This window comes from Panicum virgatum, chromosome 4N (genome assembly GCF_016808335.1).
Source record: "Panicum virgatum strain AP13 chromosome 4N, P.virgatum_v5, whole genome shotgun sequence".
Taxonomy (NCBI): Eukaryota; Viridiplantae; Streptophyta; class Magnoliopsida; order Poales; family Poaceae; genus Panicum; species Panicum virgatum.
In genome coordinates this window covers 16,906,261-16,977,036 of record NC_053148.1, presented here as the reverse complement: position 1 = coordinate 16,977,036, position 70,776 = coordinate 16,906,261, and the positions used below count along the sequence as shown (strand labels likewise).

At 47.7% G+C, this 70,776-nt stretch overlaps 3 protein-coding genes across 5 annotated transcripts; 1 reads left to right on the top strand and 2 right to left on the bottom strand.

Annotated features, from left to right (window-relative positions):
• The first annotated feature begins 33,384 nt into the window (after positions 1–33,384).
• LOC120671438 (trigger factor-like protein TIG, Chloroplastic) lies at positions 33,385–38,437 on the top strand. Its single transcript, XM_039951763.1, has 13 exons — positions 33,385–33,752; positions 33,930–34,013; positions 34,457–34,585; positions 34,914–35,002; positions 35,155–35,338; positions 36,004–36,094; positions 36,405–36,559; positions 36,746–36,838; positions 37,022–37,114; positions 37,261–37,341; positions 37,417–37,566; positions 37,688–37,783; positions 38,085–38,437. The coding sequence occupies exons 1-13, from the start codon at positions 33,477–33,479 to the stop codon at positions 38,160–38,162; spliced, it is 1,599 nt and encodes a 532-aa protein (XP_039807697.1). The 5' UTR covers positions 33,385–33,476; the 3' UTR covers positions 38,163–38,437.
• A 335-nt stretch (positions 38,438–38,772) lies between these two features.
• On the bottom strand, positions 38,773–58,352 carry LOC120671439 (protein-tyrosine-phosphatase IBR5-like). 3 transcript variants are annotated; one of them, XM_039951764.1, is made up of 5 exons: positions 57,867–58,329; positions 56,026–56,125; positions 55,852–55,909; positions 55,654–55,760; positions 38,773–39,567 (listed from the first exon to the last, which is right to left on the bottom strand). In XM_039951764.1, exons 1-5 carry the CDS (start codon positions 58,104–58,106, stop codon positions 39,254–39,256), a joined length of 819 nt encoding a protein of 272 aa, XP_039807698.1. In that variant the 5' UTR covers positions 58,107–58,329; the 3' UTR covers positions 38,773–39,253. The 3 variants fall into 3 exon arrangements, with proteins under 3 accessions (XP_039807698.1, XP_039807701.1, XP_039807700.1); XM_039951767.1 differs by having other exon boundaries at positions 38,797–39,805; positions 57,867–58,350; XM_039951766.1 differs by lacking the exon at positions 38,773–39,567 and adding an exon at positions 55,432–55,507 and having other exon boundaries at positions 57,867–58,352.
• Positions 58,353–59,904: 1,552 nt separating this feature from the next.
• LOC120669903 (65-kDa microtubule-associated protein 1-like) lies at positions 59,905–64,427 on the bottom strand. The gene is made up of 10 exons (XM_039949799.1): positions 64,214–64,427; positions 63,366–63,426; positions 63,053–63,256; positions 62,488–62,745; positions 62,150–62,365; positions 61,905–62,060; positions 61,500–61,811; positions 61,288–61,375; positions 60,969–61,117; positions 59,905–60,550 (listed from the first exon to the last, which is right to left on the bottom strand). Exons 2-10 carry the CDS (start codon positions 63,408–63,410, stop codon positions 60,203–60,205), a joined length of 1,776 nt encoding a protein of 591 aa, XP_039805733.1. The 5' UTR covers positions 63,411–63,426; positions 64,214–64,427; the 3' UTR covers positions 59,905–60,202.
• Positions 64,428–70,776: the final 6,349 nt, after the last annotated feature.

Genomic DNA, 70,776 nt, shown 5'->3' with positions numbered 1-70,776 from the left:
CTGAGGGACGCCAGAGCAAGGATCGATGTCGGGAGGGGAGAAATCCGCTTCCGTGTCGGAAAGGAGGACATATTTTTCAGGTTCAAGCATAGGGATGAGCAATGCTTCCTGATACACCAGGACAGCGAAGGGCAAGCACTATGGGGTGCACCAGAACCCCAGCCAGAACCCCGACCCTCCGCACCTAAAAGAAAGAAGAAAACAAAGAAAATGTGACGGAAGGTCGAGATTTCGGCTTCGTCCAATTCTCCAGGGCTGGCCGACCAATGGTAAGAACATCGGAGAAAAGTCTTGCACGTTGGACTCTAAATGACACGCCCTTGCCAAAGGTAAATTGGTATTTATCTCATATTTTCTTTCTTCGTTTTTTCAAAATTTTCCTTTTACCTCATTTTTTTCTCAACTGCATGTTCAAAATTTTTAAATTTGTTTCCTGCATGCTGGAATTTTTCTAGCAACTTTTCCTTTTTACAAAAAATTACCAAAAATATTTTTTGAGTTTTTAATCCTTTAGAAAAAAAATAATTTGGACATTTTTTCGAACAAACTTTTGGCCGTGCACCATATTTTCAAAGAACTTAACCGTTGAGGAAGCACCAGGCCGAAGGGGGGCACCAGGGGGCCCACCCTAGGGCCGGCCGACCCAGGGCCAACGGCTCCTGGGCCCCACCTTCTCCAACAGCTCCATAGCTGTTGTGGCTTGCCTCTCCCCTGGTGCACGTGCCATATTCTCTTTAAATAGGGGCCAAGAGGGGTGTTGAGCTCTCTCATGCTCAAACACTCACTCACACTCCCTCTCACAAATTCTTGCTTGGGTTTCCTTTGGATTTTGGCTCAAGTTTGGTTTCAAGAAATCACTCTCTCTCATTTCTTTGCTGCAAGATCATCTGCTCATTTGAAGGAACAACTCTCGGGTAAGAATTTCATTTTGATTTCGCTAACATAACCCAAACCGAGTTGTTCTCATTCGTTCTAGTTCGCTCTTGTTGCAAGCATGAAGGGTGTAGGTTGGAAACTTTCCAGAGCCATCAAGAAGATGACAGGGTCAAGCTCATCTCATTCACGGGGTGGGTCGAGCTCCCATCATTCCCCCGAACCTACACCAACGCCGACCACGATGGACTATGAGCAAGACGAACAAGAGGAACAAATAGAGGAGCAAGCTGCAGAACCGCAAGCCGAGGACATGGAGATAGATGAAAATGATGCACCGTACCTCAACTTGCAAGACGACCGCGAGCATCAAGCCTTTGCCATGATCAAGCATTGAAGCTTTGGTCACACCAGAGCCTTCGATCCGGACCTCCTCGAGAAAATAGGTATGGACATTGACTTCGCTCGTGTTTGGCATGCGGTTGGATGGGACAGTTTTGTGCCCGTTGAGGAGAATGGTTCTCGTCTCCTCACGACCACGAGCATCAAGCCTACGCCCTGATCAAGCATCGAAGCTTTGGTCACACCAGAGCCTTCGATCCGGACCTCCTCGAGAAAATAGGTATGGACGTTGACTTCGCTCGTGTTTGGCATGCGGTTGGATGGGATGGTTTTGTGCCCGTTGAGGAGAATGGTTCTCGTCTCCTCACCATCCAGTTTCTTTGCACTCTTCGGGAGATGGACGGCGGTGTTTCTTTCCGACTTTTTGGAGTTGAATGCTATTTTAATTGGAGAAATTTCAGTCACCTCCTTGGTTTTAGTGCCCGCTTGCCAATTTCTGTTGAAAAAGCTTGCCGCGGTTTTGATCGACATGAGTTTTGGGGTTTGATTTTGGGTCAAGTTGTTTATGGAAAATTTGCACCTCGGTGCAATGACATTCAAAATCCAACTCTTCGTTTGATGCACAAGTGGGTGGCTATCACTCTCTTTCCAAGAGATGATCCACGACCAGTGCGGAACGATGAGTTGATGATATTATACGCCATGGTCAACAAGATCCGAGTCTCCCCTGCGAAAGCAATGGTTAAGCAATGGCTTACAAATTTCAGGATGATGGGTCCTATTGAGTGCACTTCGTTGGTTACCCGCATCGCATCAAACATGGGAATCTTAGACGGGAACCCTGTTCCCTTCATTGAGGATCCCCGTGCTTTGATCGATGAGACTTATTTGGTGCAAGGCCACACACTCAAGAAAGGCCCGAATGATTCCTTGATTTTCTTCTCCCTGGGTTATGCAAATGAGATTCTGTTGCCAAATGTGGGGTATCATTTGTATAACTGCCGTTCGCTAACCATGCCTCTTGTCCCACAAGAGGAAAGCCGCAGGCATAGTGCTTCTGTTTTACCTGGCAGGGTTACAAGAAGCAGGGCCAGAAGGGAGGAATTCATGCAGCAACAACCTCAGTCTCAACCATAGCAGTATGAGGCTGGAGGTTCATCATGGCAGAGTGCCAGCTCCACCGAGTGGGCACGGCAGGCCTCAGGGCGCCAGTCCACTAGTTCCAGCTCTAATGGACCTCCGATCACCGCCAGATGTTCAGCTTCATCCAGAGGTTTTGCTACTTTGACTCAGCAGATAGGCGAACTGAACGTACGTGCCTCCAACATCGAAGAATCGCTAGGCCAGCACATCCAGTCGACCCAAGACTGGCAGCGATTCACCGGCGAGAGGATCCACACCATGGAGCAGCAGATACAGGAGGAGTAGAGGGCATACTACCATTGGGCTGGGTTCAACCCCAACCAACAGCACTGAGCCTAAAATTTGCATAACTAAAACCAAATAAAAACTTACAAAACTTAGAAAAAAAACCCAAAAATATTTACTTGCTTTCCAATATGTGTAGTTCTTCCTTGTTGAGATGATGAATAGTTGCTCTGTTAGTTCCTTTCTTATGCCTAGTTACAACCTTATGCTCTGCCTAAGTTTTGAGTTTGGTGGCTAAACTATTCAAACCTTAAGCTTGAAACTTGTGGGTAGCGAAAAGCAGAATTCGAATCTAGGTTGTTGTGGGCTATGATATAGCTGAAAAGAGTTGCTATGATCTTCTCCTATGTGATGCTTGATACCCGAAGTATTTCTTTTCAAAAATACAAAAATAAAATAAAGTTCCTCGGTGATATGCAATTCCCATCCAAAGCCATATGTGTTACAAGTTTGAAAAAAAAACTTTTCACATATGCAACTTGTCCTCTCATTGAGCTTTGTCAAATTGTTGTGACCCTTTGAGAGAATCACTTCATGCGCCCATGATCAAGATCACGTACACGTCCACTCACATGCTATACTTCTACACCTGGAAGATAGCAAGTACAGCCCCCATCCATCCACAAATAAAACTCCAAGTGCCATGTTTATCGCTCTCCAAAGTTATCATCATAATGTATGGGCTATACAAAAAGAAATAAAAGATGCATACCCAATGAAGGCATGCCACATGCCCACAAGGCATGTCAAAAAAAAGAAAAAAGATGCATACCCAAAGATGGTGTGCCACACACCCACAAGGTGTGTCAAAAAAAAGAGAGAGAGAAAAAGAAAATATAGCCCATACCAAAAACATTACAAGGGAGAGAGAATTCATATAAAGGAGTTCTCATCCATCATCCACCAAAAATATCCACACACTTGCACATCTTGATCAAGGCTTCTGACTTGTTTCTCCTTTGGACCCGGTCTTTGACTTAGCAAAATATGAGAAGCAAGGTTGCCGTCATATCCTCCATACCTACAGATCCACCAAAAAGAAGCCATTAGAAGTAGGGTGGAAAAAGAAAGGCGCATAAAAAAAAGGTCTTGGTGAGGAATGAATCACATTTGAGCGATCCGAGAGATCACCCGAGGAACTTACAAAATTCTTTTCAAAAACTTTATAAAACCTCCGGATTGACGGTTGAACAAAGGAGTGGTACTCTACAAGCTGTTCTGACCTTCAACCGCCAAAGATGAGGATGATGCTATAAGCCCAACAGGAGTAAGGTAAAAAGGTGCGAACAAGGCCAACTTATTCATAATAAAGGTAAAAACACTCGGTTGTGCCTTAGGCATAAGTCAGGAATGTGACATTGTAGCAACTCCTGATCAACAACCTAAGTCTAAACCTTTGCTCCGGACGAGAAAAGGGCTAGCTTGGGGGAGTTGTTGACGGTGCTTAAGTGCCATTTTCAACCGTCAACTATACTCAATAATCAAGGAAAACTACATGCCTTACTCGCATATTTGTATCACTAACCTTGGTCCATAGTTGTTTTTGAGTTTTGTACATTTCAGATGAGCAGGAGCGGAATAAGATGAAAACACGCAGCAGACGCCATACAACTATGCAGAATATCGCATCCGGCGTCATACCCTTAAAAAGAGGGCCCACATGTAAGAGGAAACGGGGCCTTCACGCAAGATGCACTAGAGGATAAGGATAAGATCCAACGAATCAACCACTCAGCAAAGGATCAGGCCGAGGGGCTGCCAGGTGGGGTCGGCCGACCCCCTGGTCGGCCGAAGCTGGCCTGGTTCCCGTCCAGATGCACTCCGAGGAGGAGTAGCTGCCAAGGCATCTAATCACCTTCCATATGTGCGTTGGCGGGAAACCAACCTCTAGAGCTATAAATAGGACCTCTCTCCACCCCCCCCCCCCCCCCTCAACACACACACACACACTTCATTTCCACCATTCCAAGATGGCTCTCCTCTCTCTTACTCTCTTAGCTAGGTAGTGGAGCTAGGCTAGTTCTTCTTTAACGAGCAAGTTGTCCTCGGGGTCGTTGAGCAATCCTCGGCTCCCGGTATGGCTTTGTATCCAATTTGTCAGACTTCTATTCATAATATAGAGTTATGCCATGGTTGCTTTACTATCTAGATAGTTTATCAATCCATGCTTAGTTCGTTCATGAGTTATGCTAAGGTCTTGGTTAGGCCAGATGATCTGAGTACGGATAGAGGTTCGATGTGCTTTCGGGCTTCCTCTAGTGTTTTACTTGTCCATCCGAATGGTGGGAGACCTGGGGGCACTAGAGTAGTGACTTCATACACGAGCGTGGTGCTCGGGTATGCGGGATCCTTCGGATATGTTCGTGCTCCACGGTGTGACTGGGGTAGACGGCAGGTGGTGAAAGCCCTGTCCGTCCGGCGTAATAGCGGTGTTGCGTTTAGCGTACTCCCCGACGTTCAGGTTCGGTGTAGGAGTTCATGCAAAGAGGTAACGGGACTGGATGTACTCCGGTGCGGGACCTTCTCCCCGCTATCCCATTTTCCTGGCACCTGTAGTCCTAACCATGTCCTAACATAACCCCGGCTTTGGATAGAAGCACTAGGACACCTAACCTAGCCTAAGCTCCAGCTAACTTAACGTAGAGTAGAGTAGTTCCTTTCTTTTATTGTTTCTCTCTTTTATTCCTTCCTCTTGGAGTGTGGATGTGTGATGTGTCGCATTACTCTTGCTTATTCTTTACTTGGACTTACCCTGTTAGAGCATTGCCTATTACTTGAGGCACAATGTCATGGTTAATGTTAAGTACAATACATTTGCCACTACCGTCCTTTGGGACACAAATAAATGACGATACCCTTACTCTCCGGGTGAAATGCTACAACGGTATATCCGTGCGCTTGCCGATCCTTCTGTAATCGTATTGATTATACGACGACAGTGGCACCCCTTGGGTGCAGTTGCTAGGATGGGTTCGGCGCCCTCATTTCTAGTGATTGCACCAAGGACTGCCAACAAGCATTTATGGCGCTGTTGCCAAGGACTAACCATTCCTAGTGATTTCGCTAAGAAAGGCCAACAAACATTTCTAGCACCGTTGCAGGGGACTAACCATTCCTAGTGATTGCGCTAAGAAATGCCAACAGCGACTTGGTTTGCTAGTAAGTCTTCATTTACCGAGTAAATCTGAGCTTTAGCTTCCGAGCATATCGATGTGGCTTCATTTAGATCTATTCAAAATTTATCAAATTTATCTAAGCTTTGTTCTCGGGCGCATCGCTGTTTTCTCATTTAGATCTATTCACAATTTACCCGGCTTAGTAACTTGTTTGATCGGCTGTAAACTCCTCGTTTATCACGATAAATCCTGTAAAGCTGATTAGACCGGTTATAAGTTTAGCTTTGTTTTAGATCCATACATTCGTGGCTCTGCGCATTGTTATCTGGCACGTGTCGGCTTTAGATCTAGCTGTCTAGTTGCATATCGGTATCGGCAGCTCATTGCCGATTCCCTGTAGATCGCTTTTAATACACGCTCTTTACACTTGATCTGCTGTCATTTTCTGTATCGGCAGATCCTTGCCGATATGCTGCATAAGGGTGATTCGGAAATCCAGCCGATACACTCTTGAATTTGATGGTTTCCTGTTTCCTTGTCAATTTACTGCTCAAATTGACTGGCATGCCTTGGTTTGAATCAAGTGCAGTCTGAGCTTGGCGTACAGGGCTCTCGGGCTTGGTGTGTGATCGTTTTGTGTCAACACATCTTTTGGCACGCCCGGTGGGACCAGAAGCATAAAGATGACGTCTGAAGGGAAGGATAAGGTTTCTACACAGAACCAGATCCCGATTGATAACGACAAGCTGAAGGACGAATTTAAAGCAGAACTCAAGGCGGCCACTGACGCTTATGAGCAGCGGTGCCTTCTATCCTTCAGTACCAATAGGAGTGGAGAGGTAATCAAGAAATACGATTTTCCTACCCTTCCACCCTATGATGAGTCATAGAAGGAAGACAGGATGGTGCATATGATCCGATCATGGTTAATTTTGTTCACAATGCTGTGCTAAAGACGCTGCAAGATAGGGGATTGCTTGGCTTTGTGGGACTGGCCTATCAGCAGGCTGGTCAGATGGTTTTCACCCTTACTGGATCGGCAACTAAAACATCACCGATTGACCCTCATGCTCAAGCAGATGGGGATGTTGGAAATACACAGCCGATTAGTACTACAGCGTCGTCCCAGTTTTCTCCTGTGTACACCAGTTCTACGCCAATGGCTACACATGCACAGGGAAGCTACATGACATGGTTCCTAGTTGGATGGAATCTTGCTACTGGTTATGGTATGCCTCCAAAATACATGGTGTCATGTTCAGTAGGGCAACCAAGCTCATCGGCTTCATAGCCGATGAATCAACAAGTTAATGCGTCGGCTCCACAGCCGACCCAGCCTCAAGATACCGCACCAGCTCCACAGCCGTCAGTTACAACTGCGTCAGCACCATCACCAGCAAGTCCAAGCAACATGTCGGCTTTTGGGCCGACACTTCAATAGCAGAATCTGGCAATGATGATACAGCCCAAGTCTCCTACAGAAGTCCTTGTGACCAGACTTCCTCACGCTGATGGAGTTACCTGGAAGTTCCATGATCCTGTGACCGGTTTTGTGCATCATATGAATGTGCCCAACATATATCTTGTGGCACAGCAACAACCTAATCAGAGGCCAGTGCAGGGTAGTCATGGTAATGAGATGGTTCTCTACCAGCCTCCATCCAATCAAGTCACACATCAAGTCGCGCGAACTGCATCGGCTGCTCAGCAGATGGCTGTATCCAGCCCACAACCAGCATCGGCAGCCTTGCCGATGGCCTCATCAACGTCTCAGCCGGCATCAACCGCTAGTCAACAGATTGACTGGGCATCCAAGATTGCTGAAGTGATGAGAGATCAGTTTGGCTTAAGACCAAAGCAGCAGAATTTGATGTACAGAACTCCATATCCAGCTGCTTATGATCAACTACCGTTGCCCCACAAGTACAAGCTTCCAGATTTCACCAAGTTTTCTGGACAAGGAGAGGTCTCCACAGTAGAGCACATCAACAAATTCATCATGCAGTGTGGAGAAGCAGCACATAATGACACATTGAAGGTGCGTTTATTCTCTATGTCCCTCTCAGGATCGGCCTTTACGTGGTTCACAATGTTGCCAGCCAACTCCATAATATTCTGGGCCAATCTAGAGAAACAGTTCCACTAGTTCTTCTACTCTGGCATACATGAAATGAAGTTGACCGATTTGACCAGCTTGAGGCAAAGGAATGAGGAATCGGTCGTAGCTTTCATTTGGAGGTTCAGAGATGTCAAGAATCGGTGCTTCAATTTGGTTCTGTCTGATCAGTAGCTTGCAGAGGTCACTTTCCAAGGACTCTTGACACACATCAAGGAGAAGTATGCTTCCCAAGAGTTCTACAGCATTAGTCAGATGGCCCATAGAATGACAGGGGAGATCATGCCTTATGAGCAGAAGAGGAGTAACTTTCAGAAGATAGTTAGTTTTGTTGATTACTCAGATTCCTCTGATTTAGATGATGACCAGATGGTGGGATCGGTTGAGTGGGTTCAGAATAACAAGAAGCCAATTTCATGCCTGTTTGGCAATAAGGAACCCGAGAAGTACGGGTTCGACATTACCAAGGCTGACAAGATCTTCGATTTGTTGCTGTCAAAGGGTTAGATTAAGCTGAAGCCGTATCACAAGATTCCAACAGATCAGGAGTTGAAGAACATCAAGTACTGCAAGTGGCACAATGCAACATCTCATGATACAAATGAGTGCAAGGTGTTTCGTCAGCATATACAATCGGCTATAGAGCAGGGTAGGCTCAAGTTTGAGGCACCCAAAAAGTCGATGAAGATAGATGGGCATCTGTTTCCTACTAACATGGTGGTCGTTGGAGGAAATAGGAATGCATTGCAGACAAAGGTGCTCACATCAAAATCGGCCAAGGAGTCTGGAGCTGTTGACCATAAAGCTCAGATAACGGCCGATGAAGCTAAAGGCAAGGAGCCACAAGAAAAGGAAGAATCTGAGGCACCAAAGAAGAAGGTCACGTCTCAGATGTTGCTGAACAAGTTCCAGCGTGATCAGGAGAGGCGACAGTACAGGGAGGAAGTTGCACGATGTCATGAAGGGCATTGGAGGTGTCCTTTCTTTGTGTACTATTGGGAAGAAGGCTTGACTCTGCCGACAGTGGATAACTGTCCAGAGTGCAACAGTTTCTACCGTGAAGACCGATCATACAAGAAGCCATGATTTGACCGGAGGCCTCGTAGGCCGATCATCAGATAGAAGGGCGATGACGGACGCATCTCCGTACATGATCGGCTGGGGGGCAGGGTTTCAGTGCACGATTGGCTGGGGGGCAGGACCATGCTACGTGATCCTGCGGGTGGAAGGATTTCTGCTAATGAGAGGGTTGAACAGACTGCTGATGATTGGGTTTCAGATGAGTACCCACATCGTAGAGATCCAGAAAGGGAGCCTATTCATGATAATATTGGTCGGCCTCGGTGGTGTCCAGCAGGTTTGACCAGATCACAGAAAAGGCGAGTTCAGAGGCTGCGTCAGACAGAGGCATTGGAAGAAGAGAAGAAGGAGGCTCCCAGAAGAGGAGTCAGGTCAGAAGTTTGGTGTATCAAGCCAAGGGCCGATGATAAGCAAGATTCAGGGTCATCGGCTGTCGGTGTTTACCGCCAAGCCTTCTCAGGGATACCCTTAGCAGTAAGGTTTGTAGGTAGGGATCGACAGTTTTGGAACTCGATGGTGCAAGGAACACAAAGATTTAGATAGGTTCGGGCCGCGAGTTGCGTAATACCCTACGTCTTGTGTGGTGGTTTGTATTGCCTTAGGTGTTGATGTGTTTCGAGGGGGTCCCTACCCGCCCTTATATATCTGGGGGGATAGGGTTACATGGAAAGTCCTAACTGAGTACAGTTGGAGTCCTACTACAACACAATCAGGTAGTTCCCTTATACTGCAGCTAGTTTCTACGCCTATTCGGGTAGTTACAAAAGAGGTAAGGTACATCCATGTGCTATCCCTTACTCTAGAACATTCTACGCCTGTGAGCAGCCCCGCTACCCCAGGTCTGGCAAGCCCCCGAGCTCTTCGTAGCCGAGTCCTGCAGGCGTCGAGTACTTCTGAAGATGTCTTCGAGTGCTCCGAGTGCTCTAAACATCTCATCGAGTGCTTCTGAATCTTCAAGCGAGTACCTCAAGTAATCTTCCAAGTACTTCGGATTGCTTCGAGGCTGTGCGGTGCTCTAGCCCCGAAATCTTGATCATATATGGTGCGCGAAGTACTCGCGCTCCATATGGAGTGGCCCCCGAGCTTTAGGTTGAATCATAGAATCAGGCTGAGGGTCACTTCAGTCTTTTTCTTCTTCTTTATTTTTCAAAAAAATTGAAGAATAAATCTCTGATACCTATATTTCGCAGCCCCCGAGTCTTGAATTTAAATCCCTTTATTTAGAATTAAGAATCGATGTAAACTCGTGGCAAAAATAAAAACTTCCCTGAAAAGGAAAGAATCTGTTGGCATCCAGAATATTCACGAAACTGCCATCAGATGCCATATAAAATTGGTTGAAAACTTCTAAGGGTTTTACCCCTTTACACTCCTGGCCGCCGTCATACTCAGATTCACATTTGCCTCTTCTCAGTTAGATTCCAAAAGCCCCTCTCGTAGCCCCCGAGCCAAGACTCGTGACTTTGAGATGGCTCCCAAAAAGAACAAATCCAAGGTTGAAGAGGAAACTGTCACCAATATGTCCACAGGTTGGCGTAAAAGCAAGATGTCCGAGTTGTTGGTGCAAGAATTGGAGAATATGGGTCTTCTCTAATCCCAGGGCGTGATCCAATGTCGCCAATATGTCCACAGGTTGGCGTAAAAGCAAGATTACCCTATGGAAGGTACCCTTGAGACTGTTATGTTCCGTGATTTTGTGGAACATGGTCTCGCTCTTCCTTTGTCGGAATTTTTCTATAAACTGCTCCAATTTTGGGGAATCCAATTACACCATCTTACTCACCAATACATCTTGTATCTTTCAATTTTCACTCATTTCTATGAGGCATTCCGTGGAATTCTTCCCCATTTTCATTTTTTTCAATATTTCTTCTTCCTTGTTCCTGTCCTGAACTCCATCAATCCTGCCGTTGTCGGGGGATGTGAATTGGTACTCCAGCCGGAAACCCGAGGCGAGTACTTGGCTTATGATCCAGTGGGTAAAGGGGATGAATGGAAAAAGTTCTGGTTCCATGTTGGGAACTTTGAATCCCCGCTTCCAGAAAGGATTGCTGGCGCCCCCCAAGTCCAAGAAAGTTGGTCGAGTAACGGACCTGGTGGCAAGCAAGTTGAAGCCATTCTTCGTGTTATTGCCACTGTTAAAAAGAAAGGAGTCACTGGAGATCATGTGGTCTTCTCATTTGTTAGTCGCCGGGTGCAACATCTCCAGCTGCGAAAGCATCCTGCCTTTAGATATGAAGGTAAACAAGATCCCACCCGGATGTCTCCAGAGTCATTGTCTCAATCTGAAGTAATCAAGAGGTGCTGCAAAGTACTCGACAACTTCGACAAGTCTATGACGCTTCCAATTCTCTTCTGGGCACAAAATCCTCCCGAGAATGCCTGGGTACGTGTTTTGAAAACCATGTTGGGTACTTGTAGTTAATCATTTCTGATCTTCTGACGATTTCTTTTGCTTTATTCTACAGAAAAACTATAAGTCCTAGTATTGTATGCCTCCGACTTCTGTAGATGATGACTCTGATGACAGCAAGAAACAAAAGGCAACTCCCGGATCCATATTGCAGAGAAAAGTTCCTCGTCTTGATGCCGGCCAGTAAGTATATAATATTCTGTTGATTTTGTCCTGTTTGCCTCAGCTTTCTTATTCAGAATCTTGCTTGGCTAGAATCCAATATCTTTCGGCTCATGAAAAGGATCAAGTTCAAGACTTCCGCAACTAGATGTCGAGTGGTTCAGAGGGAACTAGTCGATCATCCCCCGAGTCACCTGTAATTCGGTTAATCGAGACCCCAACTGCCAGTTTGCCAAGTGTAGACACAGCTGAAAAACCAAGCGAACCGAGCCCTAAAGCACCTAATCATACTCCTGTGACTGCTGAAGGTGCATCCAATGCTGGTGGATCCGGAAATAATGGGGCTGAAGGGTCGAAAGGTCCTTCTGTTCGACTGGTTCCCTTCCAGTCTATGCCTCAGTCAACCCAGGAAGAGTTGGGGAAAAAACTGTTCGATGATCCTTTGTTGACTGTAGACAACATGAAGAAGCTCGCAGATTGTATGCAATGGAGCTTTAAATTCACCAAGGTGACTCTTATGCCACTACTTGTCATCGTCAAGTAGTAATCGATGTCTAATCAGTCTTGCCTTATATGTTACAGGATATAGCCAATCGATCTTTCCTAAAGTCTCATGCTCTGTATGAGACTGTAGACAACTGAAAGATCTTGGAGGAGCAGAAAGCCATGATTGCCAAATGACTGGATGAGTCCCTTTCTGCTCGTAATAAATTCTATGAAGCAAATCGACAGCATCATCTGGAGATTTGTGATATGAAGCGCCAGATCAAGAATCTTGAAGAAGAAAGATCAAAGCTTCAAGAAGGAAACTCCAAGCTTCAAAAGCAACTGCAGACTTCCCAAGCCTGTTAGTACTCGATCTTTTGTCTTGATTTTGCTTTGTCAAATCAATTACTAAGATATCTTCCCATCAGGTTCTCCAGAAGACCATACGCGACTAGTAGTAGCAGCTCAATCTCTTGTGGATGTGATTGATTCTGAGGAGGGGTCATCAAATAGCAAGTCCCTGGTGGAGCGTTTAGAAGAAGCTCCCCAGAAGATTTTTGATGTCATGACGGCAACTTCCAAGAATTATCTGACTCACATGATAGGAGTTGTTAAGTCTTACTTGCCTCACTTCAACTTATCTCCCATAGCTAAAGGAATAGCTCCAAATTGCTCTGATGAGAAATTCCGGGACTATTGTATGGAGTCGGAAGTGATTGCTGAGGAGATTCTGAAGAACATGGCAGAGTAGACTGCTTGTAATAACTTTTATAATCTTCATTGAGTTCTTGTCATTGTTCATAATTTGTATCATGTTGGTGTGTCTTCAGAAGCATGATCTGATACCGCAGGATAGGTATGAACTAATTGATCAAGCAAGTAGAATACTCGAATGGAGTAATCCTTGAAGTTAACCATTTATGGTGAGTCCCGTCGAACTACCCAGGTAGAGAAACTTGTAAAGATATCCATAAACTACTCGAGGAAGCGAGTAGTGTGTCCCAACCAAGGACTAGAGTAATCCATAAGACAAAACTATTAGGTACGAACCCCGTCAGGTTGCCCAAGATGTAAATGTCAAAGGGATATCCAAAAATTACTCGAGCAAGGCGAGTAAGGAGTCCTTTAATCAAGGACTGGAATAATCCTTAAGGCAAAACTGTTATGTATGAACCCCGTCGGGCTATCCAAGACGTAAATGCCAGAAAGATATCCAAAACTTACTCGAGTGAGGTGAGTAAGGTGTCTAACTTGTAGACTGGAGTAACTACTAAGATTGACCTGTTAGGGCGAACCCCGTCGGGTTGCCCAAGATGGACAAAATGTAGTAGTATCCATAGCATACTCGAGCGAGCGAGTAGTTTTGCCTTTACAGCAAGGCTAGAGTTCTTTATAGTTGACCTGTTAGGGTGAACTCCGTCGAGTTACCAAAGATGGACAACTAGTAAAGGTATCCATACACCTTCTCGAGCTAGGCGAGTAGGTTGCACCCTTATATTAAGGACAAGGATGCGGCTTGTGTAGTTATCCTGATGGAGAACTGTGTAAGCTATCCTAGACTGGTGATGCTGTCAGCTACAGAATTTGCCTTTAATGTAGTCAATATGCCAGTAAAGACCCTTGCTTTATTAAGGACAAGGATGCGGCTTGTGTAGTTATCCTGATGGAGCACCATATTGCTTGGATCAAGGGTAGAACTTGCGCAAGTGCTTAATATTCCAAGAATTCAGTACCTCATTGCCATCTGCATCAGTGATTCTGTATGATCCTGGTCTTGTAACCTTGGTTACGATAAATGGTCCTTCCCATCTAGAATTTAGCTTGTGCAGTCCTGTCTCATCCTGGATCCTTCGTAAAACTAGATCTCCAATGCTGAAGGATCTTTGCTGGACGTTGCGGTCATGGTAGCGTCTGACTCCTTGAAGATATCTAGCTGATTGAGTTAGAGCGTTGACTCTGGCCTCTTCGACTGAATCTAACTCGTGTTGTCGAGCTTCATCTGCTTCTCCTTCTTGATAAGCTTCCACTCTTGGAGATCTCTACACGATGTCTGCCGGTAGTATGGCCTATGACCCGTAGGTGAGAAAGAAAGGAGTTTGTCCAGTTGCTTTGCTAGGCTGGGTTCGTAGCCCCCAGACTACATGAGGAAGTTCTTGAATCCACTTGCCACCTTTCTTAGTGTTGGCATCGTAGAGTCTTTTCTTCAAGCCGTCGAGTACTAAACCATTGAATCGCTCAACTTGTCCGTTTGCCCGAGGATGAGCTACTGAGGCATATTTGACCTCAATGCAGGAGTTGTCACAAAAATCCCAAAAAGATTGTGACGTGAAGTTAGAACCAAGATCTGTAATGATGGTGTGAGGAAAGCCGAATCGGTGGATAATGTCAGAGATGAAATCCACTGCTCTGTCGGATGAGATCTTGACAATGGGCTTGTACTCGATCCACTTAGTAAACTTGTCGACTGCTACCAGCACATGATTGAATCTTCCTGGAGCTACAGTTAATGGTCCGATCATGTCCAAACTCCAACAGGCGAACGGCCATGATGGAGGGATTGTTATCAAGTTATGTGTTGGGATATGAGTTTTCTTGCCGAAGAATTGGCAGCCAGGGCACCATCTGACTAGGTCTTCTGCATCTGAAACAGCTGTTGGCCAGAAAAATCCTGACCTATACGCCTTGCCGACTAGTGTCCTTGATGCAGCGTGATTGCCGCAAACTCCTTCGTGTATTTCTCGGAGTATGTCTTTGCCTTCTTCAAGGGTAACACACTTCATGAGGATGCCTGAAGCAGAGCTCTTGTATAGGTTGTCGCCAACGAGGACTAAACCCTTGCTATACCTAATGATGAGGGCCGCTTCAGCGCTTTTAGGATCAACATGTGGTGGAAGCTTGAACTCCTTGATGAAGTCGATAAATTGAGTCCACCAATCTTCTTCAATCATCAGTACTTCTCTGACTGTGGCCGGGGTCTCCGTGTCAGTGGCTTGTTGGCTTTGTTCCTTGACTGATGGGTGGTGAAGTTCATGGACAAAAACTCCTGGTGGAATGGCTGCTCGAGTGGACCCAAGTTTGGAGAGGACATCGGCTCCCACGTTGTTGTTGCGATCGACGTGGTGGATTTCCAATCCTGAGAACTTATTTTCGAGCTTTCTGATTTCTTCAACATATGCGTCCATTGTATCCTTGTTGATGTCACATTCTTTATTGACTTGTTGAACAACGAGTAGAGAGTCGCCATAGACAAGTAGTCACTTGATGCCGAGAGATACTGCTAGTCGGAGGCCGTGTAGCAATGCCTCGTATTCAGCTTCATTGTTGGAGACCTTGAACAAGATTTGGAACACATACTTCAATTGTTCTCCCTTGGGGGAGATGAACAAAACTCCCGCGATGCTTCCGTCGATCTTGAGTGAGCCATCGAAGTACATCACCCAATGTTCTGGAATGTTCTGGGGTGCTGGAATTTGATTTTCCCGCCATTCAGCCAAGAAGTCGACTAGTGCATGTGACTTGATTGCTGTTCTTGGCTTGAAGTTGATTTCCAAGGCTCCCAGTTCTACTGCCCACTTTAAGATTCGTCCAGTGGCATCCCGATTGTGGAGTATATCCCCCAATGGGAAGTCAGTTATGACTGAGATCTTGTATTCGTCGAAGTAATGCCGGAGCTTCCTGGTGGTGATTAGAATTCCATACAGAAGTTTCTGAATTGATAGATATCTAACCTTTGATTCAGAGAGTACTTCACTGATGAAGTAGACTGGTCTCTGGACACCGTATGTGTGGCCTTCCTCCGGGCGTTCGACTACTATCTCCGTACTGACTACATGGGTAGTCGCAGCGATGTAGAGGAGTAATTCCTCATCGGGTAGTGGAGCTATTAGAATCGGCGATGACTGGAGGTGATGCTTGAGATTCTCGAGTGCTTCCGCGGCTTCTGTAGTCCACTCGAATTTATCTTGTCGCTTTAGGAGTTTGAAGAAGGGTAATCCCCGTTCGCCAAGCCTGGACAAGAATCGGTTCAAGGCTGACATGCAGCCTGTAAGCTTCTGGACGTCCTTGATGGTAGCTGGAGCATCCATGGCCATGATGGCATTGATCTTCTCTAGATTAGCCTCAATTCCTCGGTTACTGACGATGAATCTGAGTAGTTTTCCAGAGGGTACACCAAAGACGCACTTGGTTGGGTTGAGCTTTCAGCGGAATTTTCGGAGGCTGTTGAAGGTCTCTTCTAGGTCAGTAATGAATTGATCCTGGGTCTTGGTTTTGACAACTACGTCGTCAACATAGGTTTCAACATTGCGATGTAGCTGATCGGAGAAGCACAGCTGTATCGCACGCTGGTAGGTAGCACCAGCGTTCTTCAACCCGAAGGACATGGTCTTGTAGGCGTATGCCCCGTAAGGGGTGATGAAGGCCGTCTTGATTTGGTCTTCCTCTTTCAGGGTGATCTGATGATACCCTGAGTAGCAATTGAGGAAGGATAACAGGACACATCCTGCTGTCGAGTCGATTACTTGATCAATACGTGGTAGCCCGAAAGGATCCTTTGGGCAGTGCTTGTTTAGATTAGTGTAGTCGACGCACATCCTCCACTCGTTGTTGTTCTTCTTCTGGACGAGCACAGGGATGGCCAATCAGTCAGGATGGTAGACTTCCTTGATGAACCCTATTGCGAGTAGTTTTGCCAGCTCTTTCTTGATGGCTTCTTGCTTGTCCGGTGAGAACCGCCGTAACCGTTGCTTTTTTGGTGTGGCTTTAGGGTCGACCTTCAAGGCATGCTCGATCAACTCCTTGGGCACCCTTGGCATATCCACTGGTTTCCACGCGAATACGTCTCGGTTGGCCCTAAGGAAGTTGACGAGCTCGAGTTCCTGTTTGTCACCCAGTCCTGCTCTGATGATGGTTGTTTTGGAGTCGTCTCCCTCTTGTAGCTGGATAGTCTTGGTGCCCACATCACTGGTTGATTTAACCGATGATTGGCTTGGCTTCTTGGAAGGCATCGACTCCTTGAGTGAGAGTTCCTTAGCAGCAGTGAGTATTTCGCTGACAGATCTAGGGACCCGGATTGTGGCAGTATGATCAATTGCTTCCTTATCGCACTCGAAAGACTTAAGGAGGTCTCCACGTAGTGAAAGGACTCTTGTGTTGCCTTGCATCTTGTAACACCCTAATTTAAATTTCAGAATTTATTAATAAATTTAATTGGTTTATTCAATTTTCTAGGATTTATTTTGCTTAGCCTTGCATTTAATCTAGTTTTTGTTCCTCAAGTAATTAAAATTTCGTCTAAGGTTAAGACTTTGATGTTGCATTCATGCTGGTGCATAATTTTAATTAATTGAGTGTGGTTTGAATTCAAATTTTGATTTGAATTCAAACTTTGTTTGAAGTAGAAATAGAAAAGAGAAAGGAAAATAGAAAACCCGGCCCAATCAGCCCTTTCTTTTTTTCCCCCGCTTGGGCCCAGCACGCTGGCCCAGCCAGCTTCCCCGCACGGCCCGCGCGGCCCATCCTCTGGCCCAGCAGTCCCGCTTCAGCCGCGCCGCATGCGCCCGCTCCCTACCGGCCCGCCTCTCCTCCTCTCTCTCACTGGCGGCTTGGTCCCGCGCGTCAGACGCCTCCCCCACGGCCCGCTCGCAGCACCGCGTCACGCTCTCGCTGAGCGCTCGGGCCCACCCGCCTGCGCCTCTTCCTCCACTTTCCTTCTTCCACCTCGCGCCCGAGTCCCTCTGCTCCGCGTTGCTCGCTGCCCGTGGCCCCGCTCCGCCCGTGCGCGCGCCCGAGGCCCACTGGCCGGCCATCCAGAGCTTCCCCTCCTTCTAGAAGCCTCGCCCTAGGACCGGATCAAGCCAGGCCGTTGGGGCGATCCGCTATCTCCGCGCTACGCCAATCCCGGCCGCGCATCTCGCTGGCCTTCCCATCGTGGCACGCACGCCAAGAGACCCGGAGTCCCTTTAATTGACGCCGCGGCCGTACCCCGGAACTCCCCCATCCCGCAGCCTCCACCTCTGCCTCACATCACCGCCACCGAAAGGCTCCGCCGCGGAGAGGCCTCCACGCCGGTGAGCATCTCCACTACCCCAATTCATCGCCGCCAGTGGCTTTCAGCCCATCCTAACCCCCGTGACGTCTTCACAGCACGACGCCGCGCCTACCCGTGGGGATCCGGAGCCCAGGGCATCCCCGCACCGACCCGTCACCGAACGCCGCCGCGACTCGCCGCCGGTCTTCGCCGCCGGACCCCCTGCACGACCCCCACGCTCGTTTCGAGTCTCGGTGAGGACCTCCTCCACCCACTCTTCCTTTTCGACCTGCTAGTGTAGCCTATAGCGCACCCCAGCAGCCCCTGCGCGCGCACGCCGGCGATGCGCCGCCGCGCCGTCCGCCCTCGCCGTGGCGAGCCCTGCCCAGGCCCGGCCGAGCCCCGCTCCTGCCTCTAGTGCCTTGCGCATACCGCGGGCATGCTCCCAGGCCCAAGCCCGGGTCAAATCAACCCCCGGAGTGCTGGATTAGCGAACTCCGGTGAGTCTTTCCCCACGCGCCGCCGCGGGAGCGTGCCGCCGGCGCGTTCCGCCGCCGCCCCACACCCAAACCCTCTTGAACCGTCCGATCCGAAGTAAGCGGCCGCGATTAGATCAAGGTTACTTTAGATCTAGGCCGTCAGATCTAAATCCTGCGGCTGGAAATCGAAGATACCGGTTCGGCCGATCTTTTTGCATAAGAGACCCCCACCTTCCTTGAAATCAACCCGTGGTCCATCGGTATAGAAAAATATTTACGCAGAGGCCCTGTTTTTAGCACTTAACCCCCTGTCCTTTCTGGAAATAGAACCCGCCGTCCTTTGCTGCTGATTTTGCGAGTTAGACCCTGGAGTTAACGTTTAATTACATTTAGGCCCTCGGTTTTAGCAGAAAAGTCCCTGGAACCCTGTTTTTCTTACAAATAAGCCCCTAGAACTTGTTTTTGGCCTAGATTATGCGTTTTAGCTCCGTTTTTAGCGTTCTTTATATCCACGCGATCGTTGTAACGCGTAGAATAGTTTTAGACTAGTTTAGTGTGCTGTTTTTATGTATTGATGTACTGTTTCTTAGCTTTTTGTTAGTGTTGGCTGGTATGCTTATTATCGTGCATTGTTTTGGCCACGTGTACGTGAGTAGACGATGATCCATCTGAGGAGCCCCAGTACCAGTACCCGGAGCAGCCATCTTCGGAGCAGTTTGAGCAGCAGCCAGAGCAGTACGAGGAAGGCAAGTATAACATGAACAACCTATCACCTTTAATTACAATTTCATACTGCATTTTAATACTGTATGCCTATAAGGACATTCCTAGCCACTTTATATCCTTTATATATACCTTTGGGTTGCATTTTGGTTAGTTGTGCTAGGGTGCTGCGCTATAACACTCTCTGGTCCTTTTTAATTAATTTGATTAATGTTTTACTTGAACTTAATTCTGAGAGTGGCCCTCTGTGCTTCGTGCTTGGGTGGCTCACGTCTCGTTAAAAGATGGTTTTGTAGAAACATGGTTTAGGGGGCCAGCACGGTGTTTAGTGCTTGGTTGGCCACTCTCCATAAGGACCGGTTCATAGAGCGACAACCTGGGACAACAGCGCTACCACAAGGCTAGAATGGGATAGACTTGGCGTAATAATTAGATCTTTTTGGTTTGGAGTAACTTACCTGCAGGGCAGGGGTGGTAAGCTTCTATGGCCCTCGTGCTGAGTGGCCTCGTCTGTGCTTCGTGTCTTGACGCCCACTAGACCTACTCCATAGTCGCTGATCCACCCTCGCGGTTACTCCCTACCAATGAGATTCTTTGTAAAGGCCTCGTAGTGAGTCGCTGGCCATCTCACCTAAGGAAGTGTGATGAACAACTGGCATAGCTCACAACTTGTGGGTAAAGATGTGCAACCTCTGCAGAGTGTAAAACTGGTATACTAGCCGTGCTCACGGTTATGAGCGGCCCAGATCCTCCTTTTGATTAGTGGGGTTGTCTCCTTCCGACGAGGGAGGTGCCTCTCGGGGTTACCTTGGTGGCTTGGTTTTGGTTTGGATCTCAGTAGTAACATGGTTAATCTTGATTAATTACTATGTAACTGGGTTAATGGTAATTCATCAACTCGTAGTAAATAGCTTTAATAAAATTTTGCCAAGATTAAAAGCTAATGCGGTTGAGTCAGCCAACCTTAGAGCCTCATAGTTTGTGTTATACTTGTTGAGTACAAGTTGTGTACTCACCCTTGCCACTTCTCTACTTTTTCCTCTTGGCTACGCTACTGCTGCTCAGTTCCTGCCGACACGAGGGAGTTCGTCCAGCGCTACCAGGACTACGAGGACTTCTAGGCATTCGTCTCCCAGTCGACGTCCCTGTGGCGTCCTGCTTCAGCTTCGGAGAGCTTTATTCGTATTTTGTACTTCGCTTCCGCTGTATCAGACATTTTGTCATTAATGTAATAAATAACATTTGTATTCGTTTTATTATGTCTTTTTACGTGATATGTGCTATGATATACTGTTCATTCTGTTGTATATACGTGTGACTTGATCCTGGCACGTATATGATTGCTCGGTTTAAGTTCTTTTATAAACCGGGTGTTACAGAGTGGTATCAGAGCCATATCGACAGTAGGACGAAGCCTAGATAGAACTGGTCGAGTTTTAGGACTTCTTCTCTCCAATCCTTGTCTGCTGAAACTATTTTACTATTATACCCCTTGAATTCTATGACTTTTACCCGTCTTGCCTTGATTTCTCTCTCTGAAGAATAGTTTTTTGTAGACTTTGGCCTGAATCAGTCATCTGACCACCATGAGTATTTGCTAGGTGACCCTTTTATAATAATACGGTAGTACGTTTTGCGACGCGTTGTGTTAGTCGAGTCTTTTGTTAAACTCGGCTAAGTTGTGAAAATTGTCTGCTTATTATTATGCTACATGTTTGATTTGGATTTTTGACTGATTGCATAGCTTAGTAGTTTAAATTTGTTTAAAGAAAATCACTTAGATGTTAAAGTTAACTAATTAATAAAATGAGTTAGATCGTTGGGGGTAAAACAGTCCACTCTATCCTGTCTACTTTATCATGGCTGAGTCTTTTTCCGCAAAGAGTTATCATATCCATCTGAATTTATTCCTGCAATATCCTTACTCGTGAAATCTTTTGTCCAAAATCAGATGGTGAACACCAGGCGTGGTTCTGACCAGCAGGGGCAGAACAACAAGGGTCAGAACACCCAGGGGACCGGGATCCCGATGCCGCCGCCCTTGACTCCGGAGCAGTACTTCCAGCTCCAGATGCAGATGATGGCTACCCTGAACAACACTGTTCAGGCACTTCAGCAAGCTCACACTCAGCCTCCGCCTCCTCCACCGCCGCAGCCTCGCGACAGGCGTGCTGAGTTCCTGAGGGGTCACCCGCCGACGTTTTCTCATACGTCCGACCCTCTTCAGGCTGACGACTGGCTCCGTGCAGTGGAGCGTCAGCTAGACATCGCCCAGTGCGATGATCGTGAGCGCGTCTTGTACGCAGCAGGACAGCTACGAGGGGCAGCTTTGGACTGGTGGGAGTCCCACCCAGTTCATGACCGCGAGTCTCTCACCTGGCTCCAGTTCAGGGAGCGTTTCCGCAGCCACAACGTCCCCGCGGGCGTTATGAAGATGAAGCAGAAGGAGTTTCTTGCACTGAAGCAGGTAATCTTAAGTATAATCATTCAGCGTTTTCTTTTGAGCTAATGCCCCTTGTTCTATCCTTATGAATCTTGAGTTAACCTTCCGATATCTATCTGTCTTTGTGAATTCAGGGGACTATGTCGGTCACGGAGTATCGTGATCGCTTTCTGCAGCTTGCTCGCTACGCCCCTGCCGATGTTGCGGATGACCGCAAGAAGCAGGAGCACTTCATGGAGGGCCTTGAGGACTACCTCCAGTACGCGCTGCTCAACCTCCGTTTCGATGACTTCAACCATCTAGTTGACAGCGCGCTCAACACTGAGCGCAAGCACCTGGAGATGGAGGACAAGAAGAGGAAGATTGTCCCCGTTGCTTCCGGCAGCAACACTCGTCCTCGCCTTCTGCCGCCCCAGCAGTACCAGCAGCAGTACCGGCCTCCCCAGCAGTACCAGCCGAGGCCGCAGCAGTACCCGCCTCGACAGCAGCAGGCAGGTCTGGGCCAGAGGTTACCGGCACCTCCGGCTCGTGCTCCACCAGCTCCGCCAGCACCGCAGGCTCCACGTCCGGCAGCTCCTACCGGACAGCAGGCTTTGACACTTGCACGCGTCTGCTATCACTGCGGCCAGCCGGGGCACTACGCCAACACTTGACCCCGGAAGGCGCAGGCGGGACAGCAGGGGCGCCCAGCTCAGCCCAGGGCGCCAGCACAGGGCAGGGTGAACCACGTGACGGCCGAGTCAGCGGCCGAGGCTCCTAACGTGGTTATTGGTACGTTCATGGTCAACTCTCACCCCGCTACAGTGCTTTTCGATACCGGTACTACCCATTCTTTCATTTCCAAGTCATTTGCCGAGCAGCATGGCATACCGGTTTCTTGTATGAGGACAGCTATGGTAGTTACCTCACCTGGGGGTCAGATTCGTACATGTTCTATATGCTCCAGAGTTAGTATTGTCATAAAGGGGGTAGAATTCCGCACTGGCTTGATAGTTATTGACTCCTCGGGGATAGATGTGATCTTGGGCATGGAGACCCTTACCAGATGGGGAGTCCGTATTGATTGTGCTCAGCGGACAGTTCACTTGTCGGCATCTGATGGCCAAGAGGTGACAGTCAGTGCTTCAGAGCCTTCTGGATTTCTTCATCAGATGGAGGCTAGACCCACGGACGGTATTCGCGTGGTGTCTGAATTCCCGGATGTCTTTCCGGATGATCTGCCAGGTATGCCACCTGAACGCGCCATTGAGTTTTGTATTGATCTCTTGCCTGGCACAGCTCCTATTGCAAAGCGGCCCTACCGTATGGCACCTATAGAGCATGAAGAAGTTAAGAAGACTATTGATGAGTTGCTAGCCAAGGGCTATATCCGTCGCAGCTTCTCTCCTTGGGCTTTTCCATTGTTGCTAGTAGATAAGAAGGATGGCTCGAAGAGGATGTGTGTGGATTATCGGGAGCTGAATGCAGTCACTATCAAGAACAAGCATCCACTGCCCCGTATTGAGGATCTCTTCGATCTGCTTCGAGGTGCTCGTAAATTCTCGAAGATTGATCTTCGTTCGGGTTATTTTCAGCTGAGGATCCGTCCTGGGGATATTCCGAAGACGGCATTCACCTGCAAGTACGGGCTATATGAGTATACAGTCATGTCCTTCGGCTTGACTAATGCCCTGGCTTACTTCATGCATCTGATGAACATGGTCTTCATGGATTATCTGGATGTCTTTGTGGTGATTTTCATTGATGATATTCTGATCTTCTCCAAGACGGAAGAAGAGCATGAGGAGCATTTGAGGCTCGTGTTGCAGAGATTGAGAGAGCATCAGTTGTATGCCAAGTTCAGCAAGTGCGAGTTCTGGATTGACGAGGTGCCATTCCTCGGTCATGTTATCTCTCAGGGAGGCATTGCTGTTGATCCGAGCAAGGTGAAGGATGTGCTCGAGTGGGAGACACCGCAGACAGTAAAGGAAGTCAGGTCATTCTTGGGCTTAGCTGGATATTATCGGAGGTTCATTGAGAATTTCTCCAAGATCGCGAAGCCTTTGACTTCTTTGCTGGAGAAGAATGTGGCATTCATATGGACTGATGAGCGTCAGAGGGCCTTTGATGAGCTGAAGAAGAGGTTGACTACGGCGCCAGTCTTGACTCTGCCAGACCAGACGAAGAGATTCACGGTATATTGTGATGCTTCGAAGGATGGTCTTGGGTGTGTTCTGATGCAGGAGGGCAGAGTGATTGCTTATGCTTCACGGCAGTTACGTCGGCATGAGCTGAATTATCCCACTCATGATCTTGAGTTAGCCGCAGTTGTGCATGCTCTGAAGATTTGGAGGCATTACTTGTATGGGCAGCGGTGTGATATCTACACTGATCACAAGAGCCTCAAGTACATTTTCACGCAGAATGAGCTGAACATGCGGCAGAGAAGATGGCTAGAATTGGTCAAGGATTATGATCTGGAGATTCACTATCATCCGGGCAAGGCCAATGTTGTAGCAGATGCTCTGAGCAGAAGAAGTTATGTCAACATGGCCGTGGCTTTCCAGATGCCTCCAGAGCTATGTGAGGAGTTCGAGCAGTTGAGTCTGGGCTTCTTGCATCATACTTCGAGTGCAGCGTTTGAGGCAGTACCGACTCTAGAGTCCGAGATCAGGCAGCATCAGAAAGATGATGAGAAGCTGCAGGAGATTCGTGAGTTGCTCAAGAAGGGCAAGGCCCCACATTTCAGAGAGGATGATCAGGGTACTCTGTGGTACAAGAACCGGATCTGTGTGCCTGATGTGAAGGATCTCCGGAAGTTGATTCTGAGTGAGGCCCATGATACAGCTTATTCTATTCATCCGGGCAGCACGAAGATGTACTATGATCTGAAGGAACGTTTCTGGTGGTATGGGATGAAGCGTTCAGTGGCAGAGTATGTGGCTATTTGTGACACCTGCCAGCGTGTCAAGGCTGAGCATCAGAGGCCAGCAGGTCTGTTACAGCCTTTGAAGATTCCAGAGTGGAAATGGGAGGAAATCACTATGGACTTCATTGTTGGATTGCCTCGTACTCAGAAAGGGTACAACTCCATTTGGGTAGTAGTGGATCGATTGACGAAGGTTGCTCACTTCATTCCAGTGAACACTACTTACTCCGGTGCTAGACTTGCAGAGTTGTACATCTCTCGGATTGTCTGCTTGCATGGTGTGCCCAAGAAGATTATATCTGACAGAGGGTCTCAGTTCACTTCTCGGTTCTGGGAGCAGCTCCATGATTCGTTGGATACGAAGCTGCGTTTCAGTACGGCTTATCACCATCAGACAGATGGGCAGACAGAGAGAACCAACCAAGTGTTGGAAGATATGCTGAGAGCTTGTGCCATTCAGTACGGTACTAGTTGGGATAAGTGCCTGTCATATGCTGAGTTTTCATATAACAACAGCTATCAGGCCAGTCTGAAGAAGTCCTCCTTTGAAGCATTGTATGGCAGAAAGTGCAGGACTCCTCTCTATTGGGATCAGATTGGTGAGAAGCAGCTCTTTGGCCCTGAGATCATAGATGATGCAGAGCAGATGGTTCAGGCTGTGCGAGAAAATCTGAGGATTGCACAGAGCAGACAGAAGAACTATGCTGATGGCAAACGGAGAGATCTGACTTTCAGTGTCGGTGATTATGTGTATCTGAAGGTGTCTCCGATGAGAGGAATCCGCAGATTCAATGTCAAAGGGAAGTTAGCACCTCGGTATGTGGGGCCATTCAAGGTGCTAGAGCGGAAAGGCGAAGTTGCTTATCGCCTGGAGTTACCTCTCAGCCTCTCAGGAGTTCATGATGTCTTTCATATATCTCAGCTGAAGAGGTGTCTGCGAGTACCCGAGGAGCAGGCACCACTGGATGGGGTAGATGTACAGGAAGATCTGACTTATACTGAGCATCCGGTGAAGATTCTGGAGACATCAGAGAGGGTTACTCGGAACAAGCGCATCAAGATGTGCAGAGTTCAGTGGAGTCACCACAGTGAAGCTGAGGCTACTTGGGAGTGAGAAGATGAGCTGATGAAGACATATCCAGATCTCTTTGCTAGCCAGCCCAGCTAAATCTCGAGGACGAGATTTCTTTAAGGGGGTAGGGTATGTAACACCCTAATTTAAATTTCAGAATTTATTAATAAATTTAATTGGTTTATTCAATTTTCTAGGATTTATTTTACTTAGCCTTGCATTTAATCTAGTTTTTGTTCCTCAAGTAATTAAAATTTCGTCTAAGGTTAAGACTTTGATGTTGCATTCATGCTGGTGCATAATTTTAATTAATTGAGTGTGATTTGAATTCAAATTTTGATTTGAATTCAAACTTTGTTTGAAGTAGAAATAGAAAAGAGAAAGGAAAATAGAAAACCCGGCCCAATAAGCCCTTTCTTTTTTTTCCCGCTTGGGCCCAGCACGCTGGCCAAGCCAGCTTCCCCGCACGGCTCGCGCGGCCCATCCTCTGGCCCAGCAGTCCCGCTTCAGCCGCGCCGCATGCGCCCGCTCCCTACCGGCCCGCCTCTCCTCCTCTCTCTCACTGGCGGCTTGGTCCCGCGCGTCAGACGCCTCCCCCACGGCCCGCTCGCAGCACCGCGTCATGCTCTCGCTGAGCGCTCGGGCCCACCCGCCAGCGCCCCTTCCTCCACTTTCCTTCTTCCACCTCGCGCCCGAGTCCCTCTGCTCCGCGTTGCTCGCTGCCCGTGGCCCCGCTCCGCCCGTGCGCGCGCCCGAGGCCCACTGGCCGGCCATCCAGAGCTTCCCCTCCTTCTAGAAGCCTCGCCCTAGGACCGGATCAAGCCAGGCCGTTGGGGCGATCCGCTATCTCCGCGCTACGCCAATCCCGGCCGCGCATCTCGCTGGCCTTCCCGTCGTGGCACGCACGCCAAGAGACCCGGAGTCCCTTTAATTGACGCCGCGGCCGTACCCCGGAACTCCCCCATCCCGCAGCCTCCACCTCTGCCTCACATCACCGCCACCGAAAGGCTCCGCCGCGGAGAGGCCTCCACGCCGGTGAGCATCTCCGCTACCCCAATTCATCGCCGCCAGTGGCTTTCAGCCCATCCTAACCCCCGTGACGTCTTCACAGCACGATGCCGCGCCTACCCGTGGGGATCCGGAGCCCAGGGCATCCCCGCACCGACCCGTCACCGAACGCCGCCGCGACTCGCCGCCGGTCTTCGCCGCCGGACCCCCTGCACGACCCCCACGCTCGTTTCGAGTCTCGGTGAGGACCTCCTCCACCCACTCTTCCTTTTCGACCTGCTAGTGTAGCCTATAGCGCACCCCAGCAGCCCCTGCGCGCGCACGCCGGCGATGCGCCGCCGCGCCGTCCGCCCCTCGCCGTGGCGAGCCCTGCCCAGGCCCGGCCGAGCCCCGCTCCTGCCTCTAGTGCCTTGCGCATACCGCGGGCATGCTCCCAGGCCCAAGCCCGAGTCAAATCAACCCCCCGAGTGCCGGATTAGCGAACTCCGGCGAGTCTTTCCCCACGCGCCGCCGCGGGAGCGTGCCGCCGGCGCGTTCCGCCGCCGCCCCACACCCAAACCCTCTTGAACCGTCCGATCCGAAGTAAGCGGCCGCGATTAGATCAAGGTTACTTTAGATCTAGGCCGTCAGATCTAAATCCTGCGGCTGGAAATCGAAGATACCGGTTCGGCCGATCTTTTTGCATAAGAGACCCCCACCTTCCTTGAAATCAACCCGCGGTCCATCGGTATAGAAAAATATTTACGCAGAGGCCCTGTTTTTAGCACTTAACCCCCTGTCCTTTTTGGAAATAGAACCCGCCGTCCTTTGCTGCTGATTTTGCGAGTTAGACCGTGGAGTTAACGTTTAATTACATTTAGGCCCTCGGTTTTAGCAGAAAAGTCCCTGGAACCCTGTTTTTCTTACAAATAAGCCCCTAGAACTTGTTTTTGGCCTAGATTATGCGTTTTAGCTCCGTTTTTAGCGTTCTTTATATCCACGCGATCGTTGTAACGCGTAGAATAGTTTTAGACTAGTTTAGTGTGCTGTTTTTATGTATTGATGTACTGTTTCTTAGCTTTTTGTTAGTGTTGGCTGGTATGCTTATTATCGTGCATTGTTTTGGCCACGTGTACGTGAGTAGACGTTGATCCATCTGAGGAGCCCCAGTACCAGTACCCGGAGCAGCCATCTTCGGAGCAGTTTGAGCAGCAGCCAGAGCAGTACGAGGAAGGCAAGTATAACATGAACAACCTATCACCTTTAATTACAATTTCATACTGCATTTTAATACTGTATGCCTATAAGGACATTCCTAGCCACTTTATATCCTTTATATATACCTTTGGGTTGAATTTTGGTTAGTTGTGCTAGGGTGCTGCGCTATAACACTCTCTGGTCCTTTTTAATTAATTTGATTAATGTTTTACTTGAACTTAATTCTGAGAGTGGCCCTCTTTGCTTCGTGCTTGGGTGGCTCACGTCTCGTTAAAAGATGGTTTTGTAGAAACATGGTTTAGGGGGCCAGCACGGTGCTTAGTGCTTGGTTGGCCACTCTCCATAAGGACCGGTTCATAGAGCGACAACCTGGGACAACAGCGCTACCACAAGGCTAGAATGGGATAGACTTGGCGTAATAATTAGATCTTTTTGGTTTGGAGTAACTTACCTGCAGGGCAGGGGTGGTAAGCTTCTATGGCCCTCGTGCTGAGTGGCCTCGTCTGTGCTTCGTGTCTTGACGCCCACTAGACCTGCTCCATAGTCGCTGATCCACCCTCACGGTTACTCCCTACCAACGAGATTCTTTGTAAAGGCCTCGTAGTGAGTCGCTAGCCATCTCACCTAAGGAAGTGTGATGAACAACTGGCGTAGCTCACGACTTGTGGGTAAAGATGTGCAACCTCTGCAGAGTGTAAAACTGGTATACTAGCCGTGCTCACGGTTATGAGCGGCCCAGATCCTCCTTTTGATTAGTGGGGTTGTCTCCTTCCGACGAGGGAGGTGCCTCTCGGGGTTACCTTGGTGGCTTGGTTTTGGTTTGGATCTCAGTAGTAACATGGTTAATCTTGATTAATTACTATGTAACTGGGTTAATGGTAATTCATCAACTCGTAGTAAATAGCTTTAATAAAATTTTGCCAAGATTAAAAGCTAATGCGGTTGAGTCAGCCAACCTTAGAGCCTCATAGTTTGTGTTATACTTGTTGAGTACAAGTTGTGTACTCACCCTTGCCTCTTCTCTACTTTTTTCCTCTTGGCTACGCTACTGCTGCTCAGTTCCTGCCGACACGAGGGAGTTCGTCCAGCGCTACCAGGACTACGAGGACTTCTAGGCGTTCGTCTCCCAGTCGACGTCCCTGTGGCGCCCTGCTTCAGCTTCGGAGAGCTTTATTCGTATTTTGTACTTCGCTTCCGCTGTATCAAACATTTTGTCATTAATGTAATAAATAACATTCGTATTCGTTTTATTATGTCTTTTTACGTGATATGTGCTATGATATACTGTTCATTCTGTTGTATATACGTGTGACTTGATCCTGGCACGTATATGATTGCTCGGTTTAAGTTCTTTTATAAACCGGGTGTTACACATCTTGAGGAGCAGGTAAACATAGTGCGGTACTGTCTCCATGTAGCAAGTGATTCAACTTCAACCACAGCCATTGCTATAGGAAAAATGCAGTCATTGGGATCCATGCCCACTGCAGTCAGGAGTTGGCCCCCATGTTTTGTCTTGATGAAATAGCCATCCAAGCAAATTATGGGCCTACAAGCTGAGATGAATCACCTTTTGCATGCATCAATACTCATGTAGCATGTGCTGAACCTACTGTCAACCAAGTTCAAGAAAAATGATGATTCAGGGTTGCTCCTCCTCAACTCTTGACCATAATCCCATAAAGAATTGAACTGTTGCTCCTCATCTCCATGAATCTGTCTCATAATCATCCTTCTTGCTCTGGCCACCTTACTTCTAGAAGGAGTTAGATTCCAGTCTTTTTGGATTGTTCTACTTAGGCTGGTAATGCTCATCTTATCATTGACCCTAAAAGATTCCAAGTACTTACCAGCAATCCATCTAGCAGTACACTTCCTGACTTTCCACTCTTTCTGGCATGTGTGACCTCCATAGTAGGTTTTAACTACAAAAGATTTCACCCTACTGTCCCATGAAGCATAAAGATTCCATGGACATCCTTCAGCACAATGAGCTCTGACTCTTGTCCTATCATTTATTGGCAGCTTTATGTCAACTCTGTTCCTGACACTATACTCATTGATGGCTTCTCTAAGCTTCTCAACTGAAGGAAACACAAGACCAACTGAAAATGCAGGCTTCTGCATGTCTTCATCTCTAAATGACTTGAACGGGTGACCTCCTTCTCCCTCATCATCACATTCTGGTAGGTCAAGGCCCTCGTCATCAGTGTCTTCTTCTGACACTATATCAGGTCTGCTCACATCAAAAGCTTTCAGCATGCTGCCTTTAGCTTTTTTGTTGCCTTTAGCTGTTGTACTAGCATTAACATCTCTCATAGGTGCTTCATTCTCAACAACATCAGCAAATGTCTCCAAGATGTCTTGATCCCCATCCTCCATTTCATATTCACTGTCAAAAAATTCATCAAATTCATCACTATTGTTGTTTCTAGGACCACTTGATTCACCTTCAGTGGTTTGGAAACGACCCTCTTTTCTGAACACTAGAAGCTTCTCACAAACCTTGTTACCCACATGTTGCATTTTAGGAAGTTCATCAACTGGATTAGCAATAATATCGTCCCAATTAACTCCAAAGGCGCGGTCATCATGATCAAAATACACTAAAATTTTTTTGATCTTGCTCACTATGGCAGCCATGGCATTGGTGTCTTTGTCTTCTAAGATGATTCTAAGACCATCTGATAAGTTTTTCCCAGGTAACAACCAATAAAATTTAAGCATGCCATCCTTTTGGTAGCCTAATTGTTGTACAAAGTCATCAAACCAGAGCGGGGACCAGGTATCTACTTCCAAATCATCAAAAAATCCACCTTTCCATCAACATATCTCTTTAGATTACCATGACCAACAAAAAAAAATCCCATGGTGAACCTCAACAATGAACTGATCCCCGGTGTCACCTACATGACCAACACAAATTGAAGTGATTACATATAATGAAAAAAAAAATTGGATGGCATGCAGTTACATATAAAGCAAAAATTTAAGTGATTATAAATGCAACCTATCAGGAATAGTAAGTCGATAGAAATATACTATGACTGAACAATATACAAATACAACCTTTGCAATAAGTTTATTTTATCTTTCAGTAGAAAATTCGGTCAGTGGAACAAGACGGGAAGACTATAAAGCTTCAAAATAGTCAGATTGTTGAGCTATATTTTTTCTTTACTCAAAATACTCAAAATAGCTAGCTGAATAGAGCGATTATTATTTATACAGCAGAACTAGCTCTGTTATATAAAAAATAGCACTATTTTCATGATGGGATGAACGCTCATGAAAATGAAATCATCTTTGGCATAATTTTTTCCATGACGGCGTGCATGTATTTCGCGGTGGGTTTTACATGGTCACGAAAGTAAATTTTTAAGAGTTATACACCTATAGGAAAAATATTCGAGGCGATTTTTTTTGTTTCTTATGAAAACAATTTCAGAGATCAGATGGCAGAATATATATATTTTGTGGAGGTCACTAATATGAAATGCCACAACGACAAAGGATCCTAGCCGTTGACTCTCACAGGAATACCGTGAAGCCCGACGCCTTCGTATCAATTATAGTTGGTCATGCAGCCCGCAACCCGTTAGCCTGGCCCAAGCACATCCATTTTGGTCCGGCCCAAGCACGGCCCGGCCGGCTCCGCACCGTGCCCGGGCTAGCCCGGCTCGTCAACCGTGTTCGGGCTTGGGCCATCACCCCAGCCCGTGGGCTGGCACGGCTCAGCACAGAGTTAGCAGCCCGGCCCGATATTGGCCCGCTAACTCCACTGATCACAGCCCAGCCGGCCAGCCCACAGGCCACAGCGGACAGCGCGCGCCCTCCACACTCCAAACCCTAGCCCCCAAGCATAACCCGTTTGCACAACGTGTGCACGTCAGGCCGTCCGCGGCTCAGCGCCCCGCCGGCCCCGCACACAGCCCCCCCCCCCTCGGCCGGCCGGCCCCCTGCCCTGAACGCCGTCCCCGTCGGCCGCCAGCCCGCCACTCCTCGTCTCCGTCCCGCCCGCCGCCGCCGCCTCGGCTCCGCCGCGCCGGCTGTCGCCTCCTCGTCTCTGCCCCTCCGGTCGCCGCCTGCTCATCTCCGCCTCACTGACCGCTGGCTCCTCGGCTCCGCCCCGCCCGCCACTGCCTCCTCGTCTCCGCCTCACCGGCTGCCGGCTCCGCGGCACCGGCCGCCGCCTCCTCGGCTCCGCCCCGCCGGCCGCCGCCTATGTTTTTAAAGCGGTAAGGCGAGGCGAGGCGATCCACCACTACCTTATCGCCTAGGCGACGCCTAGGCGGGCTAAGGCGAGACCTTAAGCAAGGCGAGCCGCCACCGCCTTGTCGCCTAGGCGACGCCTAAGTGACGCCTTGAAAACAGAGGCCGCCGCTCCTCAGCTCCGCGGCGCACGGCCGGTGGATGCGGCGGCAGTTAGCGGGCGGCACGGGCGTGGTGTTGCCACCAAGCTTATTGGGCCAGCCCAGCACGAAACAGGCCCGTGGGCCTGGGCCTGGGCCGTCGGCGCAGCCCATGGACTGACCTGACATGGCCCGCTAAGGAATAGGGCCGGACCAGGCACGGCCCGTAGGTGGCCGGGCTAGGGTGGGCTCGGGCTCGGGCCGGGCGGCCGAATGGACATTTGGAGTCTCAACTCTCAAAAACCGGTAGCGAAACTAGCGACCAAGGAAGAGATCGGCTTATCTTCCAACTCCTAATCGGGCACCGCTAATTTACGGTCAACCGCACGGAGGGGTTCCGTGCGGTCGATTTTCCGACCGTTTATTTTTTTTCCTATTTTAGTAAGTTTTTTGTCGTTTTCTGATTTCAAGAAATTTTTTCAAGAAAAAAATTTTGAGAAAAAAAAGACAGAAAATTTTGACGAGAAAAATTTTAGAGAAAAAAAATTGAGAAAAAAATTTAAGATGGAAAATCAAAGAAAAAAATTAGAGAGCAGAAAATTTTTTGAAAAAAAAAAAGGAAACAGGGAACCTTCAAGAGAAAAAAATTTTGCAGTGGAAAAATTTTGCAAAAAATTTTTGCGACAAAAAAAAACTCAAAACCTAGGGAGCTCCGCCTCCCCGCCGCCGCCGGAGCCGCCGCGCCGCGCCTCCCCGCCGCATCCAGGGAGGCGGATCCGGCAGTGGCAGAGCCGGAGGAGCCCGCGGCGGTGCCGGAGCGCGGATCCAGCGGCGTGCGGCGTGCGGAGGCGGATCCGGCGGCACGCGCGTCGGTGGAGCGCGGATCCGGAGGCGCACGGCGGCGGGGAGCTCGGATCCGGCGGCGGCACTGCGCGGGAGGGGGCAAGGGGAGGGGGAGTGAAGGGGAAAGGGAGGGTCGCCGGGATCCACTCGGAGGGGTGGGGGGAAGGGGGAGTGAATGGGGAAGGGGAGGGTCGCCGGGATCCACTTGGGAGGGGCGTGGGCGAGGGGGAGTAAAGGGAGAAGGGGAGGCATGGGAGCGGACGGGCCGAGATGACCATAAGTTTGGAAGCTTACAGTCACCTGCATTTTCATCGTCGCGCTCCTAATCCCCTTTCCTCGTCTTCTCCCCCACACACCGACACACGCGAGGGCTGCTTCACTCCACTCCACCACTCGGAGCCGCGGCCATGGAGCTCGCCACCACCGCCGCGACCGCAGTCGCCTCCGCCTCGCGCCCCCATGGCCCCTTCTCACCCCCTCCGGCGGTATCAGTCTCCGTCTCGTGGACCACCCCTTCGCTCCCCTCCACCTCCCGCTCTCTCTCCACGTCCTCCTCCGCCTCCACCTCGCGGCGGCGACGGCGGTGGCTCCCCGTCGCCTCGGCCGCTGTGGAGCTCCGGGAGGCCGCGTCTGGGGGCGGCGACTCCGTCCGCGTCACCGAGACGCCTCAGCCTGGGTCCAGTGTGAGCTCCCGCCGTCGTTGCCCTTTTAATTGCGGTCGCTCGTGTGAATCGGAGGGCCAGTTCGAGCTTAGTTTGCTTGTCTCGCAGTTTCGCGCTACGAGGGCTGCTGGGGTAGTTTGAGTAACAGAGGAAAGTTCGTTCTTGATTTTTTACGTCCGCCTGTGTGATTCTTCGCAGGTTAAGTTCAGCGTGGAGGTGCCTACCTCGATCATTCAGGAGTGTTACCAATTAACGCTGCAGGAGTACGCAAAACGTTTCAAGGTACCATTCCTCCTCTGCAAACTGCAAACACTTACACCCAAATCAGATTTCGAAATACATCACTACCCACAAGGTTGATTATGTCACAAAGTTTACAACGCTCAGTACGGCATTAGGCGTTACGTCAAAGATAACAGGTACAGTTGCTGCAATCATGTTTGAATTTGGGCGGTCATGCTTGACGCACTACTTACCCACACCACAAGGTCTTTTATCTTTGTGGGTTTGCAGTCAAATGTTCAATTCAGCCTGGTTTTATCTATGTACGAAGCACTTTCGAATTGGAGATTGTCAACGCAAATTAAAAAACAGCATTATAAAGTGGGGGAGAGATATACCTGCATTGTTTCTCCAACGAAGAAGGATGATAATGTCTGTCACTTCTGTGTGATATTGTATATTCTACACTCTGTTCTGATGTCCCTGTCTTTGCTTCTTATCAGGTTCCTGGATTTCGGCCTGGGAAGATCATTCCAGAGAACCTTCTTATAAACTATGTAGGACCGCAACATGTACAGGATGCCACAATTGAAGCTATCCTAAAACATACACTTCCTCAAGCATTATCCTCAGTATGACTCGAAGTCCTATTTTTGGGAAGCACTACTCTGATATATATCATGAGGAACTCTTGGTTTCACATTTTGTTGTATCATCACTCATATGATGGATTTGTGCTAAACAGACAAAATGACAAGATCATCTGCTGACAGCACAACTTAATATTTAGTCAAAAATCGCTATACTACTTTTTCTGTTCTTCAGACACCTCTAGATCTCTTCAGCAATCTAAATCTTTTGCTGAACCATGATTTTTCCTTCCTCCCTATCGAGAGATAATGCATGCTATGTTCTTCCTCCTACATGTATCCAGCTAATGTCTTTCTTGTATTGTTTTAGGTAGAGGACAGGGCATTAGAAGATTCTGTTCGCATTCTGACTCAGTTTGATGATATGAGAAGTTCTTTCACACTTGATGATGTGTTTAGGTAGACTGTACTCTGTACTGTCATCTAGATGTCCTACTTATTTCATTTTTAAAACTTGTTTAGAGAAAATTAACTGTTTCCAAGAAATTAGTTCAATGGTAATACATTGCCATGTGCTTTTGAGGTCATATCTTTTTTGTTAATGTGATCAGGTATGATGTTGCTGTGGATGTTGCCCCTGAAGTCCGATGGTTATCTGAAGACAAATATAAGAACCTCAAAATTGTCGTTGAAATAGATGAAGCTGTTGATGCAGAAAAGGCAGCAGAAAAAGAGCTCCAGCGTCGTCACAAAGCACTGGGCTTACTTAGAATAGTGGCTGACAGAGGCCTCCAGGTAACTCAATAGTTACTTTAGTGTGAAATAAACTAATGACAACTTTAGTATCAGTTAGTTATAAGTAATTAGACACCTTATTTTCTTCTCGAAGCAAATCCCAAGCCACACACGTCTTGCTTGAAACTAGGCACGAGGCAGTTTCAGCCAGCTATAGTTTTTTTTCCATTTCTTTGTGTTTATTTCTTGCTTTTTTAATCCCATAAGGCTTCTATTGTTCTATTCCATTAAAATTCGTGTTAAATGCTTGCAATACCAGCCAGTACAGGCAATACAGTTGAGGACTAGTAGACCTGTGGCTGCCTAGCTCTCAATGGAAATGTGAGCCCTGGTTGTTCCACCTGTACCAAACAGATACAGCACCCTCCTGGCATTTCACCAATCAATTATTTCTAGAATTAGTAAATTTCTTTTCGATTTTGGTCTAGTATTTGGTGTCAGTACTCTGGCATAAATCCATCTATTCAACTGTAGAGTCGAGAAGGAGGGGAGGGTTCACCCCTTGCCCTTCGGATGTTTCTTTCTAGTGTGAAGATATTTTATTTTTGAAAACCTACTTGCTTTTGTTTGAGAAAAAAAAGTACTTGCTTCAACAAAGTTGGAATGCTTAATTTAACTGTACTTTCATGATTATCTAACAGCATCCATTTTCTGGATATATATAGATTGGTGATCTGGTGGTACTAGATATATTTGCAGAAAGTATTAACAGGGATGGATCTAAAGGTGAAAAAATTTCATCTGCTGAGAGTACAGGTTTGCCAATTTTTCACACATCTGACTTCCATGTTATTTTCATAACTTCACCTTTAAGACTTACCCCTTTATAAATAAGTGACATTCGAATGCTGCATATCAAGACTATCTTGCCTAAAAGTAATTCTATCATGCCATACTTGTTATCTCTAGTAAATTTTGTTTCCCTTTAACTTAGTGATGTGACTGACTATTAATTTGTCCTCGTAGCTTTCTTCTGCAACAGTTAGTATGCTAACTGAGAGATTGCTTTGCATTTATTGATGTTTGAAATCACATTGTGATATTACATACATACTACGATTTCCAGGTTTCCACTTGGACACTGAGGAAAACAATAACCTTGTTCCTGGATTTCTTGGTTCGTTGATTGGGATTCGTCCTGGTGAGACTAGATCGTTTCCTATTCAGTTCCCTGAGTCATTTGAGCAAGAAAGCCTACGAGGTGTTCGTGCACAATTCACTGTGAGTGTTACTTCTAAAAGAGCACACTTAAAGATTCTTGTAGTTCAATTATTGTCACTGATCACATCATGTTGTGCTTGTATAATACCTATATTGCAAGATCAATTAGTATCAGCACGGGGTGTAGTCCCTCAGTCCTCAGTTCTAATCACTATAGCTGTTACCTGCATTGAATGTATTGTGTAGGTTGACTGTAAAGATCTCTTCTATAGAGAGCTGCCAGAAATGGATGATTCGCTTGCTGGAAAGCTCCTTCCAGGATGCAATACCATAACTGAGGTTTGTATTCTGTTGTTGTAATTACATACTACTTGGTTTGAAGTCAACTTATCTCCTTTTTTGGAAGTTGATGTCATTTGATCCTAGTGTATATATTCAAATATTATCTGTGAACTGTAAACAGCTCATAGTCGTTGGTTCATTATCTTTTGTCTTAATAATCAGCCCTCCTGCCTATTGCAGGTTCGACAACGTATATTGGAAAGATGTAAAGAAGTGGAGAAAACAGCCATAGAACAAGCAACAGATAACGCAATCCTTGATCAACTCGGAAAGGTGCTCTTCTGAAACAGCCTTTCAGTTCTCGAACTTTGGTGCTGATGGATCATTCACATGATATGCTTTGTTCAGTTATTTAAATTTTTTGCACCTCCCGTCTAAGATCCTAGAAGTTTGTCCTAATTTCCCCTCGGTTTGCTTAGTTGGTTGAAGTTGATGTTCCACGTGCCTTGTTTCAAGAACAAGGCCAACAACTTTATGGAGCCAAACTTCTGCAGCTTCAGGTACTAAACTAGCAGCCAGACAGTCATAACGTCTTAACTGTTCCTTTTTAAATGTACATTTATCAATTTCTGCAGGCAGAAAGGAAGCTAGATAAAGACCAGCTAGCATCCCTATCGAGCCAGAGGTCAGTTCAGGCATATCTAGAAGAGGAAAAGGAGAACATTACTAGAATCATTAAACAAATGCTGGCTGTTGGTGACATTTTCAAGTCCGAAAATTTGCAGGTAATAATAATTCCTGGGTTTTATGTTTTTGGTTCGGGTGATAATCATTAACCTCCCAACTTTCACCTTTGTTTGCAATATCGTTTATGCTAATCAGTAATCACGACAAACCATCATGCAGTACTCAACTGAACAGCTCATCAAGGAAGTTGAAAACTCTGTGGCAGAGTTCAAACAGTACAATCAAGACTATGATGAGGACAACATCAAGCAGCAGGTATTTAATTGCTAGATTCTGGTAATCTGGATGAAATCCTTCACTAAACTGCAGTGTTGGTATTCTTCCAGATTTAACTGCAATGTGAATTATCTGGGTATTATTTTGACAGCTTTTCATCCACTAAAGCATATACACACTAGTCTGTGGTTATACACCTCATGGATGTTAACTACAAGTGAAGCTTAAGTCTATGAAATAGGGAATACAAGTGAAGCATATGTCCAACATTATTTTTTACCATGAATAGAAAATGGACATCCTCACCTGTATGTTTTCTATGTGGGACTCAACAATGCAGGTCCAGGATGTTCTAGAGGCAGCGAAGGTGCTTGAATGGCTCAAGGAGAACTGCACGATCGAGTACGTCAGAAGATGACTCTAATGTTCCAGGGTTCAGACTATTGTTAAAGAGATGGCTGGTGCAGCAGGTGGGCAAATTTTGCAAGATATCTTGGTCCTTGCCAACCAACCCAACCCCAACAAATGAAGGGTTTTTGCCCACTCATGAGATGAAATTTGTTTCATATATAGCATGAGAAAGAAGTATATATTTTTAAGTAGAATGCGAGTTCACTCTATGTTCATTCTTTACGAGGCTGTAATCCAAACAGATCATTGTTACAAATAAAATGAATCATGAGTTCTACTTCAGCTCCACTGTGCCGCCCACTACGGCCAGAACGTGATGTTCTGGACTGTGAGCCATGGCTTCTGCCATTCTCCGTTGAAACCATGTAATTTCTTTAGTGCGGACTGCAGACTGCAGGACAGTGACTTGAACTGGACGCATGGCTTGCAGATCACATGAGCTATGTTCCTTATCGTCAGGAAACATTAATATGTGTGTTTATTTCAAATGTTTCTCAGGGCAGTTTGCAACCGTTTAGGGAAATCATACTGGATGCTACAATATTATGTACTCGGAATCTCCCCTGGATGATGACCACTTAGGTGTAGATTTTGAAGTATGCTTTCAGAGCCATAAATTTGTACATTTTAACAAGCACGTATAACTTTTTTTCAAACTTTCCAAAGTAATCGGTTTGTGCAAATTACACTTGAAAAGTTCCACAAAAAAGCACACACATGTTTGTTAAAACGCACAGTAGCAATTGTCTGAGTGCTGGCATGTATCATAACATCCTTTTACAAAAATGCCTTTTACAAAAATGCATTTCCTTCTCAGAAGTCAAAAACATCCCGAGAAACCCAACTAAATTTGCAATCCATTCATCCCTATCATGTATCAATGCCACTGGCACAAGCAAAACAATTCAGAAGCTGCCCATCATGCTATTGCCACCAGACAAGTTCATCACACCGAAACTATTGCTATCTGGAAGTTTCACTTCATCAGTTCTTTCAGGTCCGAATGTGAAATTACTTGGGAAGTTGTTTGAGCTGACATGCTCAAAGATGGATGCTTGAGCCTGCTGTATCAATGCCACTGGCACAAGGAAAAGAATTCTAGGAGCTGTCCATCATGCTATCGCCACCAGACGAGTTAATCACACCGAAACTATTGATATCTGGAAGTTTCGCTTCATTAGTTCTTTCAGCTCCGAATGTGAAATTACTAGGGAAGTTGTTTGGGCTGACACGCTCAAAGATGGATGCTGGAGCCTGCTGGTTAAAGGTAGGCACTTGGATGTCACCTGCAGGTTTAGGAAAACCAAATCCAAGAGAAGGGAAAGAATCTGCTGGAGCAAAGGATGGAGCAGGTATGCTGACATTGGAACCAAAAAGCTTCGTTTCATACTCAATCAACTGCTGCTGTGCCCCTGTGGAAAGCAAGTTCATCGCGTCTGTTAGCTATGATAAATGCATCATTATTTGTATGGCATGGTATATTAGTATGTAGGAGTAGAATGTCCAAATTTAAAATGGAAGAATTTGTATTAGCTGGAGTACTAAGTTCCCAGATACTAGTTCAACAATTCACTGGTTGCCCCCCTCCATGCATTTGTTACCGAGCAAACAAAAGAAGTCATAACTGGCTTGCTGCACCAAAAGGAATACCTGATATGAACAATAACTTTACCACATTTATAATTTACAATAAAAAAATTTATGCTACCATAAATTGATATTTCCAGTCAGGGTAGAAACCCCACTTTGTCATTGGCAATAATAGCAATAACGTCAGATCAAATTCATAAGATAAACTCTACAACAACAACATAGCTTTTTTTCCCAGGCAAGTTGGGGTAGGCTAGAGATGAAACCCGAAAGAAATAAGTTCAAGGTTCAGGCACATTGATAGTTAGTCTCCAAGCGCTCCTATCCAAAGCTATATCTTTAGAGATATTCCAATCCTTAAGATCTCTCTTAACCGACTCATCCCACGTCAGTTTAGGTCTACCTCTACCCCTCTTTACATTATCGACCCGCTCAAGAACCCCATTACGCACCGGCGCCTCAGGAGGCCTTCGTTGGACATGTCCAAACTGTTGGAGTATATTGAGCCCATGGGTATAGAGGCCCATCTAGAGGCTCATGTATAGGATCTATATATGCCCACCCATCTAGGGTTGGAGGAATATACTAATTATTCCCGTCATTATGGTATCATTAGCCTAGGGTTAGGGTTCCTCTCCTCTCCCTCCCACCCTCCCAGCCCGCAGCACGCCGCCGCCGGCCATGGCCGGCCGCCGGCGCCGCCGGCCCCCTCCCTTCCCCTCTCCTCCTCTCCCCTCCCTCCCTCCTCCTCTGCTCCGGGCGCGGGGAGCGCTGCGCCGGGCGCGCTGGGCGCCGCCGCCGCCGTCTGGCCCCTCCCCTCCTCTGCTGCAGCAGCGCTGCGCGCCCTGGGAGGCCCGCGGCCGCCCTACGCCGCGGTTGCGATGGCCGCAGCCGCCGGCGGAGGCCCTCCCGGCGCGGGCGGCCCGCCTCCACCTCCCGGCCCAGATCTCGCCCTGCAGACCCCCGCCGCCGCCGCCGCCGCCGCCACTACGGGCGCGGGCGCAGGGGGCGCGGGGGGAGCCGCGGCCGCCTCCTCTGCTGCCCAGCGCGCCCCTGCTGCCGCGGACGCCGCCACTGCTCGCGCTGGCACAGGGGGCGCGGGCGCAGGGGGCGCAGGGGGAGCCGTGGGAGCCTCCCCTGTTGCCCAGCGCGCCCCTGCTGCCGCGGACGCCACCACTGCTGCCGCTGGCACAGGGGGCACGGGCGCAGGGGACGTGGGGGGTGCTACTGGGCCCCCACCCCTGCTGCAGCCCCTGGCCGGTGATGCGGACGCCGCTGCCGCTGTGGCCCACCGCGCCGCGAACGCTGCGGGCAAGCAGGCCGCCACCGCCGTCGCCGCCGCGCTCGACCCCGCGTGGTTGGGCCTCGGGATGGCCCCAGCGGATGCGCCGTTCTCCGCCGCCGCCTGCCGTGGGCAGCAGGCCGACGCCGCCCTCACCGCGGCCCTCCTCGCCGCCAAGTCGGAGGCTTCGGCGGCCCAGGAGCGGGTCCGTGTGGCAGCCCTCACCTGGGAGCGCGAGCGCGCCACGGCCGATGCCCTCGCTCTCCGGGTCGCCGAGGCGGAGCGCTACCTCCGCATCTCCTCCGGCCAGCCAGTCGACCCCGAGCACGGCGCCTCCTCCTCCCACCAGGCCCCGCCAGCTGGATCTGGAGCCCGGTACGACCCGACCGACCCCATGGTCGCCCAGCTCCACCTCCAGGCAGCCAGCGTCCAGAACATCAGGGCCCTGGTCTCCGTCCTCCTCGACCCCGCGTCTTCCTCCTACGGCCGCTGGCAGGACCAGGTCCTCCTCACCCTCCGCCGCTACGCCCTCGACGACCACGTCCTCGTCGACTCGCCGATCGAGGCGCGGGACGTGGCTTGGCTGCGCCTCGACAGCGTCGCCATGTCCTGGATCTTCGGGACCATCTCCCTATATCTGCAGGACCTCGTCAGGACCCACGGCGGCACCGCACGTCAGGCTTGGGTGGCGCTCGAGGGGCAGTTCCTCGGCAACGCCGAGTACCGCGCCCTCCAGCTCGACGCCACCTTCCGCACCTTCGTGCAGGGGGACCCCTCCGTTGGTGATGGCCCCGAAGAGCATGGCCGATGCTCTTCACGACCTCGGGGATCCGGTGTCCGATCGGGTCTTGGTGCTCAATGTCCTACGGGGACTGAGCAGCACCTACGACCACCTGAAGGGCTGGATCGCCCGCCAGAGGCCCTTCCCCACCTTCCTGCAGGTCCGGGACGACCTCGCCCTCGAGGAGATCACCAGGGGTCTCGCGCCCGGATCGTCCTCGCCCGCCCCCGCCGCGCTCGTTGCTACTCCACCGGCCTCCTCCGCTGCTCCTGCCACCTCCCTCCTTGGTGCTGCTCCCGCCGGGCAGACCGGAGGAGGGGGGGCCCGTGGACGTCGCCGGCGACGGGGTGGTGGTGGTGGCACCGGTGGCCCTGCTTCTGGGAGCACCGGTACCGGTGGGGGCCGTCGGAGCGCGCCGACACCGGCTCCGGCTCCCGTTCCTGCCCCCGCCGTTGGAGGTACGCCCTGGCCATCCTTCAGCAACCCATGGTCAGGGCGCATCTCGATGTGGCCGTTCCAGGGTCCGGGAGAGGGGGCCTCGTCCTCAGCTACCACCGGCGGCCATGTTCACTGGCGCTGCTCCACTCTTCGCGCCGTCCTGGACCCCGCCCGCTCAGCCCAGCCAGCAGCCGACCTGGCCTGGGGGGTGGGACCAGGCTGCTCTGGCGCAGTCCTTCAGCACCATGGGACTGACGCCGCCGACCAGCACCGAGTGGATCGCAGACTCGGGTGCCTCGTTCCACACCACTCCGGATGCTGGTATCCTCTCTTCTGTCCGACCCCCACACCCATCTTGTCCTACTTCTATCATGGTTGGTGATGGGTCTTGCCTTCCTGTCACCGCCGTGGGTTCTGCTCCTCGTCTTCCTCATGTTCTTGTTGCTCCTCAAATGGTTCACAACCTTCTTTCTATTCGCCAGTTTACTGCTGACAACTCATGTTCTATCGAATTTGACTCCTCTGGTCTTACTGTGAAGGATTCGGCTTCCCGGCGTCCGCTCCTCCGATGTGACAGCCCGGGGCCCCTTTACACTCTTCGGCTTCCTGCTTCCGCTGCCTCGCCTTCGGCTTCTTCGTCTTCTGCTTTTGCCGTGACGCCTTCTTCGACCACCTGGCACCGCCGGCTTGGTCACACCGGCCGCGACGTTTTGGCTCAGCTCCGCCGTAGTACCGATGTTCCATGTACTAGGGCTTCTGCTGAGCACCTCTGTCATGCGTGCCAGTTAGGTCTCATGCGTGCCAGTTAGGTCGTCATGTTAGACTTCCTTTTTCTTTTTCTTCTTCGCATGCTGCGCATGCTTTTGATCTCATTCACTGTGACCTGTGGACATCTCCTGTACTCAGCATGTCTGGCTATCGATATTATCTGGTCATTGTTGATGATTTTTCTCATTACTCTTGGACTTTCCCGTTGCGCGCAAGTCTGAGACCTTCCCCACCCTCCTCCACTTCTTTGCCTGGGTGTCCACTCAGTTCGGCATCACCGTTAAGGCCGTCCAGTGTGACAACGGGCGGGAGTTCGATAACTCCACCTCCCGGTCTTTCTTCCTTTCTCGGGGTGTTCAGCTGCATATGTCTTGTCCGTATACCTCTCCTCATAACGGCAAGGCTGAGCGGATGATTCGCACGACGAACGACGTCGTGCGCACCCTTCTGATCCAGGCTTCTCTCCCCCCGCGCTTCTGGCCTGAGAGCCTCCACACCGCCACCTACCTGCTTAACCGCCTTCCGTCCACTGCTTCTCCTGCTCCCACTCCACACCACGCTCTTTTCGGTACCCCTCCTCGCTACGACCACCTTCGGGTCTTCGGGTGTGCGTGTTACCCTAACACCTCCGCCACTGCTTCTCACAAGCTGGCGCCCCGCTCGACTCGTTGTGTGTTCCTCGGGTACTCCCCTGACCACAAGGGGTATCGATGCTTTGACCTCACCTCTCACCGCGTTCTGATCTCCCGACACGTCATCTTCGACGAGTCGGATTTCCCCTACTCCACCTCCTCCACACCTTCTTCTGATTCCAAGCTGGCGTCTTTGTTTCCGACTGACCCGGTGGTTCAGCCACCGTTACCTGTCTGTCCTTTTCCTGCAGGTTTTCCCGGCGCACCGGCACCACTTCCGGTGATCCCTGCTGCGCCGAGCTCGGCCCCGGTGCCCGCGACCGCGCCACGCGCGGCACCCGGACATCCGGTCGTGCTGCGCACGGACCCGGTGTCTCCTGCTGCGCCACGCGAGGTCCCGGTGCCTTCCCCTGCACCGCAGCGGTACGCTCAGCCGGTGCAGGTGTACCGGCGTCGCTCGGCGACAACCCCGGCGACGCAGCGGTATGCTGAGCCGGTGCAGGTGTACCGACGTCGTTCGGCGTCGACACCGGCGCCGCCTCCTGCTCCGGAGGCTCCTGCGACGTCGACACCGGAGCCGTCGCCGCCGCCGCCTCCTCCGGCTCTCTCTCGAGCCGAGCCGGAGGTGTACCACCCGCCAGTCATCCATCGGGATCCTCGGCATATCCATCCCATGGTGACTCGGCGGATGGCGTCCCAGGCCGCGACTCTCTCCGCCACCGAGGGAGAGCCGCGGGTCTCTCCGTTACCCTCCTCTGTCCGCGACGCCTTGGCGGATCCTCACTGGCGCCGCGCGATGGAAGAGGAGTACGCGGCTCTTCTTGCCAACCAGACGTGGGACCTCGTGCCGCGTCCGTCTGGTTGCAATGTGGTGACTGGCAAGTGGATCTGGACGCATAAGCGTCGGGCTGACGGCACACTGGAGCGCTACAAGGCTCGCTGGGTTCTCCGGGGGTTTACTCAGCGGCCTGGTGTGGACTATGATGAGACCTTCAGCTCGGTCGTGAAGCCCGCTACGGTGCGCACGGTCCTCTCGCTTGCGCTCTCGCGCACTTGGCCTGTGAACCAGCTGGACGTGAAGAATGCGTTTCTTCACGGCACCTTGTCAGAGGCTGTCTACTGCTCTCAGCCAGCCGGATTTGTGGACTCGAGTCGTCCGGATTTGGTCTGCCGGCTCAACAAGTCTCTCTATGGACTGAAGCAGGCTCCTCGGGCTTGGTACTCTCGGTTCGCCACGTTCTTGATGACACTGGGATTCACCGAGGCCAGGTCTGACACGTCTCTCTTCGTCTACAGACGAGGGGATGAGACGGCCTATCTGCTGCTATATGTCGACGACATTGTGCTCACAGCTTCCAGCCAGCAGTTGCTTCAGAGTGTCATCTCCTCTCTGCAGCAGGAGTTCGCTATGAAGGATCTCGGTCAGCTCCACCACTTCTTGGGCGTCACTGTTGAGCCTCGCCCGTCTGGTCTTCTCCTTCACCAGCGGCAGTACGCCCTCGATATTTTGGAGCGGGCTGGGATGACTGATTGCAAGCCCTGCTTCACGCCAGTCGACACTCAGGCGAAGCTGTCTGCTGATCTGGGTGATCCGGTGGCTAATCCTACTGCCTACCGGAGTCTGGCCGGCGCTTTGCAGTACCTCACCTTCACCAGGCCGGACCTCACCTACGCTGTTCAGCAGGTCTGCTCCACATGCATGATCCCCGGCAGTCACACCTTGCTGCGCTGAAGCGTCTCCTCCGGTACGTCCGTGGCACTGTGGACCTCGGCCTAGTACTTCACCGCTCGTCCTCTGCTGAGCTGGTGGTCTACACCGACGCTGACTGGGCTGGCTGCACGGACACTCGTCGCTCCACCTCCGGCTACGCCGTCTTCCTGGGCGGCAACCTGGTCTCCTGGTCGTCCAAGCGGCAGCCGGTTGTCTCCCGCTCCAGTGCCGAGGCGGAGTACCGGGCTGTCGCTAACGGCGTGGCGGAGGCGTCCTAGCTGCGACAGCTCTTGGCGGAGCTCCACAGCCCGCTCGCCAAGAGCACGCTCGTCTACTGCGACAACGTCAGCGCCGTGTATCTCTCCACCAACCCCGTCCAGCATCAGCGGACGAAGCACGTGGAGATCGACCTACACTTCGTGCGCGACAGAGTCGCCATCGGCGATGTTCGGGTACTCCATGTCCCGACTACCTCCCAGTTTGTTGACATCTTCACGTAGGGGCTGCCCTCGTCGACCTTCTCGGAGTTTCGATCCAGCCTCAACGTAGCCGGTGGCTAGTTGTGGCTGCGGGGGTATTAGCCCTTTTGTGCTCTACTTGTACTCTCATCTTGTCCAGTCTTGAACACCGCTGCGTCGGTTGTTCAGACTGCGGGGGGGTGTTAGCTTTCTTGTTGTCCAGTCTTGAACACCGCTGCGCCGGTAGTTCAGACTGCGGGGGGGTGTTGGAGTATATTGAGCCCATGGGTATAGAGGCCCATCTAGAGGCCCATGTATAGGATCTATATATGCCCACCCATCTAGGGTTGGAGGAATATACTAATTATTCCCGTCATTACAAACCATCTCAGCCGATGCTGGGTAAGTTTCTCCTCAATTGGTGCCACCCCGACCGTATCCCGAATAACTTCGTTCCGGACTCTATCCCTCCTTGTGTGCCCCCAAAACCACCGCAACATCCGCATCTCTGCTACACTCAGTTGCTGGACATGTCGCCTTTTTGTAGGCCAACATTCAGCACCGTATAACATCGCCGGACGAATTGTTGTCCTATAGAATTTGTCTTTTAGCTTTTGTGGCACCCTCTTATCACAAAGAATGCCAGAAGCTTGCCGCCATTTCAACCAGCCAGCTGAAATTCTATGACTAATATCTTCATCAATGTCGTCATCCTTTTATAGCACCGATCCTAAATACCGAAAAGTATCCTTCTGGACCACCACTTGCCCATCTAGACTAACGTCTCCCCCCTCATGCCTAGTGTTGACAGCCAAATTTGACATCTGATGAGGTCGACCGGTCTGACCGGTCGGGCCGACCGGTCGGGCCGACCGGTCGGGCCGACCGGTCGGGCCGACCGGTCAGACCGGTCTGGTCTGTACAGTCCGAGTAGAATTAGGATTTTTGTAAAGAGTCCTCATGTAATCCTACTCGTGAAGGGGTACGTCTTCTCCGGCCTATAAATATAAAGGCTAAGGCCGATTGAGGTTATTCCCAATCGAATCAATACAAAAATCGCATTACTTTTATCTCTCAAACCCTAGCCTTTTCCAACCCTAGATTGCTTTCTTCCTTCGTCCCGGCAGCGTTTGAAGACGTTCTGAGTGGCCTGCCGACCTCAGAGCAACCCTACGATCACGAGCTCCGACGGGGTCCCTCCCGAGCTCGCTGTTCTAGGTTTCCAGCGAGTTCTTGCTTGCACCGATCAGACCGGTCGGTGATACCGGTCAGACCGGTCCACCCAGGGTTTTCGCGGGTGTTGATCGTTGTGACGATCGTTCGTGCGTTCTAGCACATTCGAGTGTGTTGGCGCGATTCTGTGTCAACATACTTTTTGGTGACTCCGCTGGGGAAAGATTAATCTGGTTTTAAAACCGATCTGATCTACTCCCTGAAGAAGATGGGCTCTTCAGAAATCAACAAGGAGAACATCATCACGACTACCATGGAGGAGCTTACCGAGGAGGAACGCAAGACCTACCTTCTTGTGGAGGAGCACGTCAAGGCACAATTCTTGAAGGGCTTTAAGAAGGATCGTGGTGGCCTCGTCAAAAGGGTGGAGGAGTTCGTGCTGCCGTCTCTCAAGCTTAATCAGGATAAGATTGAAGAGATCCCCAATGTAAGCCTTTCTCCATCTGATATGTTTGATAGGATGTCATCTTTAATGGATCAGAAGATTATTGCTGCACAAGCTGCCACAGGTGACATGTTAGTTAAATTGAGTAGTGATGTTGATGCGCTTAAAGGTAAACAACCTATGTCAGATCCTAACTCATCAGATCCGAGTTCGGCTACCCCTGAGTTCACATCTGAACCACTCTATGGTATGCCGCCGAACTCGTTTTCAGGGCAAACCCCGCCACCATCGACCGTGCACACAGCACCGGTCGGACCGTGCACACAGCACCGGTCGGACCGGTCCCACAGACCGGTCAGACCGGTACTACCGGTCAGACCGGTTACCAGACTGGTCAGACCGGTTACTCAGTGTCGTCGCCGACGCCTCTCGAGACAATTCCAGGTTCGGCTGCCCCTAGCCGAACTAATGAATTGTCACTTTATACACCGCCCCGCACTACTGCTGTAGCGAGAGTATCACAGGGATCTGGACCTAATCAAGGACCGATCCCAACTTCATTACAGACAATGGCGCATGGAAATCCTAATGCACATCGGTTTTCTGAGTTCTATACCAGCCAGCATTATCAAGCCGATCTTCTTAAGTTCAAAGAGGATCTGGCAAATGCGATTAAGAATAAGCTTGGGGTGGATATGGGTACTACACGTTTATATCAAAAACCTTATCCCGTTGAGTTTGATTTCTCCTTTTTCTGCTGGTTGGCGTATTCCTGAGTTTACTAAATTTAATGGTGATGATTCTCGTACAACTTGGGAACACGTTAGTCAATATGTATTGCAATTAGGGGAAGCTGGTTTTAATGATGCTTTACGTGTGCGTTTATTTTCTTTATCTTTGACTGGAACAGCTTTCTCTTGGTTTTCTTCACTTGCTCCTAACTCTATTCGCAATTGGGCTCAATTGGAGCGTAAATTTCATGATCACTTCTTTAGTGGGGAAACCGAAGCTAAATTGTTGGATTTAACATCGATTAGGCAAGGACGTGATGAATCTTCTTCGGATTATTTCAAAAGATTTAAAGAGATTAAAAATCGGTGTTTTAGTTTGACAATTTCCGAAAAAGATTTGGCAGATTTGGCATTTAATGGTTTACGTTCTTATTTGAGAGAGAAACTTGAGGGCTTTGAATATCATACCGTGAATTTCTAGCAAGTCAAAGTCATGGGTTTAGAATTTAAACTTAAAAATGCCAAAGATACTTTCAAGCCTCATCGGTCCAACACACACATTCTTGATCATGATTCGGATGGTTCGGACGATGATAGTAAGGAAGTATATGCCGCCGAATTTGTTTGGCCATCAAAGGCCAAACCCGGTTCGGTTCCGTCTCTCAAGCCGATTCAAAAGAATCGGCAGGAGGAGCCGAAGTTTACTTTTGATGTTTCCAAGTGTGATCGGATTTTTGATGAATTGGTTAAGAATGGTAACATCCGATTATCGCATGCTATTCCATCTCCCGACGAGCTTAAACGACATGCATATTGTAAGTGGCATAACTCTACATCTCATGCTACTAATGATTGTAATGTTTTTCGTCGACAGGTACAATCGACCATTAATGAAGGACGATTGGTACTTTCTGATATGCATATTGACAAAACTCATTTCTCTGTTCATACGCTGGAATTGAACAATCCAAAGGTGCTCATTCGGCCGGAACAATCCGAAGGAGCCAAGGGAATGCATGTTGTCATCGGTGATCCAAGACCGATGAACACAAGTGACAAGATCCTTGCCCGAGAAGTTATCAAAGAGAAAACTGATGATGACAAGAGTACTCTGAAGATCATTGTCAGAAATCCCAGACTCGAGGGGCAAGGAAGTTCTCCATCAGAAAATCGGTCTGCTGATCAGGCACGACCGGTCAGACCGGTGCCTGAAACCGGTCAGACCGCCCTGGTGACCGTCCCCGGACTTTCAAGCCGAAACGTCCGGTAGTGGGTACTTGGAAGACCAACGAAGTGAAGGTGCAGGGAAGATCTGCTAATCAAAAGCCTACCTTCAACCAGTTGTTGAACAAGTATACAAAGGCCGTTCAAAATGATCGGCCGTTTAAAAAGAGACCGCGTTCACCACCGCGTCAAGATCGTCCAGCGTCCCCAAGGAGGGAATCTAGCAGGCGCAGAGGTGATGTTGTCACGTTATATCCTCCTCAGAAGATGTATGCTACCATGCCGTGGATGCCACCGGCTTCAAATGCAACAAATCCGGCATGAGAGCATGGGGGGATATGGATGCAGTGTTTCCCGATGCCTTATCCTCCACATTATCAAGGGGAAAGCTCCAGGATGCCCGTGCAAAAAACCGATGGATATAGATGCATCGGTTGACGTTCCTTCGCAAAAGCCGGTCATGACCAATGATCATGAGGCTGGTAGCAGCAAAAGTGCAGCGGATAAGTACCATCAGCCTAGATGGTGCCCTTCGGGATTAACTCATACTCAAAAAAAGGAAATTGCAGCGCCTCCGCAACAAAGAAAAGAAGGAACAGGAGAAGGAGAAGATGAGGGATGAGGAATTTAACAGATACAGACCTATGTTCCCTCAAAGCAAGGTGTGGAAAGCTAAGGCAGCTGACCAGCCAGACAGACCGGTCGGACCGCCACAGCCGACCGGTCAGACCGGTCATGCGGACCGGTCAGACCGGTCGAGCCCAGTGCAGAGGCAACAGCCGAATCGATGCAGCCCGTTTCGGTTCCTTCTGTTCATGAAGCCCCATCAGTTCCTCCGACAGCTGAAGACGAGGAATTGGTAGACTACGAAGTGTCTCCAGAGCGCACCAATATGGAAATCAATGTGGTGCACTTATCTTCGGATTACTTCGTGGTTCCGGAGGAGGATTTGGCTCATCTCCAGTTCGGGCCCCGTGAAGCTGTGTTCCAGAAGCCAAGCGAAAAGGACAATCATTTGAAGGCTCTTTATGTGAGGGGACACATCAACGGGAAGCCAGTAACTCGCATGCTAATAGATGGTAGGGCCATTGTAAATCTTATGCCCTACTCGTTGTACAAGAAGCTCGGTGGCCAAGACGAAGACTTGATCAAGACGAACATGACCGTCAGTGGTATTGGAGGGAGCGAGCCCCTTAGCGCCAAAGGATTTGCTTCCATGGAGCTCACCATTGGAAGTAAGACGCTTGCTACAGCTTTCTTCGTCGCGGAAGTGCAAGGTAATTACAATTTGATTCTTGGGAGGGATTGGATTCATGCAAATCAGTGTGTTCCTTCTACCTTGCATTAGTTTCTTGTTCAGTGGATCGGTGATGAGGTTGAGATTGTCCATGGGACACTTCATCCTTTATTGCTTTAGCCGATTCGGATTCCATTAGTACACACGACAACGTCAAGTGTTTATCGGGCGTAGATCTGTCCGATTATGATTTGATCAGTTGCACTAAGGATGGTTTTGTTTCTGTTGTGTTAAAGCCGATGAATAATCGGCTAAATCATTTAATGTAAATCAGATGAGTACAACAGAAATTCCAGAGGCGACCGGTCAGACCGCCAGTGCCGACCGGTCAGACCGGTCCTGTCCCGTTCAGCGCACAGGGCCTACCGGTCACACCGGACACCCCGACCGGTCAGACCGGTCCAACGCAGAATGGCTGCAGCAGAGGCTAGATCAATATCGGGCGCGTACGAACGATATATGTGAAGCCATTGAAGATTCTAGAGATCTAGATAAGCTGGGACAAGGGTTTACATCGGCCGATCTTTTAGAAAAGGTAGACATTGGTGATGGAACTATTCCTAGGCCGACCTTTGTAAACAAAAATTTATCGGCTGAATATAAAGCCGATTTGGTTAATTTATTAAAGGAATATGTTGATTGTTTTGCTTGGGAGTATCATGAAATGCCTGGTTTGAGTCGTGATCTTGTTGAGCATCGTTTGCCAATTAAAGCCGGTTTTAGACTTTATAAACAACCGGTTAGGCGTTTCAATCCCATTATTTGTGACCGAATTAAAGCTGAAATTAATCGTTTACTTGATGCTGGATTTATTCGGTCTTGTCGTTATACTGATTGGCTCTCTAATATTGTGCCCGTTGAGAAAAAAGATTCGGGGAAAATTAGAGTGTGCATTGATTTTAGAGATCTTAATAAAGCTACTCCCAAAGATGAATATCCTATGCCTATAGCCGATATGTTGATTAATGAGGCTTCCGGACATCGTATCATTAGTTTTCTTGATGGTACCGCCGATTACAATCAAATATTTATGGCCGAAGAAGATATATCTAAAACGGCCTTTAGATGTCCAGGATTTGTCGGTTTGTTTGAGTGGGTGGTTATGACTTTCGGTTTGAAAAATGCGAGTGCTACTTATCAAAGAGCTATGAATTTAATTTTTCATGATTTGATTGGTGTCATCTTGGAAGTGTACATTGATGATATTGTCATTAAATCGGCCGGTTTAGATCATCATTTAGCCGATTTGAGACTTGCTCTTGAGAGGATGCGCCGGTATGGTTTGAAAATGAATCCACTCAAATGTGCTTTTGGTGTATCGGCTGGAAAGTTTCTTGGCTTCATTATTCATGAGAAGGGAATAGAGATTGATCCTAAGAGAGTTGAAGCCATGAAGAAGGTTGAATCCCCTACATGCAAGAAAGATTTACAGAAGTTCTTGGGCAAGGTGAATTTCTTGAGAAGATTTATATCTAACTTGTCCGGGAAGATTGATGCTTTTTACTCCTATTCTTCGGTTAAAAGATGAAACCGAATTTACTTGGGGGGCAAAACAGCAAGAAGCATTTCAGAAGATCAAGATTTATTTGTCTTCACCACCTGTACTCAAAGCACCTAAGAGAGGAGTACCTTTTAGACTTTATGTGGCTGCTGAAGACAAAGTTATTGATGCTGTTTTGACTCAAGAGACCGAAGGGAAGGAATATATTATTACATATTTAAGCCGACGACTTATTGATGCGGAGACGAGGTATACATTTATTGAGAAGTTATGTTTGTCTCTTTATTATGCTTGTACCAAATTGAGACATTATCTATTATCTAGTACTTGCATAGTAGTGTGTCAAACCGATGTGATTAAACATATGTTACAGAAACCGATTTTGAGTGGTAGAATCGGTAAGTGGGCTTATGCTTTAGTTGAGTATGATTTGGCTTGTGAACCTTTAAAATCTATGAGAGGCCAAATTGTAGCGGATTTTATTGTTGAGCATCGGATTAATGACAAGCATGATTTAAAAGTCGGCTATATTACTTGCACACCATGGAAGTTGTACTTTGATGGATCGGTTTGTGATGATGGTCAAGGGATTGGTGCTGTTGTTATTTCTCCGAATGGTGCTGTTTTTGAATTTTCAAACCGATTGGAAGAAAAATGCACAAATAACCAAGTTGAATATGAGGTTCTTCTATTTGGTTTGGAATTCTTGCAATCCATGGGCGTGAAGCATGTTGAAGCCTTTGAGATTCTCTTCTGGTGGTGCAGCAAGTATGAAAGGTATGCCAGTATTATAATGGTTCTCTAAATGCATATCTTCATAAATGCCTTGATATTATTTCCTCCTTCGATGAATTTATTATTAAACATATACCGAGGGAAGAAAATGGAAAGGCAAATGCTCTAGCTCAGCAAACATCTGGTTATAATGTTACGAAAAAATATTTCAACATTCGCAAGCCGATGCAAACGAAAGCCGAGTTTCTGGTTCTGGACACACCGGTCCGACCGGTCGGCGATACCGGTCTGACCGCCCAGACCGGTCTGACCGGTCCAGAGACCGATCTGACCGATGATGCAGCTGCTAGTTCTGATTCGGCTAAAAAAGATGATTCAATCGTCTCGGCCGAAGCCCAGGATTGGAGGGTTCCTCTTATGTTGTATTTGAGAGATCCTGGTCGTGACGCAGAGAGAAATATTCGGCGTTTGGCTTTCAAGTATGTTTTAATTGACGATGAGCTTTATCGTCGAACTGCCGAAGATTTGCTCCTCAAATGTTTAGACTCGGATCAGGCCCGGATTGCTATGGGTGAGGTTCATGAAGGTATTTGTGGTAGTCATCAATCGGCTCCTAAGATGAAGTGGTTACTTAGAAGAGCCGATTTTTATTGGCCCACCATGCTATCTGATTGTTTCAAGTACTATAAAGGATGTGAAGAATGTCAGTGGTTTGGTGATTTGCAATTGGTGCCTGCTGCGTTGATGCATCCTATTATTAAACCATGGCCGTTCCGAGGTTGGGGGTTGGATTTCATTGGGCAAATTAATCCTCCATCTTCAAAGGGGCATCACTTCGTTTTGGTTGCTACGGATTATTTCACTAAATGGACCGAAGCGGTTCCTTTGAAGAATATGACACATAAAGAGGTAATTGAGTTTATTACTGAGCATATTATTCATAGATTCGGCATTCCACAAACTTTGACAACGGATCAAGGTACTTCATTTATATCAAAAGAGGTGCGTGTCTTTGCCGAATCTTACAAAATTAAATTGCTCAATTCCTCTCCATACTATGCTCAGGCCAATGGGCAGGCCGAGTCTAGTAATAAGATTTTGATCAAACTTGTCAAGAAGAAGATAGAAGAAAATCCTAGGAGGTGGCATGAAGTGTTATCCGAAGCGTTATGGGCTCATCGTATATCTAGACATGGTTCTACTAAGATTACTCCTTTTGAGCTTGTGTATGGTCAAGAGGCCGTTTTACCCGTTGAGGTAAATCTGGATGCATATAGGTTGGCAAAGCAAAATGAACTCTCCGCTGTTGATTACCATGATTTGATGATGGATAATATTGATGAGGTGACCGACAAGTGTTTGAACGCTTTAAAGGAGATTGAGAAAGATAAGCTTCGAGTGGCCAGAGCTTACAACAAAAAGGTAAAACTTAAATCTTTTCAGGTTGGGGATCTGGTTTGGAAGACAATTTTGCCTCTTGGGATAAAAAGCAACAAGTTTGGCAAATGATCGCCAAGTTGGGAGGGTCCATACAAGATTGTCAAAGTTATCTCCGGAAATTCGTATATGATGGAGACGGTGCAAGGTGAACGCCTACCTAGGGCTATCAATGGGAGATATTTGAAGAAATTCTATCCTAGCGTTTGGCAAAGTGCGTGAAGACGAAGACGGACGGTATTGAATATCGCCCTTAGTTTTATTTTTTAGAGTTGTATGCCCTGTGTGAAACATGTACATCAAGATAGTTCTTGCTTTTTGGCTTGTGAAACTCACCAAAAAGCAGGGGGGCATATGTTGACAGCCAAATTTGGCATCTGATGAGGTCGACCGGTCTGACCGGTCGGGCCGACCGGTCAGACCGGTCTGGTCTGTACAGTCCGAGTAGAATTAGGATTTTTGTAAAGAGTCCTCATGTAATCCTACTCGTGAAGGGGTACGTCTTCCCCGGCCTATAAATATAAAGGCTAAGGCCGATTGAGGTTATTCCCAATCGAATCAATACAAAAATCGCATTACTTTTATCTCTCAAACCCTAGCTTTTTCCAACCCTAGATTGCTTTCTTCCTTCGTCCCGGCGGCGTTTGAAGACGTTCTGAGTGGCCTGCCGACCTCAAAGCAACCCTACGATCACGAGCTCCGACGGGGTCCCTCCCGAGCTCGCTGTTCTAGGTTTCCAGCGAGTTCCTGCTTGCACCGGTCAGACCGGTCGGTGATACCGGTCAGACCGGTCCACCCAGGGTTTTCGCGGGTGTTGATCGTTGTGACGATCGTTCGTGCGTTCTAGCACATTCGAGTGTGTTGGCGCGATTCTGTGTCAACACCTAGTCGCGCTGAAATCGCACATCATGTACTCGGTCTTGGTCCTACTAAGTATGAACCCTTTCGACTCTAACGTGCGTCTCCACAGCTCTAACTTCCTATTAACCCCTGCCCTACTCTCATCAACTAGCACCACATCATCAGCAAAGAGCATACACCAAGGGATCTCACCTTATATATCCCTTGTGACCTCATCCATCACTAAAGCAAATCATGAATGTGTTTGTGAATTACAGAGTAAGATCAGGCCACCTCTCACATGCACACCTGTAGGCATATCAATGCAGTACAGGACATAACAATTTTTTGGAACATAGAGTTTATCATAACTGTAAGTAAGTACAGAAGTTTTCCTTTCAGAAGTTTCTGAGAACAAAGATATCAGAAAAGGCATGCATAAGTTATGAAGTTACCATCAGATAGGTGTACTTGTGGTCTCCGTTCTTTGACCCACTGAAAAGACTGTGCCAGTCTCCAACCCCTTGATTTCATCAAGAAGGCTATAACAAATGCGGCCGACCTGGCAAAGTGTTTTGATAAAATTAGTCAAATCAGTGCCACTGGTATGAAAGTTAATAGCTCCCAATGAAAATCTATCTATATGTACACACCTACTTTTCCCTGACATGCAATGCACAAGGACACGTGCTTTCTCCCTCTCACATTGTTCTGAAATCCAAACGAACGTATCACTTAGTTGTCAATTGTCTTACTGAGAAACAGATTAACCTATGTCCTATGATCTCAACAGGTAGTGAGAGAGAGCGAGAGAGTAGCATGTATACCTAGAAACTGGATTGCGTCATCAAACTGCAGAGTTTTGTCCTCTTGAAGGCAGTGGTAAGTGAATGAATTCCGGTACAGGTTTTGGCATAATGGTACAGTCTGCAGGTACGGGGGCATAAAGGTCACTGCACATTCAGATATAACAAGCAAGATGCTTCATACGAAATGTCAAAACAATAAAGCATAAGTAAGAGATCAGATATTAGTTAACCGGCCACTCTGCGCCTAGTTATCACCATCACTTGCAACAGCAAGCTCCCTGCCGGAAGAGAAACATCCAAATGTACTTTTGAACACTAAATGCAAATCTGGTATTGAGTAGAGAACTTTGGAGCAAAAGATCCATGAGTTGGTGAATGGTGATTAATTATGCACACCAAAATTCATTAGGCCACTTCTACTTTGTTTCCAGTGCATAAGTTAATTCTACTTTTGACCAATTATAAAGGATGAAATTGTGCAATTGCAACCATACCAGGAGGTGAAGGGATAGCTTCTATCATGACATCTTCCAGTTGTTTTTTTCCCTTGTTTCTAAATGATTTTGCAAGAAACCTGGTTCCCAACAGTTAGATTTTTGTTAGTTCAAATAATAGATTCACTTTTTCCACCTAATGAGTTACATTGCAATGTATCGAAGATTCGAGGGTTATTTAGCAGGGAGCAGTATTTTGTAATCTCTTTTGATTTAGTCAAAATCGGCGGCATAAATACTAAATACTACATCTTTGTTTCTCAACATGAAATCTTCACAGAAAATGGACCGAAAACTCCCAGTCTGTTTGTAACCAGGTCCAAATTGCACACCCCCCAAAAAAAGACTTCACTCCAGATATGCTACAGAACAATACTAAAATGGTATAGTATCTATGAGGGTATAAATGCAAATGCTGAAATCCAACTGGGAATAAAGTGCAACACTGCAACATCATTGGCATTGATGAAATAGTTACATTGCACTTGATTCCAATGAAAATGTAGAGATTTATTAAGAGCTGTCAACAAAGAGTACACAATAGACGACTAATTGTGGAGACAACCAAATGAGGTGAGAATATTATTCTGCATGCTTCATTACCTATATTGCAGTTGTAACTATAGATACCAAATATGTAACCTCCATCTATAGAGTTCAGCAGATGCTGGGCCACGGCCATCATAACACTATGTTTATTTCTGAAGATCGCTACTTTTTAGAGAATAAGTAGTTTCTAAGCATACTTAGTAACAGTTAGTATAATAATTTAAGTGGTAGGCTTTTGTCGCATTTAATTTGGTCAGTAACCATTCTATAAAACTTTTCCATGTCTGTTCAAGCATCTTCTTTTCTTCGAATCATTTGTCCACTCTCAATTTCAACCTCCTGGTATGGTTGCAACTGTTATGATCTTGTATCGTACTGCAGTTGCACTAGAATCATTTCATTTGTCTGCAGTCACGCAATCCACCATCCACGCCTTGCCCAATCCTATTCCCACCACAAAAGCCCTCTAACCTGCTCCAGCAACAGGAAGGTGATTTACTAGTTAAGCATAGCTCAACCAGGCATCCGCCCATTCTCAAAAAACTAGCACACACCTAGAACGATCTTTCCATTTGTGCTCACGCATACTAATGAATCCTATACTAAACACCCCCTTCTATCGATCTGCTTACAAAACATCAAGCAGGGGGGGAAAGGACTCGCATACGATTCAACTCAGCACCAAGCAAACCCTAGCACTAACCATGCCCGTAAACCAATCCTCACCGGATCAAGCAAGACTTGATTAAAAAAACAAGAATAAGAAAGGCACCCCCATCCATGCATGTAACGGGAAGGGCGCGGTGCGGAGCATACATTGAGGATGTGCGAGACCCCGATGGTCTTGAGGAGCTCGGAGCGGGAGGCGTTGTCGTAGCTGCCGAGGAAGAGGAACTCCTTGAGGATCTCCGACGGGAACGCGGAGTCCTGCTGCCTCGCCCCCGCCGCCGGCGCCGCGGGCGGGCGGTGGCCGCAGACGCCGCACACCTCCCCCTCCTCGTACTTGTGGTAGTGGCCGCAGATCCCGCACGGGTTCTCGCGCTCGCGCTTCCTCATCTCCCTCGTCCCCCGCCCAGGCCGCCCCCGCCTCCGCCGATCGAATCAGAGAAGAATAGAAAACGGGGTGCGGCCGATCGAATCGGGAGCTTGTCTCGCTCGGAGGAGCTGAGATGGAAGAAAGGGGTGGAATTTTTCCTTTATTGTCTCGCTCTAGTGGAGTCGAGACAGATCAGATCGGTTGGGGCGGCGCCCACGGGCGCGGGGCGGTGGAAGGGACGTGACGTGACGCACGCACACGCAGGAGGCGGGTCAAAGCACGGAGTCCGTGGAGAAATCCGAATCATTGCCAGGGAGATCAGAGATGGGCTTGGAGAGGAAAGCCGTGGAGTGTGGAGTTGGCTGACGTTTGTGCCCGAGCGGGAAGTGGGCCGGTCCTGTCGAAATGATTTTCGCAAAGCATTGTTAGGATTTAGCACAAAAAAAAAGTTTGCTACTTCAAAATTTTTATTTTGTAAGAAAGCTACGTCAAAATTCAAGTTGGAGATACCACCATCACTATGACTCTGCCCGACATCATTAGTGTAATACATATAAGTATTATGAAATTTTAAGAACCTTGAAAGTATAGTATAACTCAATAATGTCGTATAGACCTGGTCACGATGGTATGGCCCAAAAACCTACAAACCTGACCGTATAGACCTGTGTCCGGCTTTGAACTTGCAAAATTTTTATTAAGTTTTTTTTGTATGGATATTTTCCGACCGTATTCGAATTCAATCCGGTTTGGAAGGATTTTTATCCGTTCGTATCTAATTCCGGATATTCAATATCCGTATCCGGATACTAAAAGTTACATTTTTATGATATCGATATCCATTACAATTTAATCCAGCAAAAACTAACACTATCCTATCCGTATCCGACTCGTGTTCGAACAAAAATATCAGTAATACCCGTCCGTATTCAATCCGTTTACATCCCTAATTGTTGTGCTATGCCCACCAATGCGATAGACCAATAGTTGTGTATCTGGCAGCTAAAGACCATTCCTGGTACTTCCTCTATTTCAAATTGTATATCATTTTGATAAATCTAGATATATATATAAGTTTTGTCATGTATGTAGACATAATGTTTATCTAGGTGTATAGCTAAAACTTATATATCAAGATCTAAATTTGCTAAATGGTCTACAATTTGAAATGGATGGAGTAACATATGAATCGAAATGCATTGTAAGGAGATTTGGTCTAAAATTGATGTTTTGGGGAAACTAGTCTAACCATGTGAGAATGGTCTCAAAACATAAGCTTAACAACCTTTGAATGAGTTTGAAGTGTATGGGTCATTAAAAGGATAAAAATTGTAAAGCCGGTCCCATATTCCTTTGCAATGTCTTTTCCATGTCATTGCACAAAATCTCCACCTTCACAAAAAGACCATCAACTTTCAAATTGGGTTATATGGATGGCGAGGTCTAGAGATTGACCAGTGCATCTGCCTGAAGAGAGGCTAAGTGTGAGACGACCCCTGCAAGGGGCCCAATTTAAAGAGGAGCAAATTCTCTTCGAAGCTCCAATATTTCCAGAACGTATCGTCCACGAGCACGAGAAATCTTCAAATCGATAGATGAGTGACTTTAAAATTCACAAGAAAAGCAACTTCATGTGGAGGTTATCACTTCACAGTTTAGGGGCATGCATCTCAGTTCGGCGCCATACTGCCACCCCAAATGCTAAAATAGGGTACCAACAGAAACGACATGCTATCCGAAAAAAAGAAAAGAAACGAAATGCGCCATTTGAACCCAAAGAACATGCGAAGTATGTTGTGCTCACACGGGGTGCGGAACTTGAGGAAGGGCGGCACAGCAAAAATGTTTCAACAGATTATACGTCTAGCACACTGGTTAATAACAATACATCTCGGTAAAAGACTATACTACACCATCTGATAGTCTAAATAGAGCTATCAAGCGAACTAACCAAAATAAGAACACAGGTTACACCAGAGAGCTGGGCAGACAGCCGAAAGGAGCGTCGTCATAATTACTCTTCTCTACGAAGGCATTACAATATATTACCACAAAACAATGGAAGAACATCAGAAAACGAGTCCGTTATATCTAATATACGATGCTAGGTTAATGATCACGGTGTGCTCGGAACTGGATCAGTGCCAGAAATGTGGGAGGCTGTCTCTTCCTTGGCTGCAGCAAGCGCAGGGGCAACTGCAGCTGCATTGTTGTTCCCCGGAGATGCTATCTTCGTAGTGTCTTTCTTGCTATCCTTCCCTCCAGACCTGACACCATGGCCACCGCCGTTCTGTTGACCACTGATTGATAGCCTTCTGTTCGGAGGAGTGCCATTTGAGATGCTGCCATTCAACTTTGGGCCAATGGCCTTCTTCGAACTGGCAGGTCGGTTCGGGCTCACTCGTGATCCAAATGGCCCTTCATGATCAGTGTTGAGTTGCTGCTCAATGTATCGCTTTTGTTCCTGAGATGAGGAAACACCAGATAGACAAAAGGGGGTGTTATCCATATAGTGCTTTTGCTATCATTTATTCATGATCCAGAAGCAGGTAAAGAATCACACAGTGCTGATACTATCCAGATGAATAAATAGATTAAGCTTCAAAGGATATTAATTAATCTTCCTCGTATTTTATCTTGATTACCATATCATAAATATGATTAGATGTAACACCACCATACAGAATGAATTGAATTCAAAGAACAGAATAATAGGGGGCGGAAAGGCAAGTTGGTGGAGAATCAATGCGAAAATGGAAAAATGCAGTTATGTAGGACCAAATATCAGATTAGAAAAACAACAGATTTAAATGGGCAATAAATGAACATTCTGCGTTCAGGAACCAGTGGCTTGCTAGATTTAAAGAGCATGTCACACTTACCCGCATTCTTTTCTTCTCTTCTTCCCTTTCCTGTCTGAGCATAACATACTCATCCAACATAGCTAGAAGAGGTACACCATCATACATAAAGGATAGGCAGCGATTCTCCTCCCATGCCCTGGTCTTCGCCACCAGAGTTTCAACAAGAGCTAGAATGAAAGAGGACGCTACATCAGCAATCAATTCAACATAATGTATAGCTAGCAGATTAGGCAATATGGCCCATGTACATAAAATAAATCTTGCAAGGAACAAACTGACTAAAAGCTAAAGCCTAAAGCAAAGGATATTGAACCATTGTAATAATTTGAAAAGATACCTGGGATCTTGTTAACAAGAATACGAGCTTTTTCTGCACGCTTCAGATTCAGGTGGGCACCCCGGCTTGAGTTATACCTGTGGTCATCCTGCAGAAGATATTTTATTGTGATGAGAAGCTATGCCATGGCCAGAGTAGTTTGGTATTATCACATAAGTTATACAGTATAAAGCAGTAGCAATTTTGACTTGCTAGAACTAATATTACCATACCCTGTTATAATCTTCAAGCCAGCTCTCTTCTTCACATGCAGACATCCATCTTTCAACTTTATCGAGTATGTCTTTTCTACTCAGTGCTTCTTCCTTTGCTTTTGCTATCTGGCTTTCCATATCTGCAATTAGTTCTGATGGTTCTATGTTTCCTGCCTCAATCAGGGCCAGTATTTTCTCATGGGCAGCGGCTGTGTCTATTACTATATGAGCACCAGCATATATATCTTCCAGTTCAGTTTGCTTCTTGAAAGCTATCTCTTTCATCTTGCTGTATTTTAGCTGGTCGAGCCTTTGAACCTCAACCTCAGCCTGAACAATTGGGAAAGTAAATGTTAAATAGGGCAGAAGGATCCACTCATATCAGGCTGTGATAATACCAAACGATTTACTAATTAAACCCACTTGTTCAATTAAATCTAGGGCAAGAGATCCAGGGGCAGTGACTTCATCCACAGATGCTGATCTGTTGCAGGTGACATGATCAAACATGCGCCTTTCTTCCTTGGGGGCATCCATGAGATCCCAAAGATCATACAGCTGACCGGCAAGCTCTTGAAGCTGCGAAAGCAAGTGAACCCATGGTGAGAGATCATGCGCATAAGCAGATAATGCAATTCACGCTTAAAAGACTAGAAGATGTGTAAAACCTTGCTTAGACGCAACTTCTTATCTTCATTAAGTGTGGCAACCATCTTGTCAAGTTTTGACAATGTATCATTACTAATGCTTTTAGAGTCATCATCAATGGAGTCATCTAAACTGGGATGAACTTCAGTCACTGTGCTGAGAAAATCCATCCCCAAGACAGTACAAAGATCATGCACCATGCTTACATACTCAAGGACCTTCTCCAACCTATTGCTCTGCAAACAAAATTTCAAGAGCAAACAGTTTTGTCATCAATGAGTAACTAATCATAAAGCAATGGCCAAGTATGAACTATGAAGCATCAAAACCAATAAGAAAGGCAAAAGATAGAAAGTACCTTCTCTTTCTCAAGTTCCTTAAGCTGAGACCGAAAATCTTCAAGCCTCTCAAGTGTCAAGTCATCCTCATTGCCTTGGGGTGTTGCCACCTGCTCACCCACCTCAATGGTGCCAGCAATTTCACCACATATTTGATCAATTTGTGATTGTACATTAACAAACTCTCTTTTTCTTTCATTTTTCTGTTTAGTCAACTGCTCAAGTGTTGGCGCTATAGCAGCTAGCTGCTGCTTGATTGTTCCCGTTGTCTTCTCAGGCTGCATGGATTGAGTATTATCAATTGTATAGCCAGTAATAAAGAAAAGCTTCATATGACTTCTGACAGAGCTAGAACACTAAATTTCCACACAAGAGATTCACCAGGCAAAGAACGTAATGCATGTGGGGAATTCAGATAAATTTCGTAACTAGGCACCAGCTTCCTATGCAGCATATAATTTGATGAGAAAGTTTATAAGTACGCAACTATGTAAAAAAGGTCAAAATAAGAAGGAACCTAGTTCCATTAAGTAGTTAGGGTATGCCATGAATAATACATTGCATCATGCGTAATTTTTCACTTACGGTTCTTGCAATAGCTTTTTCTCCAAGGGCAGAAAGAAGTCTGGCAAGCTCTATCTTTGAATCATCCAGTGCCTGGATCAGGAGATCCCTAGAGTTAGTGGCTTGGTCAACTTTCCTCTTGTAAACATCAAGGCACTCCTGATCCAGCTGATACAGGACCTTATCACGGTCCTCCTCACTCTCACCAACTTCATCCCATATCAACTATAGTTGACACAGAAGCAAGCTAGCATCAGTTGCACTGGTTGAGGCAAGAAAAGTACTACAGAATTGCTGATGTTTGCCAAAAAAAAAAACAAGTACAAGAATATACCTGCAATTTTTGGAGCAAGGATCCACATGTAATGTCGCCAGCCATCACTGACTAGAGAAACCTGTTGCGTAAGGAGGTAACATTACTTCTGGAGTATAGCTCACCAACTAGAAGTACTACTATAAGTCTAACACGAAGTGCACTTGCATACTTGACGGCGCAAACGTAACACTTCATCAAATCAAAGTGCCCCAACAAGCATGTCGGTCTAAAGTAGGCATTAAATCCGTTACGCAACGCAAGACCACGAGGCTGGCATTCATGCTCCCTAGGCCTCGTTAACTAACTTATCCCCAAATTAGCAGCACAAATACAATTAAACACAAGGCTAATGACCCTATACACTAAACACACGGCTAATGGTCCTACCACACTAGAATCCCCCATCCACCCACCCCCAATCATTGGTGGTATTAAATAATTTTTGAAACCTAAATTTTAGGTGGTTTTTGCATCTAAGAAACACCTTAAACCCAGCAAACAACTCTCCTAAAACCCGCCAATATCCCACACAAAAAACGTGTGAACCCCCAAAACTGCAGGTGTTTGACCACATTTGACCAGGCAAGAGGGCACCCGAAAGATCGCGATCTGAGCATGTCGCTCTCACCTTTCCTTTACCGGATCAAGTCCTAACGCCAGAACCCAATCGGGAGCAGATCCCCCACTATCAAGTACCAAATCCGCCTCCTAGCGCCCAACAAAACCTCCAAAACCCACACCAACCGGAGAAACCCCGGCTCGCACCACAGCATTCCTGCCCATCTAGCCAGATCTCATCCACCAGCGACCCCCCGAGCGAATTCCCCTACGGAAAACAGAGGGAGGAAGCAGCCAGGCGCTCTTACCAGATCACGCGTAGAAGAAGGAAGCCGCTGAGCGGAATGCAGCCACCCTGCCTGGTTCCGCGCTCCACTCCACGGGATTCGTGGTCCGAGCTGCTCGCTGGGCGCCGGACGCCACCGCCGGGAGCGCGAGCAGCGGCGAGGAGGAGGGTCTGGGCTGGGAGCTGAGCAGAGCTGATGAGCTGGGACTGGAGTGGAGGGCAGGCAGTACTGCTGCTGCCTCACCTCGGGGTAGCCCAATTAATTGGGGCGGATGGGGCTGGTGCGCGCGCGGCGGGGCCGCTGGATGCGACCGGTCGGGCGATCGAGCGGCGCAGACCGGCCCAAGGATTTACCGCGGGTGTCGGTGAAAAAGGTACGGGGACTAGTCCTAGTAGAGAATATATACTCTGGGCCCACATAAGACCAAGGATAGTAGAGTTGAGGAAATTCTGCGCGTTAATAATTTTGTGTTTGGTGCCCTCGGGCCCTGTTAATTACTCCTAAGTTTTTGTGGCGGGGGCGTTGACCGGTCAAATCTGTCTCCTTGCCTTCTGGGTTTGCTATCCTGCGGTGTTTTAATGCGATTTTTAACTTTATTTTGGGTTTCCGAGGTTAGGAGATTGGAAGATTTTTGACATTTTGTGGGTGACCCGTGTCCTTGGTGATGTGGTCAGGTGGGTCAAGCATGCTGGTTGCTCATTTTTCAAGGGCATTGGCTCGACTAATTGCTCAGTACAAGTATAGATGTGTTCAAGAACGTGAGTGCAGCTCACATTCCCTTCCTCCGTTTTAAATAATAGGTTATTTTTCAAATTATAATTTAGGGTGGAAAGAGTATTTTATTTATTTCCAATACTAAAGATTAAACGTTGATTGTTATTTTAAAAAATTATACATATTATTTATATGTTCAAAAGCAGTATTGTATGAGATCATTACAAACATTGATATGGATAATTTTACCCACTAGACATACTTTTAAATATAAAGTAACTACATTTTCATGAAAAGTATGGAGAGTTTTATTTACTTTATAACTATGTTCCACTACTAACTCTGTAGTCCTATTCATCTTAGAATATGAACTTTCTTTTCCCACGTGGAGCATGTATTTTGTGATAGCTATGCCCATAGCAAATCGAGTCATTTGCTCATGTATCATATTCTTCTGTGACAGGAAATACTTTAGGACTTGTTTAGATTTCAAAATTTTCCAGCACTACAGTAACTTCGAATATTTGACCACTAATTGGGAGTATTAAATGTGGATAACTGTCAAAATCCATTTCAGAACCCCAGGTGTAATCGCGAGACGAATCTAATAAACATAATTATGCTATGATTAGATAATGTCGTGCTACAGTAAACAAAATCTAATAATAGATTAATTAGGCTTAATAGATTTGTCTCGCGATTTTCTATCCATCCGTATAATTAGTTTTATAATTAATTTATATTTAATACTCTTAATTAGTGTTGTAAAAGTTGCAAAAAAAATTTGGACAAATTTTTTTGGCAACTAAACAGTCTCTGTTTCGACAAATGGAATTGGTCGACACGCACCCATGTCAATATAAGCAGAAAAAGAAGGGTCCAGTTTATCTCCTTCCGCCTACTAGCCAGCAGCGAGGTCAAGGCATGGAGCCTTCATTGTTCATGTTTGTTCCTTTCAAAAAAATTCGTTCATGTTCATGGAGCCTAGGACCCCTAGGCTCTAGAGGTCTCCCAATACAAGGAGGCACCGTCACGTCGTAAAAATAGGTGTGTCGTGATGCAGAAGAATTGTGGATGGTTTGATATGACTAATAAAGCTATATATATCCTCAATGCATGACTATGAACTATCGAATGGTAATCTACCGATCGGAAAGTTGTACTTAATATTTCTATCATTTTCCCTTCTTCTCAGCTTTCTCAACCGGCTCCCTGTCTCATCCACCTTATCTGCCTGGATGAGTCTCCTCTGCAGTACTGCAGAGGGACTCACCCCCTGACATGTGGGCTCGAGTGATGTGGGGCCCACACATCAGTGAGGGTGAGTCCCTCTGCAGTACTGCAGAGGATTTGCTTCCTATCTGCCTACCGTGGCACTCTTACCACGAGCACGTAGCAGCTACACTAAGGGCCTGATTGGTTGCCTGGATATGGCTCAGCCAGGCTCTGCAGATACAACCTGCGCATGATTGGTTGCCTGAACCAACCGTTGGGCCTAGCCCGTGCGGTGCAAAAAGCCCCTCTCAGCCTGGCTCGGTAGATACGGGAGAAACGGTTGTTTCCGCGCGGCCTGGCTCGGGCGAGCGCAGCGAGCGCACCAACACGTGTAAAAGGTGACTGGCCGTCTGCATATTCAAACAAACCAATCATCATCTCCCTTTAACCTGTCTCGAACAAACCTTCAACCAATCACACTCACCATGCATGCGCCGGGCCCGGCTAATCGGGGCCTGGCTCCCTCGTGCGAGCCTGGCTCGGCAGGGAAACCAACCAAACAGACCCTAAGGGCATGTACAACGTATGTCTCCCCATCGGCAATTAAATGAAGAGAAAATAGAGCCGTCGACTATTTCATCTACCACGCGAGTGCGTGCTCCCAGGAGAGGGGACGGCGAAGCCACGTGTTGTACAGACCGATTCTGCTCGTCGACAACTTGGAGGATTCCGTGCGGACACACAATTTTCCCCACTCCATCCCCTTTCTTCTCCGACGACTTGAGCACGAGCAGAAGAGTAGAACCGAGTATGAGCACTATGACGAAGAAGGAGAATCGAGCATAAGCACCATGGGGAAGGAGGAGAACTGAGCATGAGCACCATGGCAGCCGGTCACCGCGTCCCTGTCCCTTACTCCCTCAGTCCCTCTCTTGCGCCATGCGCTTCTAAGCCCGACCGAAAGACAAGAAACAAGAGAGTGAGGGAAGATGAACAGTACAAACTAGCAAGAAAGAAATGCTTAGTGATACTTATGTGTTCATGATTTTGTGAAATTTATAGTAAAATAAATATAGGTCTAAATAATCTCAAATTTGTTTTGTTGGATCTGTCTTGTGATACTTTACATTTAAAAAAATATGAATACCCATGCTATTGTCATGTGGTTTTATCTATAGATTTATTTGTGTTAGGGTGTTTAAATGCATATTAAATTATGTATTGATCCAACAAAATGTGAAACAAAGTTTGTTAGACTCGTTTTTAGATTTACATTTCAAAATTGTAACCTTCGCTCTTGAGAAGTGTTTATTTTCTTCTTTTTTAAATGTATTTCTTACTTACTGTTTGAAAATTGAGGAATATCTAGTAAATTATAGAAAAATAATAAAATAGCAAAACTATTTTTTTATCTAGAACACGAGAAAATAAGTTTGCTATATTTTCTGTTAGCTTATATGTCTTTTATGATTTATTGTGTTATAGGTGGCTTCAAATTTGCTACAAATAGCTATGCGACTTAATGTTTATATATGTTTTATAATTTAATATGTTATAGATATAAGATTCGTGCGAATTATTTGAATGTGTTATATATTCTTTCATCTATGCAACAAAATGGCTACAAGAACAATTATGCACTAGATCCCCATGAGTTTGTGTGTCAAAGGATGAATTAATCACCTTACAGACGGCCAAACAGACAATTCATTGTACAAGCTGTCTGTTCAGCTGTCTATTTGTGATAAAAAGACAGCAGTTGTCTTCACTGTTGTACTTGCCCTAATAAGTAGGTGTGTTTTTAGTCACCGGTAGCGTTAAAAAGTTAAATTGTACTATGTTGCCTTGTTTAGTTTTCTAGAATGCTAGGAAATTAACATTTTGACCGCTAATTACGGTGTCAAACTAAGTCATTTTACAAAACTAATTTCAGAACCCTGCGCTAGGAACCCTAAAGAATCTAATGAGGCCTTTGGCCACGTAATTAGAGGATGGTTACTGTAGCATCACTGTAGCCAATCATCAATTAATTGCTGTCATTAAATTCGTCGCGAAAAGTTACACTCATTCCTGAAAAAGTTTTACAAATAAACTTCATTCTGGACTCCATGCATGCGAGATTTTTTTCTCGGCTTGCGTGTGCTAGGATTCTGGAATGAAACCAAACAAGGTCAAATGATCGTAGGGTTACTTAGAACACGAACATTCTCCAACAATTTTCATCAACTTTTATTCAGGGTGTGTTTAGATCACTTTGCATTTTGCGTTTTTGGAAGTGAATCTTCAATATTTGAAGTATTAAATGTAAACTAATCACAAAACTAATTACAAATCTCGTCTGTAAACTACGAGACGAATCTAATGAGCCTAATTAATCCATCATTAGAGTATATTTATTGTAATATTACTGTAGCAATTTAGTGTCTAATCACGTCATAATTAGTCTCATTAGATTTGTTTCGCGATTTACAGTCTATTTGTATAATGCGATTTATTTTTTAACTATATTTAGTATATCATGTAAGTGATTTATAAAAATTTTGTATTTTGCGTTTTCCGATCTAAACAAACCTCAGTGCACGCACCGCAAGAGGATGATGCAATAATGTTCAGGCCGAGGTCTCCGAGAACAAGCCGCGGTCATGTCAGCTGAGGAGGAGAAACCGGAGCAGACATCCTTTGCGGAAAGAGGAAGAGCCACGCATTTTTTTTTCTTCTCTCGAACGGGGAGACTGGAGAGCGCCATGCCATCGGCCGGGGACGGGGCAAAATATTTGAAAAGGAGGAGAACAGTTGTCACGGTGCTGCTCGCGTCGGTAAAAGAATCCGGGCCAGGCCAGGCGATCAGATCGGTGGTAGGCTTTTTATCTCTTGTGCGTGCACGAGATGAGCACACAGCAAGAATCCCCACGAGCAATACTCCTCTCGAACTCTCTCGGTCTCCTACAGCTGAGAGAGGAGAAAAAAGGCGATTCCGTCGCCGCCGGCGGAGATGGCGGTCTCCTCCGTCTCCGATGACCTGAGTGCCGTCGGGAGGGGGCGGAGACCGCAGGTCCCTGGCTGGCGGAGGTAGGTTGTAGGTTTGGTCCTAGTAGATCTAGGGTTTGGTTTTCGGGGGCTGGCGTTGAGACGGAGACCGGCGGCGCTGAGGAATAAGTCCTCCCAAGTTCTTCCTCGCCTCGGCGACGCTTCACTCCGGCGTCGACGGCGAGCTTGTGGAGGTGGTGCTCCCGACGTGGAGCCCCTGTACAGGAGTCGTCCGGTATTGACTTGCGGCCCGGTAGGGAGGTGAGTGTGCCGCTCTTTTCTTTTGTGGATAAAGAAGCAGCTTTGGATCTGGTGGATGTTTGGAGTGTGGATTCGGCTCGATGGTTCCGCGGCGGCCTCAGTCGTCGTTGGTGAGTTTGGATCTAGAGCCGGCGGAGTTTGGGGTGCGTCCCCGGCCGATGGACGATCAGCGACGGCTTCATCTCGTCGGTGACGACGAGTGTGTTTTGTGGCTCGTGTCAAAACCTGATGGCGAGGAGGCTCCTCCGGTTCGTGGGCGAACGGAGACAGTTTTTGGTGAACGCCGGCGGGGACCGACGGCGAGATCCAGTTCGCAAAGGACCAAGGGACTTGAATGTAATTTTCATGTTTTTAGGGTCCTTTCTGTAAATGGTCTGGTGGTGCAGCTGCCTTTTGTATCCTACCAAAATGTACCTGTATGGATTCTGGTCTTTGTACGGTATCTTTAAGTTGAATACATGTATGTTTTGATAAAAAAAAAGATGAGCACACAGCGGCGGAGCCCCCGGTGCCTAGCCACGGATCGAAAAGGGGATCACCGCCGGCTAGTGCAGCGAGGTCGGTCTGGGCGCCTCGGAGCAGCATGGGCACGAGGGCGCAGGTGTCGTGCCGAGCCGCCCAGCGCTGGCGCCCCCAGGGTTAACCAAATCGGTGGGAACCGGTCCGGCCCGGTTTCGGTTTGGGCCGGTACCAATTCAAAATTCAAATTTGAATTAAAAAAAATAAAAAATTCCCAAAAAAATTCTAAAAATACTTCAAGGTGCGACAAATCTAATGGTGTCAAATTTTCTTAATAATTCGTCCATTTAGTATAGTTTGCGGGCATATGAAGTTAAATCAAAAAAAATATGGGTCGGCCCATTAAGGCCCACCGCATATGGCGACCGGTAAACTGGTTAAATCGGGAAACAAATTTTAAACCGTTGGATATTTTAGTTAAAACACCGGTAACCGGTCAAACTGGACCGGTAAACCGGTCAAACCGATCGGTATACCGGTCAGAACCGGTTACACATGTGCTTTTGAATTTGGATTTGAATTTAACCGGTTTCCACCGGTTTCTGGTCAAATCGGACCGGTAAACCGCTACCGGAGGACGACGATTTAACCGGACCAGTCTGTTTTGTAAACCCTAGACGCCCCAACGGGCGCTTTCACAATTTCACCGACCGGTTCACGTTCACCGGCCAGCGTGGAAACGGGAAAGACGAAAAAGAAGGATGTGTTCTGTGGACATGTGGTGGACGGTGGTGGTGGTGCCCGTGAGCCACCGGCGGCGGAAGGAACGAACGGGTGGACGAGGATGGGGAGCGCGTGGCGGGGCCCGCGGGGGCGCGGAGGAGCACATGCCCGTCCACGTGCTGCCG

Coding starts and splice junctions, on each gene's coding strand:
- LOC120671438 (XM_039951763.1), top strand. CDS start 33,477: ATGGAGCTCGCCACCACCGCCGCGACCGCAGTCGCCTCCGCCTCGCGC. Junction 34,014..34,456: donor AGTACGCAAAACGTTTCAAG/GTACCATTCCTC, acceptor GCTTCTTATCAG/GTTCCTGGATTTCGGCCTGG. Junction 36,095..36,404: donor TTCATCTGCTGAGAGTACAG/GTTTGCCAATTT, acceptor TACGATTTCCAG/GTTTCCACTTGGACACTGAG.
- LOC120671439 (XM_039951764.1), bottom strand. CDS start 58,106: ATGAGGAAGCGCGAGCGCGAGAACCCGTGCGGGATCTGCGGCCACTAC. Junction 56,126..57,866: donor GGGTCTCGCACATCCTCAAT/GTATGCTCCGCA, acceptor CCGTACCTGCAG/ACTGTACCATTATGCCAAAA. Junction 55,761..55,851: donor TGCATGTCAGGGAAAAGTAG/GTGTGTACATAT, acceptor ACACTTTGCCAG/GTCGGCCGCATTTGTTATAG.
- LOC120669903 (XM_039949799.1), bottom strand. CDS start 63,410: ATGGCTGGCGACATTACATGTGGATCCTTGCTCCAAAAATTGCAG. Junction 63,257..63,365: donor CCTTGCTCCAAAAATTGCAG/GTATATTCTTGT, acceptor TGTCAACTATAG/TTGATATGGGATGAAGTTGG. Junction 61,118..61,287: donor TCTTGTTAACAAGATCCCAG/GTATCTTTTCAA, acceptor CTTTCATTCTAG/CTCTTGTTGAAACTCTGGTG.